Source organism: Oncorhynchus mykiss, chromosome 22 (assembly GCF_057628025.1).
Source record: "Oncorhynchus mykiss isolate SJ-2025 chromosome 22, ASM5762802v1, whole genome shotgun sequence".
NCBI lineage: Eukaryota > Metazoa > Chordata > Actinopteri > Salmoniformes > Salmonidae > Oncorhynchus > Oncorhynchus mykiss.
Genome location: NC_143043.1, coordinates 49047659 through 49119747, shown reverse-complemented (window position 1 = coordinate 49119747; position 72089 = coordinate 49047659). Strand labels below are relative to the sequence as shown.

At 44.7% G+C, this 72089-nt stretch overlaps 3 protein-coding genes across 3 annotated transcripts; 2 read left to right on the top strand and 1 right to left on the bottom strand.

Annotated features, from left to right (window-relative positions):
* Positions 1-10727: 10727 nt before the first annotated feature.
* LOC149972877 (trace amine-associated receptor 6-like) lies at positions 10728-11693 on the bottom strand. The gene has a single exon (XM_090216374.1). The coding sequence runs from the start codon at positions 11691-11693 to the stop codon at positions 10728-10730; it is 966 nt and encodes a 321-aa protein (XP_090072500.1).
* A 22486-nt stretch (positions 11694-34179) lies between these two features.
* Positions 34180-43592, top strand: LOC149972876 (trace amine-associated receptor 6-like). The gene is made up of 4 exons (XM_090215080.1): positions 34180-34845; positions 39054-39218; positions 42498-42683; positions 43560-43592. Exons 1-4 carry the CDS (start codon positions 34180-34182, stop codon positions 43590-43592), a joined length of 1050 nt encoding a protein of 349 aa, XP_090071206.1.
* A 22-nt stretch (positions 43593-43614) lies between these two features.
* Positions 43615-44665, top strand: LOC110502161 (trace amine-associated receptor 13c-like). The gene has a single exon (XM_021580018.3). It carries the CDS (start codon positions 43706-43708, stop codon positions 44663-44665), a length of 960 nt encoding a protein of 319 aa, XP_021435693.3. The 5' UTR covers positions 43615-43705.
* The last annotated feature ends 27424 nt before the right edge of the window (positions 44666-72089 follow it).

Sequence of the window (72089 nt, the reverse complement as noted above, 5' to 3'; positions counted from 1 at the left end):
GTTTCATCTCTCTCCGGTCCCCAGAGGGAACCAAACTTACAGCCTGACCTGGTCAAGAGGGCAGAGGAGAGAGTGGAAGTCATCCTAGATGACGCAGTGTGGAGGAAGACCCCAGCAATACTGCTATTGAAGGTTAATAGATGACGTTATTACGAAAAAATTGTACGTTGTATGGAAAATGAACGTTTTGGTAAAGATGAAATGTGAAGTTAGTTGTCTAAAATTGAATTTGAGTCTAATCTAGACCTTGCCCATAACTTGGTACGCCCAGAGAAGTGCCCTAAAGGCGGTTCTACCCACTTCTGAGTCGAGGGTATAAAACCTGTGCGTGAAGAATTTACAGATAAGACTACGTGACCCAAGCTGCAGCCGAGGTCTAAAAAAGTAAACAAACCCAAAACGCAACACAAGTTTGAAGACAAAGAAATATTTTTCTACCCAAGCTACGGATGAGTAGCTGTGTCTAAGCGGGTGAATTCAAGTCAAACCCCCTAGCCTCCACTCCACTCCTCATCGAATCGTGGTATCTGCATTGTTTCATTCCAACGCTGTGAGCTCTGAGCTACAGAGCTGTCTGTCCTCAGAAGACCCCTTCCAGAACAAGGGCGAGGGAACAGACTCCTAAGCCAAAAGGACACTGACATCGTGAGGACAACCAAAGAGTTGCGCCGGAGAAGTGCGTCATTGAGCAGCCTGAACCGTCCACGTGGAGAACACACGGAGACATTGCCCACGTAATTGCATCATTATATTCTGACCCATAAGAGCGGCAGTTTGGGTCAAGGCTAGGGTTAGAATAAGCATAGCTGACAAATTCACCCAAAGGTATATTTCTCTCGTGTACTTTCTCTCTTTTTCTCTCTCTTTTAAATCCCCATTTTGGGTAACATGCGTCATAGTGTGTTGGCCCGTTATACTAAGTTCTAATCAATAGACTAGAATGTGGTTTTGTGTATGTATATCTTTTATCATCATTTTAGCTTTCTAGTAAAAAATACCTGACTAAGATTGGTGTGGTACGAACTCATTGGTGAGACCCGGGTCCTTGCAGATTCCCGGATTATGCGACATTCAGAATGAGACTGCAGAGGTAACTGGTTAATGTTGTAAAATCGATATTCTGATATTCTTTGAGTTAATTTGGGAAATAGAAAATCAATAAAACTAATTTTCCCATGGTGCCCCAGGTTAATGAGTTAATAATTGCTTGATTAAGTTAATCACACAATTAGAAACCTTTAATTGTTCGATGAGCAACAGTCTAATTAACTAATTCAACGTCACAACATATTGGCGCCCCCTGGTGAGGAATCTAAGATATGACTAGGCCGCACTGTTGGGTTAATTCCATACCAATTGTGTAGCAAAATACATATATGCCATTAATAGCTGTAGGCAGGACTAGTGCGGGAGAGAAGCGTGTGTGTGTGACGTTCAATTTCCCCCAGATACTGGTCAAGAGAGTACCACCCCTGTGGTATTTCTGATGAAAGCCAGTGTGTAGGGGGGGGGGTCTACTGAATGCTACGAGCTAGGGCATAAGTACCAGCCGATGCAGGTAGTCGGGCCCAACTTAGTGTTATTTCTGTCGATCGCTTTCAGGGGCGACCTGAGCTTGCGCTATCAGTAACCTCTGGCAACGAATCGATAGTCATTAATTCAGGTGAAATAATTCAGGTTACGCTGTAGGATATCAAACAAGTCTCAACTGATTAGATAATATTGTCTTTCAATTTTATACATACATTAAATTGATACACTATCTTTCCAGGTTGGTTATTGGAATAATACACAAACTAATGTGTTCTAACCAATGAGACATCATTAAACTGTTCCCCATTAACTTAGATTCCTATAGCCTATAATGACTAATCATTCAAATTGATTAATACATTAAATCGTTTTTTGGCAAGTTCAGTAATAACCAACTCACATTACTGACCCAGTCTTGATGATTCATTGACATTTACAAACTGAGTTAAATTGTGTTTGCAGCCTCCAACTCAAAACCCCAAACATGACATAAATTGAAATAACTGATAATCATAACAATGAGCAATCCATCAAATGGGTTTCCACCCATTTCCCCTCTAATCAGTGGACCTTCACCCACGGAAAGATTGATCGCTGACCTCAGCAACAATGCAAATCCTAACTATACCGAGGGGCTGGAAATGTCCGAATTCGATGCCATAAACAAGAAAAATGCAGACATTGCGACAGATGCTCTTCAAAATAGACTATCAGGCCTGGTAAAGGTTCTCTCCAGTTTAGCCCTCAACTATGCAGAGGCATGAGCAGGAAGCTGGGGAGTTCAAGGCACAGGTGGAGAGAACCAGGGAGCTGGCATCAAAAGCCGAAAAGGATAAGCTACTGCTAGACGAGGAACTGTGTGAGAGGACAGATAAATTGGAAGATCTGTCTAACACTTATAACAAAGAACGCAAACAAACTCTTGACCAAGTCCGTATTCTAAAGGAACAACTTGTTTTAGCCAAAATTAAATACGATGAAGTCCACGCAAAACTAGATGAATCTAACGAGATAGCCAGAAACCGGGGTGAGCAACTTGATGCCCTGCAAACGGTTGTGAATGAAAACACTCAAAGCAATAATGCTCTATTCCAAAATATGCAGACCAAAGACGATCAGTTAATGAACACAATGACCAAGTTGGAGGACAAAACAGCCGAACTCATTGAAGTCACTGATTTAATGAAGGATGAGAAAGACCAGGTGAGAAAGTTGGAAAATGTGACCTCTAAACAAAAGGAGGACATCGCTTCACTGGATCTCTCACTCCACACTCGAAACCTCTCACTGCAAACCATGACAGATAGGTATGAGGCCGAGCGGAGCAAGGGTTTTTCCCTCTGTTCCTGTCTCTCGGTTGATCCTGTTTTCTAGTTTTCTCGTTGTTGACCATTCTGCCTGCCCTGACCCTGGGCCCTGCCTGCCATCCTGTATCTTCACCCCACCTATCTGGATTGCTGACCTCTGCCTACCCTGACCCTGGGCCTGCCTGCCATCCTGTACCTTCACCCCACCTATCTGGATTGCTGACCTCTGCCTACCCTGACCCTGGGCCTGCCTGCCATCCTGTACCTTCGCCCCACCTATCTGGATTGCTGACCTCTGCCTACCCTGACCCTGAGCCTGCCTGCCGTCCTGTATGCCCCATCTATCAAATCTCCACTTTAAACATTAAAAATGGTTTACATACCCTACATTACTCATCTCATTCGTATATACCGTACTCTATACCATCTACTTTATCTTGCCTATGCCGCACGGCCATCACTCATCCATATATTTATATGTACATATTCTTATTCATTCCTTTACACTTGTGTGTATAAGGTAATTGTTGTGAAATTGTTAGATTACTTGTTAAATATTACTGCACGGTCGGAACTAGAAGCACAAGCATTTCACTACACTCGCATTCATTTCTGCTAACCATGTGTATGTGACATATAAAATTTGATTTGATTTGATCTGGATTACTGACCCCTGCCTGCCCTTGACCTGTCTTTTGCCTGCCCCTGTTGGATGAATAAACGGTTGTTACTTCAACATTGTCGTCATCTGGGTCTTACCTGAAAGGTGATAAATCAATTGTGTTGTGACAAGGTAGGGGTGCTATACAGAAGATGGCACCAGTTGTTATTAAAAGACCAAGTCCACATTATGGCAAGAACAGCTCAAATTATTAAAGAGACACAACAGTCCATCATTACGTCCAGTCTTAAGGTTGCCTATAAAATAATACCTATAATAGTAATAAATTACTATTCGTCATATATTATCTCAAAATGTTTTCTGAAAACGGGGGAAACATGGTCGAAGGACCTGGATTAATTGTAATGTAAGAAAACCAACATCACCAGAAAATGCATACATATTGTTACGGTGCGTGAATGAGGACCCAAAAGCGAATTAACGTAAACAGAGCTTCTTTAATAACAAAACAAAACGTAGGCTCAGATGGACCGGCAGGTTCCGACAGGACAGGACAAGGTTGCAGCAAACATGACGATAGTCTGGTTCAGGCATGAACAACACAAACAAGAATCCGACAAGGACAGGAGCAGGAACAGAGAGAGATATAGAGACCTAATCAGAGGGAAAAAGGGAACAGGTGGGAAAAGGGGTGACGAGGTAGTTAGGAGGAGACAAGGCACAGCTGGGGAAAAGAGGGGGAGAAAAGGTAACCTAACAACGACCAGCAGAGGGAGACAGGGTGAAGGGAAAGGACAGAAACAAGACACAACATGACAGTACATGACAGTACCCCCCCACTCACCGAGCGCCTCCTGGCGCACTCGAGGAGGAAACCTGGCGGCAACGGAGGAAATCATCGATCAGCGCACGGTCCAGCACGTCCCGAGAGGGAACCCAACTCCTCTCCTCAGGACCGTACCCCTCCCAATCTACTAGGTACTGATGACCACGGCCCCGAGGACGCATGTCCAAAATCCTACGGACCCTGTAGATGGGTGCGCCCTCGACGAGGATGGGGGGGGGGGGGGGGGAAGACGAGCGGGGGCGCGAAGAACGGGCTTGATACAGGAGACATGGAAGACCGGGTGGACGCGACGAAGGTATCGCGGAAGAAGAAGTCGAACTGCGACAGGATTAATGACCTGAGAAATACGGAACGGACCAATGAACCGCGGGGTCAACTTGCGAGAAGTGGTCTTAAGGGGAAGGTTCTGAGTGGAGAGCCAAACTCTCTGACCGCGACAATATCTAGGACTCTTAGTTCTACGCTTATTAGCAGCCCTCACAGTCTGCGCCCTATAACGGCAAAGTGCAGACCTGACCCTCTTCCAGGTGCGCTCGCAACGTTGGACAAAAGCCTGAGCGGAGGGGACGCTGGACTCGGCGAACTGAGATGAGAACAGCGGAGGCTGGTACCCGAGGCTACTCTGAAAAGGAGATAGCCCGGTCGCAGACGAAGGAAGCGAGTTGTGGGCGTATTCTGCCCAGGGGAGCTGTTCTGACCAAGACGCAGGGTTGCGAAAAGAAAGACTGCGTAAGATGCGACCAATAGTCTGATTGGCCCGTTCTGCTTGACCGTTAGACTGGGGGTGAAAGCCGGAAGAGAGACTGACGGAAGCCCCAATCAAACGGCAAAACTCCCTCCAAAATTGAGACGTGAATTGCGGACCTCTGTCCGAAACGACGTCTGACGGAAGGCCATGAATTCTGAAAACATTCTCGATGATGATTTGTGCCGTCTCTTTAGCAGAAGGAAGCTTAGCAAGGGGAATAAAATGAGCCGCCTTAGAGAACCTGTCGACAACCGTAAGAATAACAGTCTTCCCCGCTGACGAAGGCAGTCCGGTGACAAAATCTAAGGCGATGTGAGACCACGGTCGAGAGGGAATGGGAAGCGGCCTGAGACGGCCGGCAGGAGGAGAGTTACCGGACTTAGTCTGCGCGCAGACCGAACAAGCAGCCACGAAGCGACGCGTGTCATGCTCCCGGGTGGGCCACCAAAAGCGCTGGCGAATGGAAGCAAGCGTACCCCGAACGCCAGGGTGGCCGGCTAACTTGGCAGAGTGAGCCCACTGAAGAACGGCCAGACGAGTAGGAACGGGAACGAAAAGAAGGTTCCTGGGACAAGCGCGCGGCGACGGAGTTTGAGTGAGTGCTTGCTTTACCTGCCTCTCAATTCCCCAGACAGTCAACCCGACAACACGCCCCTCAGGGAGAATCCCCTCGGGGTCAGTGGAGGCTACTGAAGAACTGAAGAGACGAGATAAAGCATCAGGCTTGGTGTTCTTAGAGCCCGGACGATAAGAAATCACGAACTCGAAACGAGCGAAAAACAGCGACCAGCGCGCCTGACGCGCATTAAGTCGTTTGGCAGAACGGATGTACTCAAGGTTCCTATGGTCAGTCCAAACGACAAAAGGAACGGTCGCCCCCTCCAACCACTGTCGCCATTCGCCTAGGGCTAAGCGGATGGCGAGCAGTTCGCGGTTTCCCACATCATAGTTACGTTCCGACGGCGACAGGCGATGAGAAAAATACGCGCAAGGGTGGACCTTGTCGTCAGAGAAGGAGCGCTGAGAAAGAATGGCTCCCACGCCCACCTCTGACGCGTCAACCTCGACAATGAACTGTCTAGAGACGTCAGGTGTAACAAGGATAGGTGCGGATGTAAAACGATTCTTGAGGAGATCAAAAGCTCCCTGGGCGGAAACGGACCACTTAAAGCACGTCTTGACAGAAGTAAGGGCTGTGAGAGGAGCTGCCACCTGACCGAAATTACGGATGAAACGACGATAGAAGTTCGCAAAGCCGAGAAAGCGCTGCAGCTCGACGCGTGACTTAGGGACGGGCCAATCAATGACAGCTTGGACCTTAGCGGGATCCATCTTAATGCCTTCAGCGGAAATAACAGAACCGAGAAATGTGACGGAGGAGGCATGAAAAGAGCACTTCTCAGCCTTCACAAAAAGACAATTCTCTAAAAGGCGCTGGAGGACACGTCGAACGTGCTGAACATGAATCTGGAGTGGCGGTGAAAAAAATCAGGATATCGTCAAGGTAAACGAAAACAAAGATGTTCAGCATGTCTCTCAGGACATCATTGACTAATGCCTGAAAGACAGCTGGAGCGTTAGCGAGGCCGAAAGGAAGAACCCGGTATTCAAAGTGCCCTAACGGAGTGTTAAACGCCGTCTTCCACTCGTCCCCCTCCCTGATGCGCACGAGATGGTAAGCGTTACGAAGGTCCAACTTAGTGAAAAACCTGGCTCCCTGCAGGATCTCGAAGGCTGAAGACATAAGAGGAAGCGGATAACGATTCTTCACTGTTATGTCATTCAGCCCTCGATAATCTATGCAGGGGCGCAGGGACCCGTCCTTCTTCTTAACAAAAAAAAACCCCGCTCCGGCGGGAGAGGAGGAGGGGACTATGGTACCGGCGGCAAGAGCTACAGACAAATAATCTTCGAGAGCCTTACGTTCGGGAGCCGACAGAGAGTATAGTCTACCCCGGGGGGGAGTGGTTCCCGGAAGGAGATCAATACTACAATCATACGACCGGTGTGGAGGAAGAGAGGTGGCCCTGGACCGACTGAACACCGTGCGCAGATCGTGATATTCCTCCGGCACCCCTGTCAAATCACCAGGCTCCTCCTGTGAAGAAGAGACAGAGGAAACAGGAGGGATAGCAGACATTAAACATTTCACATGACAAGAGACGTTCCAGGAGAGGATAGAATTACTAGACCAATTAATGGAAGGATTATGACAAACTAGCCAGGGATGGCCCAAAACAACAGGTGTAAAAGGTGAACGAAAAATTAAAAAATAAATGGTTTCGCTATGATTACCAGAAACAGTGAGGGTTAAAGGTAGCGTCTCACGCTGAATCCTGGGGAGAGGACTACCATCCAGGGCGAACAAGGCCGTGGACTCCCTTAACTGTCTGAGAGGAATGTCATGTTCCCGAGCCCAGGTCTCGTCCATAAAACAGCCCTCCGCCCCAGAGTCTATTAAGGCACTGCAGGAAGCTGACGAACCGGTCCAGCGTAGATGGACCGACAAGGTAGTGCAGGATCTTGAAGGAGAGACAGGAGTAGTAGCGCTCACCAGTAGCCCTCCGCTTACTGATGAGCTCTGGCTTTTACTGGACATAAAGTGACAAAATGACCAGCAGAACCGCAATAGAGACAGAGGCGGTTGGTGATTCTCCGTTCCCTCTCCTTAGTCGAGATGCGGATACCTCCCAGCTGCATAGGCTCAGCACCCGAGCCGGCAGAGGAAGATGGTAGTGATGCGGAGAGGGGGGCAACGGAGAACGCAAGCTCCTTTCCACGAGCTCGGTGACGAAGATCAACCCGTCGCTCAATGCGAATAGCGAGTTCAATCAAGGAATCCACGCTGGAAGGAACCTCCCGGGAGAGAATCTCATCCTTTACCTCTGCGCGGAGACCCTCCAGAAAACGAGCGAGCAAAGCCGGCTCGTTCCAGCCACTGGAGGCAGCAAGAGTGCGAAACTCAATAGAGTAGTCTGTTATGGATCGATTACCCTGACATAGGGAAGACAGGGCCCTGGAAGCCTCCTCCCCAAAAACAGATCGATCAAAAACCCGTATCATCTCCTCCTTAAAGTCCTGATACTGGTTAGTACACTCAGCCCTTGCCTCCCAGATTGCCGTGCCCCACTCACGAGCCCGTCCAGTAAGGAGAGATATGACGTAGGCGACACGAGCAGTGCTCCTGGAGTAAGTGTTGGGCTGGAGAGAAAACACAATATCACACTGGGTGAGGAACGAGCGGCATTCAGTGGGCTCCCCAGAGTAACACGGCGGGTTATTGATTCTGGGCTCCGGAGATTTGAAAGCCCTGGAAGTGGCCGGTGGATCGAGGCGGAGATGGTGAACCTGTTCTGTGAGGTTGGAGACTTGGGTGGCCAGGGTCTCAACGGCATGCCGAGCAGCAGACAATTCCTGCTTGTGTCTGCCTAGCATCGCTCCCTGGATCTCGACGGCTGAGTGGAGAGGATCCGAAGTCGCTGGGTCCATTCTTGGTCGGATTCTTCTGTTACGGTGCGTGAATGAGGACCCAAAAGCGAATTAACGTAAACAGAGCTTCTTTAATAACAAAACAAAACGTAGGCTCAGATGGACCGGCAGGTTCCGACAGGACAGGACAAGGTTGCAGCAAACATGACGATAGTCTGGTTCAGGCATGAACAACACAAACAAGAATCCGACAAGGACAGGAGCAGGAACAGAGAGAGATATAGAGACCTAATCAGAGGGAAAAAGGGAACAGGTGGGAAAAGGGGTGACGAGGTAGTTAGGAGGAGACAAGGCACAGCTGGGGAAAAGAGGGGGAGAAAAGGTAACCTAACAACAACCAGCAGAGGGAGACAGGGTGAAGGGAAAGGACAGAAACAAGACACAACATGACAGTACATGACACATATAGTACATATCCAATTGACATCATTTGTTAAAATGTGTAATTTGTCCTCATTTAGTAATGCTTACCTACCTACAGTATCAAAGCCATTGAAGCAGACCTAAAGTCATTTTTGAAATATTGTTGAGATGAGTAAAAATGCTATGCAAATTGCCATTCTAATATGGCATTGCTGGTATGACCCTCATGACTTCTCAACTGCCTGGTAGAGTTTGGATATTTCCAAAATAAACATTGAGTAAAAAATATATATATATTGGATATTCCTATTTGAGGTATTAGTAACAGGAATTGAAGATGAAATACATGATTTCAATATGTTTTTCAAGAAGAGACAGTTGAAGGTATAAAGAACCATGATTGAAAGGTTCTAATTGAAATTTGAAGAAGTGATAAGTATTTGGACAACTTGACTTGTAGTGTAGGTAGTAACCCTTTTACATGTAATGTTCAGTGAAATGACGTATTTAAATGTCGGTTTCCTTTACCCTGTAAGCAGTCTATGAACTGCTCTAGTGACTGCAATCCACACTTTGGTTTTGTAGAGAAGTCACTGCCAACAAAAGCAAATGTTAGCATTTTCAGAAGAAAAAAAAAACATGATTTCCTTCAACATTACTAAAACAGTCTGATTGTTTTGGAGTAAAAAGTTAAATATATTTATTTTAATAACATCCTCCGCGTTGTGTGCTTATTGTTTAACCATTGATATGTTCTAGGTCATTACCGTAAGGAACAACAGGTACTGCTGCAATGTCTACCAATTGCATGTCCATCTTTTTGTAAGAAATTACACTGCTTACTCAAAACATTTATAAAGTATTAAGGACATATGAATAGTCCTCACTTCAGATTAGGAACTGCAAAATGACTTTACTAATGATCAGTAAATGGTTTCATACGTAAATGTATTAAACATCTTATGAATGATCTTATGAATCATTATTAAATACTATAGAAGTTGTTTATTAATGTGCGAATAACTAGCTTACCAAAACAAGTATGGGAGTAATGATAAATGAATGAGTAAACTATTTTACTAATCCATTATAAATTCTTTAGTGTGATACCCAAACTCTATAATCATTCAGAGTAAACAGCATCTGAGAGAGCTGTTCTGCCTCTGTAGTGAGAGTAAGGGTAGTGGGAGCAGTGACAGTAGTGTTCATAACCAGTATGTTGAGGTTGAAGTGTCTGCTACAGTCTCCTGCGCTGTTGTGTTTAATCATTACTGCATATAGTAGTTATTTATAAATGTTAGAAAACCTAGCTGACTAACATTTAACAAATGCGGGCCTGAAGAAACCCTAAATAGCTTACAAATGGTTTATTACAAAATATTATGAAGTGGTACACATAAATGCATATTCTTACATTTTACTGTTAACTACTTACACAATACACAATTTCGATAGACCTGGACATTTTCTGATAACATGCAGTATTGTACATTTCAACTTTACTGGACCTATTGAAGGCGGTGTGTCCCAATTGCGCCACTAGAGGGTAATGTTAGACAATATACAGTATATATGACGTCCTCAAAATGTACTGTTGGTATTTAATAGGGTCCCCATTATCTAATGCAAATGCATCAGCTAATCTTGCTGGGGTCCACATTAAATAACATTGAACAACAGACTATTTGGACCGAAAAATGACTACAATGTCATTTATTAAACAATTGTATGCCTTTTTATGCTTTCTCTAAGTCATTCCAATCCAATCCAGCCAAATAATTCTGTATCAACGCATGTATCTATGATGACAACACTGAACTATGAAAATCTTAACTTCAGAGTTAAAATGTTAAAATGTTTAAATGTAATTTTGAACCATGGATAAAATAAGGCATAAATGATTGGATTAATTAAGGAGTTAACAAGTGGCAAAAAGCTGATGATAAACAAAAAAAAATCTTCAATTAAAAAAGAAAGAAAGAAAACAAAAAGAAATGGAATCCAACAAATTAAATAGTTGAAAACAACAATAGAGAGAGTCTTTGTTGCTTTTCTCTCAGACTTATTTGCCTGTACAGTTTTAACACCAGACACACTGACAGCCTCTTTTGAAAATACCTTTCTGGCCTGTGATCTGGCCACCACAAAGATTTTCATATAAAGTGTTATAATAACAGAGCACGGGACAACCATTGTAATTGCAATGTCAATTAACGTAACCCAATTTAACCGCTCTAAAATAACACATTCTTTCAAACACCTACTGGGTACCTGCACATTTACAAAGTTTTTTATAATAGCAGCACGGTATATGATACAACAACACCAGGTAATGGATATACAACACATCATTCTTGTTATTGTTATTTTAGAGTGGTACAATAAGGGATCACACACAGCAACATAGCGGTCAATAGATATCAAGACCAAATTGCCCAGAGATAAAAAAGTACATAAATAAGTGATGTAGAATTGAAACACACAGAAATGTTCCCCAAATCCCCAGCATGGTTCCATTATTGCTACAGTCGTTACTGGTATCACAATCAGTCCCACCAGGAGATCTGACGCAGCCAGAGAGAGGATGAGCAGGTTGGTTGTAGTGTGGAGCTGCTTGAAGTGAGAGATGGAGATGATCACCAGTAGGTTCAACAATACTGTAACTGCTGAAATCAATGAGAAGAAGATGTACAGTGTTATGTAGATAGATGTCGATAGCAAAGCCTTTCTGCAAGAAGAGTTTCTGTCATGAAAACAATATTTAACATCTTCATGTTCCTTCATTTGTACTAAAGGCTAAAATGCTGAGGTCCTGCTCCTTCTTGGTCCTGTGTGATCCTGTCGGGTCAGCCTTCTGACAAACTCTGAGCACTGCCTCTCTATTTATCCCTGAATAGCTGACAACCACTCCCCTCCCCGGAGTCTCTCTGCACACACAATAGAGCACAGAAATGAAAAAAAAAACTGTTGGATAAACAAATAATTTGTGAAAGCATGACGTAATGTTTGACAGGATTGGTTGTTGCTGTGGTCTCCTAGCCTGTCCTTCAACCTTACTGATAGTTAGAGATGAGAGAAAAGGTACATTTTCATTCAAATCAAATCAAAAAATGTTTTTCCCATGCGCCAAACAGGTGTGGAGCTTACAGTGAAATGGTCACTTTTGTTTATATGTTTATTATTTTACAATAAAAAATAAAAAATCTAATAAAAAAGACAGCAATACTAACAATGACATTCATTGTACTGTTGAATGGGATGGCCAATTTAGAGGACAAAACAAAACTTAACTCACACATACACAAAATAAAACTAAATCCTATTAGGTGGTACATGTATAGGAAGACAGCATATAGTCATTACAAGCAGTGTAGTTAAGCCAAAAATAAATATTGAGTGGAGTACAGCACAGAGTAGCAGCAGATCGTCAACCCAGTTATGAAGCGGGACTAGACCATTTATCCAGTATCGGCTGCCATATTTTGTAAAACATTGGACTTCTATTGGAGGTATTGTATCGAATCTTTTCCATATGAATTACATTCCCTAAATCCCGTAACCACATTTCAAAGGTAGGTACAGTCTCCAGTTTCCAAAATTGCAATATGAGCCTTTTGGCTAATAGAGTACAAAGAGAGACAGATTTCCCTTCCTGGTTATTCCTATCAACTGTACCAAACAGAGCGGTCAATGGGTCTGGGGCTAGAACTCTATCAAAGGCTCTAGATAAGTAATCAAAAATGAGAGCTCAGTAAACATGTAACTTGAGACATGTCCAAAATAAGTGGGTCAATGTCCCCTCATCCTGCTTGCACCTCTCACACAGTGGTGAGGTGTCCGTCCCCTCATCCTGCTTGCACCTCTCACACAGTGGTGAGGTGTCCGTCCCCTCATCCTGCTTGCACCTCTCACACAGTGGTGAGGTGTCCGTCCCCTCATCCTGCTTGCACCTCTCACACAGTGGCGAGGTGTCCGTCCCCTCGTCCTGCTTGCACCTCTCACTCAGTGGTGAGGTGTCCGGGGATATTTTATGCAGTTTTACTTTTGAGTAATGTAACCTGTGTTTCACCTTAAACTGTACAAGGTTGTGTCTGGCATTCACTGAACTGTGGTTTATATTCCCGAGAGCTTCTACCCAGTCCTCATCTGAGATTTCTGACCCAAGTTCTTGTTCCCAAACCCTTTTAATGGTGTCTGTGGATACCTCTATGTGGGCCTGTAGCACATCATACAGTCTAGAGACCTACCCTTTTGAATGGGGTTTGACAAGGATCAAGCTATCTAATGTAGGACTATTTGGCTTCATGCCATACTGTGGGATATGTGTCCTTACGAAATTCCTGATTTGGAGGTATCTGAAAAAATGTGTTGTTGGCATGTTGAACTTTCCCTGTAATTTTTGAAATGAAGCTAACTGACCATCTATGTATAGATTACCAATTGTTGTGAGCCCCTTCTCCCTCCACTGTGAAAACACCACATCATCCAATGCGGGGTGGAAAGCATGATTCAGGCAAATCGGGCTGTATGTATACAGTGGGTATGTTAAGAAAATACCTAATCTGTTTCCAGATCCTAAGCGTTTGACAAATGACTGGGTTGGAGTCATAAGTGGATTTTTTCACATATGATGGGCTATTAACAAGTGCAGGGAGTGAGGAACGTTGACAGGAGGCCTGCTCAATCAAAAGCCATGCAGGCATATCCTTCTGTCTCATCGCAGGTAAACTTTCCCTCCAGAAAGACACAATGTTCAGATTAGCAGCCCAATAATACAGTTTAAAGTGAGGAAGGCCAAAGCCCCCCTCTATCTTGTACTTGCATAAATGCTTCTTTGAAATTCTGGCTGCCTTGTTATCCCATAAAAATGGAGTTACTATTGAATCCAGTTTCTTAAAATAGCTTTGTGGTATGAAATTGGGTAGACATTGGAAGAGGTAGAGAAACCTGGGTAGGACAACCATTTTAATAGCGTTTATACGACCAACCAAGGAGATAGGCAGAGTTTTCCAAAAATCTATATTTTGTTTAAGCTGATATATTTTCATGTCCCAATTCGCTTTCAATAGCTGATCAAGGTCTCTTGTCACTACAATGCCAAGGCTTGTGAACTTGTCCATCACTGTTCTAAACGGGGTAGATTGCAGAAATTGCATATCCACAGGCCGTGATATTGGCATCAACTCACTTTTTTGCCAGTTTATCTTGTAGCCAGAGAAGGAGCCACATGTGTTTATCAAGTTAAGTAAGGGTGGAATAGAAGTTTTAGGCTTGGACAAAAACAAAAGAACATCGTCTGCATATAGGGAAATTTTGTGCTGTGTGTCCTTTATTTTAACAGAAGCTATATCGGCACATGCCCGAATGCGAGTAGCAAGGGGTTCCATGGCTATAGCGAAGAGAGCAGGCGAAATAGGGCACCCCTGTCGGCACCCCTTGAACAAGCGGAATGACTGCGACATTTCTTGATTGGTTACCACAGACGCCATTGGGTGTGCATAAATAATTCTTATCCAATTATAAATTCCTTTCCGAACCCGAAGTGCTCCAGAACCGACATCATATACTTCCACTCAATCTGATCAAACGCCTTCTCTGCATCAAGAGCTATTACCACTGCCTCAACCTTATGATCGTGATACATTACGTTGAAAAGGCGTCTCAAATTGTAGTATATATGTCGGCCCGGGATAAAACCTGTCTGGTCAGGGTGTATGATGTCGGAAATATATGTTTTCAATCGGTTTGCCAATATCTTTGTCAACACCTTGTTTTCTATGGGGAGTAACGACATCTCCATGGAATCTTTTTTCAAGATCGGTGCTATTGTAGCCTCATACAGTGTTTGCGGGAGTTTGGCATTTTCTTTGGAGTGTTTAAACATCTCCATAAGTGGAGATAGACTGGCGCAGTACTTCTTAAAGAATTCTATTACATATCCATCGGGCCCAGGGGCCTTGCTGTTTGGAAATTGTGCTATCGCTGTGTTAATTTCCTCTAAACGTTATCCCTGCATCGAGTGCAGCAGCTGCCCCCTGTCTAGTTTAGGAAGTTCACATTCAGCGAGAAAGCGTTCCATAGTTTGTGGATCAGTAGCATCGCATTTTGATTGGTATAGCTCTGAGTAAAACTGCGCAAAGCATTTATTAATATCCTGCGGATCTGTAACCATTTTACCCGTCTTGTCTTTTATTTTGTGAATAGCTCTAGATGCCTGTACATGCCTTAGCCATCTTGCTAATAATTTATGTGGTTTGTCACCCAGTTCAAAATAACTTTGTTGCGTTCTAGCAAGTAAAGAGCCCACCCGTTTTGAAAGGATGGTATTGTAATCATATTTTAACTTTGTGATCTTCTCAAGGATTGTAGACGAGGAATTTGTTGTAAAAACGTTCTCCTGTTCCCCTACCTCTCTTTCAATTTCTCTCAGCCTAGTATTGGCGCGTTTCTTCCTCTCTGATGTATAAGAAATAATGTAACCTCTAATCACAGCCTTTAGAGATTCCAAAGAGTGGAGTCATCAACATCCCCCGTGTCGTTAGTTCTGAGGAAAAAGGCAATCTGCTCCTTCAAATACTGACAAAAAGCCTCATCTTTCAGCAGGTATGCGTCTAAGCGCCACGGTCGCCGACCTGTCGACATATTGTCGAGTTTCAGCACCATGGACACAGGAGAGTGGTCCGTAATTAGAATAGGGTGATAGGTAACCGACTCAGCTGCTGAAATTAGTTTGGAGTCCAACAAAAAATAGTCAATTCTGGAATGTGATTCATGAACTGATGGAAAGAAAGAATAATCCCTGTCTGTTGGGTGCGTCAGTCTCCAAATATCGACAATGTTAAGGTTTGTCATCAATATATTTAGACAGACACTGACATTTGATTGTTGAAGTGACCTTGATAGCTGTTTATCTAAAGGAGGATCTAACGTACAGTTAAAGTCCTCTCCAACAATAACACTTGTATCCAAGATATTTGGTATGTCCTTAAATACCCTTTGAAAAAAGAATGGATCATTGAAGTTGGGTTCATATAAATTGACTAAGGTTACTGGTTTCGAATTCAGTGTACCAACCACAATAATATACCGACCATTAGGATCTGAAATCGAGGATGAGTAAACAAAAGGAATGTTTTTTCTTATCAGGATTGCTACCCCTCTCGCTTTTGCATCAAAGTTAGACTGGTATGAACTGGTCACTTACAAGCAGTTAACAAACAATGCAGTTTTATGAAAAAACAAGTTTTAAGTAAAATAAAGATAAGTCAAAAATTTAAAATAACAGTAGCAAATAATTAAAGAGCAGCAGTAAAATAACAGTAGCGAGGCTATATACACGGGGTACCGGTACAGAATCAATGTGCGGTTGCACCAGTTAGTGGAGGTAATTGAGGTAATACTGTATGTACAGTTGAAGTCTTAAGTTTACATACACTTATGTTGGAGTCATTAAAAATCATTTTTAAACCACTTCACAAATTTCTTGTTAACAAACTATAGTTTTGGCAAGTCGGTTAGGACATACACTTTGTGCATGACACAAGTCATTTTTCCAAAAACAGTTTACAGACTGATTATTTCACTTATAATTCAATGGATCACAATTCCAGTGGGTCAGAAGTTTACATACACTAAGTTGACTGTGCTTTTAAACAGCTTGGAAAATTCCAGGAAATTATGTCATGGATTTAGAAGCTTCTGATAGGCGAATTGACATCATTTGAGTCAATTGGAGGTGTACCTGTGGATTTATTTCAAGGCCTACCTTCAAAATCAGTGGCTGTTTGCTTGACATCATGGGAAAAATCAAAAGAAATCAGCCAAGACCTCACAAAATAAATTGTAGACCTCCACTGTCACGCCCTGGCCTTAGTATTCTGTGTTTTCGTTAGTATTTTGGTGTGGCCAGGGTGTGACATGGGGATTTATGTGATTTGTTTTGTCTGGGGTTGTTTGTAGTTATGGGATTGCGGTTAGAGTAGTACTCTAGGTAAGTCTATGGTTGCCTAGAGTGGTTCTCAATCAGAGGCAGGTGTTTATCGTTGTCTCTGATTGGGAACCATATTTAGGCAGCCATATTCTTTAGGTCTCTTGTGGGTGATTGTTCCTGTCTTTGTGTTTGTGGCACCAGATAGGACTGTTTTTTTCTCCCATGTTTCTTGTTTTGTGGATTGTTGTACTTTCATCTTTATTAACGATGTACAAAACTAACCACGCTGCATTTTGGTCCGCCTCTCTTTTCCCAGAAGAAAACCGTTACATCCACAAGTCTGGTTCATCCTTGGGAGCAATTTCCAAACACCTGAAGGTACCACGTTCATCTGTACAAACAATAATATGCAAGTATAAACACCATGGTACCATTTAGCCGTCATACCACTCAGGAAGGAGACGTGTTCTGTCTCCTAGAGATGAACGTACTTTGGTGCGAAAAGTACAAATCATTCCCAGAACAACAGCAAAGGACCTTGTGGAGAGGCTAGAGGAAACAGGTACAAAAGTATCTATATCCACAGTAAAACGAGTCCTATATCGACATAACCAGAAAGGCCGCTCAACAAGGAAGAAGCCACTGCTCCAAAACCACCATAAAAATGCCAGACTACAGTTTGCAAATGCACATGGGGACAAAGATTGTATTTTTTGGAGAAATGTCCCCTGGTCTGATGAAACAAAAATATAATTGTTTTGCCATAATGACCATTATGTTTGGAGGGAAAAGGGGGAGCTTGCAAGCTGAAGAACACCATCCCAACCGTGAAGCATGGGGGTGGCAGCATCATGTTGTGGGGGTGCATGGCTGCAGGAGGGACTAATGCACTTCCGAAAATAGATGGCATCATGAGAAGGAAAATTATGTGGATATATTGAACCAACATTTCAAGACATCAGTCAGGAATTTAACCTTTTGTAACTAGGGGGCAGTATTTTCATTTTTGGATAAAAACGTTCCCGTTTTAAACAAGATATTTTGTTACGAAAAGATGCTCGACTATGCATATAATTGACAGATCAAATCAAATCAGCTTTGGATAGAAAACACCCTGACGTTTCCAAAACTGCAAAGATATTGTCTGTGAGTGCAACTGAACTGATGTTACAGGCGAAAACCAGATAAATATCCAATCAGGAAGTGCCGCATTTTTTTAAACCACCTCATGCCAATGACTCCTTATATGGCTGTGAATGAGCTACGAATGAGCTTACGTTTTCTACGTATTCCCCAATGTGTCTACAGCCTTGTGACGTCTTTTTACGCATTTATGTTGAAGAATAGCCGTAAGGGACCACATTTAGCAAGAGGTCACATGTTGGCTCCCGCAGAAAATCTTGCGTAAAGTACACAAGTAGCCATTTTTCCAATAGCTTCTTATGAGAAACCAATTGCCCCGACGGATATATTATCGAATTGTTATGTGAAAAACACCTTGAGGATTGATTCTAAACAACGTTTGCCATGTTTCTGTCGATATTATGGAGCTAATTTGGGAAAAAGTTTGGTGTTGTAGTGACCGCATTTTCCGGTCGATTTCTCAGCCAAACGTGACGAACAAATGGGAGCAATTTCGCCTACAAAAATAATATTTTTGGAAAAAAGGAACATTTGCTATCGAACTGGGAGTCTCCTGAGTGAAAACATCCGAAGTTCTTCAAAGGTAAATTATTTAATTTGATGTCCCAATATATTTCATTTGTGATTTTCATGAATAGGAAGATTTTGTAGGAAGATTTATGTCCGTTGCGTTATCCTAATTCGTTTGAGGCTATGATTACGCTCCCGGATCCGGGATTGATAGTCGCAAGAAGTTAACGCTTTGTCGCAAATGGGTCTTCCAAATGGAAAATGACCCCAAGCATACTTACAAAGTTGTGGCAAAATGGCTTAAGGACAACAAAGTCAAGGTATTGGTGTGGTCAACACAAAGCCCTGACCTCAATCCTATAGAAAATGTATGTGCAGAACTGGAAAAGCGTGTGCGAGCAAGGAGGCCTACAATCCTGACTCCGTTACACCAGCTCTGTCAGGAGGAATGGGCCAAAATTCACCCAAATTATTGTGGGAAGCTTGTGGAAGGCTACCCAAAACGTTTGACCCAAGTTAACCTGGCTTTTGGCGAGGGGTTCCACTAGCGGAACGGGTTACCAGAAGCACATTTTTTTTTTAAATAATTGTTAACCTGTCTGGGAACCGGGTTCCCCGTTCCGCTAGCGGAACCCCTCGCCAATGAAATTGCAGGGCGCCAAATACAAATCAAAATAAATCTCATAAATCTAATTTCTCAAACATAGAAGTATTTTACACCATCTGGGACTGAGTAGGTGGCAGTTTACTCTGGGCACACTATTCATCCAAAAGTGAAAATGCGGCCCCCTATCCCAAAGAATTTAAACAATTTAAAGGCCATGCTACCAATGTATGTAAACTCCTGACCCACTGGGAATGTGATGAAAGAAATAAAAGCTGGAATAAATAATTATCTCCTATTATTCTGACATTTAACATTCTTAAAATAATTTGCTGATCCTAACTGACCTAAAGCAGGGAATTTTTATAGGATTAAATGTCAGGAATTGTGAAAAACTGAGTTTAAATGTATTTGGCTAATGGATATGGAAACTTCCCACTTCAACTGTATATGTAGGTATAGTTATTTACGTGAGTATGCATCAATAATAAACAGAGAGTAGCAGCAGTGTAAAAGAGGCAGGGAGGCAATGCAAATAGTCTGGGTAGCCATTTGATTAGCTTACAAAAATAATGGCGAGCGTTAGAAGCCAGCCCTGCCATTGAAATGCAAGATGTGAAACTGAAGTTTTTTAGACTTCCAATATTCAATACAACAAAATAAGATTCGGAAGGATGGCCTTGTGAAACTACAGGACACATCATGGCATATGTCATTTGGCCAGTGCATTATAAAATTGACAGTAAGGCAGTTGATAAGATGGTAGATCTTTATGGTGTATTTGCTAATGGCATTTCATAGGAACATTCCATAGACTTGTAAAAATGTCCATCTGAACTGAATTATGAAACAATGATTCAAGTTGAGGGGGACAGTTACATAATATTTGCCAGAGATCACCCTGCAGTAGTCTGACCCAATCATATTGTTTGTATAGTTTGTTATTGTCTCAAATTCAAGAGGGACCTGTTTGCACTGACCTGCAAGGCTCTGTAATAATGACACTTACATCACTCTACCAATTAAAGGTGTCAAATAAGAACACACACACGCGTGCGCACACACACACAGTCAGACACACACACAAACACAGTGAGACAGACACACACAAACACATACAAACATCTAGTACACTGTAATTTCATCTCTCTAGCACTCATGATTCTCAAAGAGCATATTGCATCAGCAAAACTGAACCTGTGCTCTGTGACTGATGTCACTGGCGCAATACTGTAAGTGAACACCTCTTTAAATGATGTTAGTTTGACTTTAAGTTCCTCACATCAGAGGGTCCTGTTATCACCTGTATGCAAGGCTCTGGAATAATGAGGTTCAAAACTCTAAGGAATTCTACCAATTAAAGGTGTTGGAGACACAAACGCTTTACTCAAGGGACCCAATAAGGGCCCAATAGAGCATAAACATTCTAAGTGAAACTGATCTGAAACTCCATATCCTGCATGGAAAATAAACATCTTAATCAATAGTCCAAGACGAACGTTACTCTTGAACCGAGGTCGAGGGTGACACTGACTTTGAAGTACCAGGCAGGGCTACATCATTGTGAGAGTCTGACTCACCTCTGCTACACATTTGACATTTCAGTCATTTAACAGATGGGGTGGGTGATTTCTGAGGAGTAATTTCCATTTAGCCACTCTACCATAAAGGCCTGATTGGTGGAGTGCTGCAGAGATGGTTGTCCTTTTGGAAGGTTCTCCCATCTCCACAGAGAAACTCTGGAGCTCTGTCAGACTTACCTTTGGCCAAGGCCCTTCTCACCTGATTGCTCAGTTTGGCAAGGCGGTCAGATCTAGGAAGAGGTCTTGGTGGTTACAAACTTCTTCCATTTAAGCATGATAGAGGCAACTCTGTTCTTGGGGACCTTATGTGCTACAGAAATATTTGGAACCCTTCCCAGATCGGTGCCATGATACAACCCTGTCTGTGAGCTCTACGGACAGTATTTGATACATCAGACAAGCAGAACTTAATATTTGTTACAGAAACCTTTGTTTGCAATTACAGAGATCATATGTTTCCTGTAGTTCTTGACCAGGTTTGCACACACTGCAGCAGGGATGTTGGCCCACTCCTCCATACTGACCTTCTCCAGATCCTTCAGGTTTCGGGGCTGTCGCTGGGCAATACGGACATTCAGCTCCCTCCAAATACTTTCTATTGGTTTCAGGTCTGGAGACTGGCAAGGCCACTCCAGGACCTTGAGATGCTTCTTACGGAGCCATTCCTTAATTGCCCTGGTTGTGTGTTTCAGGTCGTTGTCATGCTGGAAGACCCAGCCACGACCCATCTTCAATGCTCTTACTGAGGGAAGGAGGTTGTTGGCCAATATCTCGCAATACATGGCCCCATCCATCCTCCCCTCAATAAGGTGCAGTCGTCCTGTCCCCTTTTCAGAAAGAATGATGTTTCCACCTCCATGCTTCACGGTTGGGATGGTGTTCTTGGGGTTGTACTCATCCTTCTTCTTCCTCCAAACACGGCGAGTGGAGTTTAGACCAAAAAGCTCTATTTTTGTCTCATCAGACCACATGACCTTCTACCGTTTCTCCTCTGGATCATCCAGATGGTCATTGGCAAACTTCAGACGGGCCTGAACATGCGCTGGCTTGAGCACGGGGACCTTGCGTTCGCTGCAGGATATCAATCCATGGCGGCGTAGTGTGTTACTAATGGTTTTCTTTGAGACTGTGGTCCCAGCTCTCTTCAGGTCATTGACCAGGTCCTGTCGTGTAGTTCTGGGCTGATCCCTCACCTTCCTCATGATCATTGATGCCCCACGAGGTGAGATCTTGCATGGAGCCCCAGACCGAGGGTGATTGACCGTCATCTTGGACTTCTTCCATTTTCTAATAATTGCGCCAACCGTTGTTGCCTTCTCACCAAGCTGCTTGCCTATTGTCCTGTAGCCCATCAGGTCTACAATGTGCAGGTCTACAATTTGATCCCTGATGTCCTTACACAGCTCTCTGGTCTTGGCCATTTGTGGAGAGGTTGGAGTCTGTTTGATTGAGTGTGTTGACAGGTGTCTTTTATACAGGTAACGAGTTCAAACAGGTGCAGTTAATACAGGTAATGAGGGGAGAACAGGAGGGCTTCTTAAAGAAAAACAGGTCTGTGAGAGACAATTCTTACTGGTTGTTAGGTGATCAAATACTTATGTCATGCAATAAAATGCTAATTAATTACTTAAAAATCATACAATCATACACTGTTACCAAATGTTGCATCTGCACTGTTCTTCAAATAAATGTGTCTTAGTCAAACAATATTGACTACTTTAACTTCTTAGAACCACACTAATTAGCATAACGCAACGGACAAAAAATCTTACTAGAAAATATTCATATTCATGAAATCACAAGTGAAATATAGTGAAACACAGCTTAGCCTTTTGTTAATCACCCTGTCATCTCAGATTTTGAAATTATGCTTTACAGCCAAAGCAAGACAAGCATTTGTGTAAGTTTATCGATAGCCTAGCATAGCATTATGTCCAGCTAGCAGCAGGCAGCTTGGTCACGAAAATCAGAAAAGCAATCAAATTAAATAGTTTACCTTTGATGAGCTTCGGATGTTTTCACTCACGAGACTCCCAGTTAGATAGCAAAAGTTCCTTTTTTCCAAAAATATTATTTTTGTAGCCGAAATAACTCTGTTTGTTCTTCACGTTTTGTTGAGAAATCCACCGGAAATTGCGGTCACGACAACGTCGAAAAATATTCCAATTTAGATCCATAATATCGACAAACATGGCAAATGTCAATCCTCAAGGTGTTTTTCAAATATCTATTCGATAATATATCAACCGGGACAATTGGCTTCTTAGTAGGAGTGAGAGGAGCAATGGCCGCCTTTTGTCTATTACGCACAAATCACTCTGAGAGCCACCAGCTGACCACTAACGCAATGTTGTTGTTCACACTCATTTTTCGAAATAAAAGCCTGAAACTATGTCTTGTGACTGTAGACACATTAGGGAAGCCATAGAAAAAGGAATCTGGTTGATATCATTTTCAATGCTCAATGGGGAGGCATAGGAATGCAGAGGTTTCAAAATAAGAGTCACTTCCTGATTGGATTTTTCTCAAGCTTCGCCTGCAATATCAGTTCTGTTATACTCAGACAATATTTTTACAGTTTTGGAAACTCTAGGGTGTTTTCTATCCTAAGCTGTCAATTATATGCATATTCTAGCATCTTGTCCTGAGAAATAGCCTGTTTACTTTGGGAACGTTATGAAAATACTGCAAAAATGAAAATACTGCCCCCTAGTCTCAAGAGGTTAAACGTCTTCTACTCCAGTACCGCTCGGAACCAACTTTAGTATATAGCATCTACAGACCCAAGTCTTCAAAACGCAATGTTTTCAAAGACTCTAGTTCAAGAAACATAGCAGTTATAAGCTATTGAACTTTCATGATTTTTTCCCCCTGTCCAACAGTGCCACCATACAGCCAAACTAAACCATACTTTACAGATTAGCTACACTCATGTCGATGAGAATGTGTGCCAAATTTCATCACTCTGAGTGAAACTGATCAAAAGATATAAACATGTTATAGTGCCACCGTGTGTTTGATCTCAATGTGCTTAGATATGTTGAGTCTTGAAAGTGTTTGGAACACGTGTACCAAGTTATGTTACAATACAAATATCATCGTCTGCGTTACATGCATTTATGTGCTAGACCACGCCCACATGAAGTGTTGATTGGTCAGTAGCGGACATGGTAGACATGCTGTCAAGCCAAAGGAGGAGACATGGAATTTTTTATTTTGATGGTGGACTTTACAAAAAGGAAGGGGATTAAAACAACAAAGCATAAAATGTTGTCTTGTGACACAGAGAGGCTAGATTCCGGTGGACTCTGTCTAATCTTTCACACAAGTGTGACCCGATTCAGGAAACTAGGCATATGTCGTAAGTTACGACTTCACAGGAGAGCTGTTGATAAAACATTTTTTTATCAAAATGCTTGTTTTTTTACAGAAATGCCTTCTCAAACATGTAAAATGTCATTGTGTATGCTCTCCACTTTCTGGAGGACCGAGTTTTTAAGTCAGTGGAATAATAGCTAAGGAGATGGAGAAAACACCCGTCTGGATTACATACATGACGGGCCCTTTTCGGCATTTGCTGTATGATCGATGAGACTCCCTATTGCAAATGTACGGTCCTTTACTAGACGTCCGCGGATGTTTTTAAAACTGGTGCACGGCGTCGGGCTGTGCACCAGGGCCAGATCTTCCAGGAAGATATCGAATGAAGTCCCTCGGACATTCGGTTTCCGTTTTATACAGTTTTCAAATTTTGGTCATTTTTCTGTTGCTCCTGAAAATGACACCAGATGACAATCCATCAAGCCACTATGAGGTCTACCTGTGTTGATTCTAAGCTTCCTGGAGCAACCGGAAGCGGTTAAATTCACCCTAAAGGTGTTTTTATATACCCAACCTGCAGTTTGTAATAATCACTACATTCAACCCTTTGTAAATCAGTCAGTTCTAAACGTAAAGACTTTAAAGGATTCTGTAAAAGCCTACCCCAATGCTGGGAGTCTCACTGGGGCTTGTGATCCTGATCGCATTCCAGCCATTGTGTCTGTGAGGGTGAAAATGAAGAAAAGTAACAGAACAGTGAAACCGTATACCTTTCTAGATCCAGGCAGTGTAGCTACATTCTGTACAGAAGCACTGCTTCAAGATCTCAAGGTCCTCTGGAAGAAGAACAGACATTCCTCTCAAGACCATGAACAAAGCAGAAAGTTGTGAGTACCTTCGCTGTGTCTGGCTTGTTGATAAGCAGCCTTGATGACAGCAGCTGTATCAAATCTTATCTTCAGCAGCTTGTGCATTCTGTGTACTTTTCTGTGATTGTATTCTTCTTTTGACTGAAGCATTGTTGATATGTTGAAAATTCTGTGTTCTACCTAAGATTCCCTTGGAAAAAAATGATGAAAGCATTTATCATACATGGAAGTATTGTTTTTTTTCTACTCTACTGTTCTGTAGAAACTTGTGAACCCAACTGTGGTTTGTGACTACTATGATTTAACATTGTAGACAATTCAACCACTGGTGGAATCCCATCACAATAATCTCATACTGTGTTTTTAGTATATGATTAAATTGAACACTGACTACCATTCCACGCATCTATCATTATATTTGCTGGTCCTGGTAAAGTTGAATTTTATGAACGGATTTCATTCAATTTTAGTCATTTTAAAACAGATTTGTTAAAGGGGAATTTCACCCTGGCTCTGCCACGGAATATATTCATTACTATATTAACGACATTACGCTTTTATCATAAACATCACAAAATATCCAAACCAGAAGCTAGAACTAGCACATTTTAATTTCACTGGTAGAATCGGGAAGTGTATTTATCTGCTCGTGGTGAAACACAAAGTCTGGCATTCATAGTGAATGCAGATACTGCCCACGAAAATAGATGAGGCGTGCCCACAAACTTGGATGATGTCATTGTATACTTCGAACAAACAACACACAGCAATTTCAGAAGTTCTCTTTCACCATTCTATCGACCAGAGATTTACCCTGATGCTGCCAGTGGCTTGCGGCTATCAAGAAAGAAGCTCCTTACGATGACCAAAGATTATCAGAGGGATTTTCAGGCTGAACTGATATGTTATCCATTTCGACGACAGCTGAAAAATTATGTAATACCATCAAACAAAATTATGATTTTGTTGGGGGGGGGATTCACACCAAACAGAAGATTCTTGATTGAAGGTAAATAAGAGTAGCAATCTGGTAGCCATCTATTACACCCTTTTCTGGAAAACACTCCCTTACTAAAAATATAATTAATAGTAGTTAATAATAGTTCTCTTTGTAAAACTCAGGCTCTCTGGAGGTTATTCTGCAGTGCCCTGCTGAAAAATACCCCAAAGTGGCAGCATTTTGGGGGACACAAGCATGAGGAAGAGGACACATCTTGTGGTTATCAAGCACAACAATATTGTGGGACAGAAACCAGCAAGGGATACTGAAAGGTATAAAATCAAGACTACAACAGTAATGACACAACCACCTAATATTTCTCTCTGCAGATTCTCCAAACACAATACAAAGACATGTCTACAAAATTCCCTGCAAAGGTCTACTATTGACAATAACGATCTGTCAAAGTCAATGGGCTGGGGGAGGTTTATAGACTGTACTTTGAGATTTGGAAGTGGGGTTTGTCTGTCCAGGGGTATGCTTAGACAGTAAATGTATTGTTGTGTACGAGAGTGATTGAGGTGCCATTTCTCAATCTCCCATACACAACAATTCGTACTGTGCAAGAACTGCCCTCCTTAAGACTTTTCACACCATCTTTAGCCTCACAAAAGCAGCTCCCAAAGACCCTCATTGTCACGCCATGACCTTAGAGACCCTTGTTATTCTCTATGTTTTCTATTTCTTTGTTTTTTGCGGTGTGTGTGTGTGTGGTTCCCAATCAGAGGCAGCTGTTTATCATTGTCTCTGATTGGGGATCATATATAAGCTGTAATTTTCCTTTTGGGTTTTGTGAGGTCTTGTTTTCTGTTTAGTGTCTGTACCTGACAGAACTGTTCGCTTTCGTTTTCGCTGTTATTTTGTTTGAGTGTTTTTTGATAATAAATATCATGAACACTTTCCACTCCTTTCGACGAGAGCCGTTACAGAATATCCCATCAAAAACGAAGCAAGCAGCGTGGCCAGGAGGAGCAGGGATCCTGGGTCCGGGAGAAAAGGGAGTGGAGGACATCCTGGACCTGGGAGGAGGTAATGGCAGGGGAGAAGACCCTGCCATGGAAGCGGGCGGAGGTAGTGAGAGAGGAACGGCGACGCTACAAGGAGTTGAGACAACAATGGAAGCCTGAGAGGCAGCTCCAAAACATTTTTGGGAGGGGTCACACGGGGAGATTGGCGGAGTCAGGGTTTAGACCTGAGCCAACTCACCGTGCTTACCGTGGGGAGCGTGTGACCGGTCAGGCACCTTGTTATGCGGTGATGCGCACTGTATCTCCAGTGCGCATTCACAGCCTGGTGCGCTCTGTACCAGCTCCCCGCAGCCAGGACGGATTGTGCAGGCTCAGCGTTCCTGGTCTCAGGTGCGTCTCTTCAGCCCAGGTTATTCTGCCAGCTTTACACACGGTATCCGCAGTTCGCCAGCACAACCCAGTACGGCCTGTGCCAGCTCCCCGCACTTGCCGGGCTACAGGGAGTAATCAGCGGGTTTGGCTGTGCAGGGGTATGCTAAGACAGTAAATGTATTGTTGTGTATGAGAGATCGTTGGTAGGATAGTTCGGCGATGTCATTTACAAAATAGTCTCCAAAACTCTACTCAGACTACATCCAATTTGCTATCACAGTGCCATCCATTTTGTCACCAACGCCCCATATACTACCCACCACTGCGACCTGTATGCTCTCGTTGGCTGTCCCTCGCTTCATATTCCTCGCTAAACCAACTTGGGTACGAGGACCCGTCGCGCACCAATACAACAAATAAAACAACACTGACAATAAAACAATCTCTGACAAAGACATGAGGGGAAACAGAGGGTTAAATACACAACAGTTAATGAATGGGATTGAAAACAGGTGTGTGCATGTTTTTTCATGTCTGTACTATTTAGTGTTATGGAGCATGTTCTGTGGACAGTTATTAAAAGACTCCATTTACACTCTATTTCGACTCTCCTGCGCCTGACTTCCTTGCCACCTATACACATGGTGCTGACAGAATCTCTGACCAAAAAATATGAAGTCAGCAGGAGAGGACACTACACCCATGGAGGTGGAGGAATGTGTCCGGAAACAAGCGGAGGCGATTGACTGTTTGAGCACTGTTGTGGATCGCATTGTCCAGAATATGGATGCTGGGAGAGACAGGCAGTTTCTCCAGCGCCACCACCACCACAACCGGAATCTCCCTTGAACGCTTTTTGCCCTCCGGAACCGAAGATCCATTTATCCCTACCCACGGGATACAACGGAGATACTGCCGGCTGCCAGGGTTTCCTCCTTAAGCTGAACTTGTATCTGGCCACAGTCTCTCCAGTACCATCTGACCGTGAGAAGAGTTACGCCCTCGTCTCATGCCTCACCGGGAAAGCCCTGGAATGGGCCAGCGCTGTGTGTAGAAGGGAGGATGCGGCGTTGGACTATTTTGAGGAGTTCACCCGCCAACGACCATCTACCCGAAGGCAGAGCAGCGGGTGAGCTCCTCTCTCATCTGAGGCAGGAGACGAGGAGTGCACAGGAGTTTGCTTTGGAGTTTAGGACCTTGGCTGCCGGCGCTGGATGGAGCGACAGGGCCCTGATCGACCATTACCGTTGTAGTCTACGTGAGGACGTCCGTCGGGAGCTGGCCTGTAGAGACACCACCCTCACCTTTGACCAGCTGGTGGACATGTCCATCAGGCTGGACAACATGCTGGCTACTCGTGGACGTCTAGATCGGGTCTGGTTGTTCCATCCTCCCGCACCCTCTCTCCCGAACCTATGGAATTGGGAGGGATGGTGCGCAGGGAGACCGGAGGGGGTTCCCGCTCGAGCACCATTCATGGTCGCAGAGGGCACACTGCTGGTCGGTGCCGGGTTGGTTCCTCTGGGAATAGAGAAGGCAGGCAGGGAATTCTGGCATCACCCCAGGCACCATTCTCATCCAGAGCCCTCTGTTGCACTAATGTTTGTTTCGGTCTCTTTTCCTGAATTTTCCCTGCATTCCCAGTACAAGGCGCTAGTAGATTCAGGTGCGGCTGGGAATTTCATTAATAAAAGTTTAGCTCATAGTTTAGGGATCCCTATTGTTTCTGTGGATATGCCTTTCCCTATTCATGCCTTAGATAGTCGACCATTAGGGTCAGGGTTTATCAGGGAGGTAACCGCACCTTTGTGTATGATAACGCAGGATGGTCACAAGGAGAAGATTAGGCTTTTACTTATTGATTCTCCTGCGTATTCTGTGTTGCTAGGCCTACCCTGGTTAGCTTGTCATAACCCCACTGTTTCTTGGCCACAGAGGGCTCTCACGGGGTGGTCGCGAGAGTGCTCAGGTAGGTGTTTAGGGGTTTCCGTTGGTGCTACTATGGTGGAAAGTCCAGACCAGGTCTCCACCGTGAGCATTCCCCCCGAATATGCCGATTTGGCTCTTGCCTTCTGTAAAAAGAAGGCGACTCAATTACCACCCCATCGACGGGGGGATTGTGCGATAGATCTCCTGGTAGACGCTGCATATCCCAGGAGTCACGTGTATCCCCTGTCGCAAGCGGAGACGGAGGCTATGGAGACATATGTCTCTGAATCCCTGCATCAGGGGTTCATTCAGCCATCCATTTCACCCATCTCTTCGAGTTTCTTTTTTGTGAAAAAAAAGGTTGGCAGTTTACGCCCGTGCATTGATTATCGAGGTCTAAATAAAATCACAGTGAAATATAGTTACCCGCTACCTCTGATAAATACGATTATTGAGTCAATGCACGGGGCACACTTCTTCACAAAATTGGATCTCAGGAGTGCGTACAATCTGGTGCGTATTCGGAAGGGTGATGAGTGGAAGACTGCATTTAGCACCACTTCAGGTCATTATGAGTACTGTGTCATGCCATATGGGTTGATGAATGCTTCATCAGTCTTCCAATCATTTGTAGATGAGATCTTCAGGGACCTGCATGGACAGGGTGTAGTGGTGTATATCGATGATATTCTGATATACTCCGCAACACGCGCCAAGCATGTGTCCCTGGTGCGCAGGGTGCTTGGTCGCCTGTTGGAGCATGATCTATATGTCAAACCTCTATTGCCTTTCTTTTGGGTCTTTTTGAGAGCAACATTTTCTCTTGCAAGCAAGCTGATTGTTTTGAACTAATAAAAGTAAGGTAGGCTATCTGTTTTAAACCAATCAACACACAATAGACAAATATGGTTGTCTTTGTTCAATAGAGCCATTGGACGTCTTTCAGCGATGTTCCTATTGGCGGATTCATTGTTAAATATACAAGCAGATAATTTTTTTCCAGTCTCTAAAAGACTACAACTTATGTTAGGTGGTGGTTCATGCTCTGGCCCCGGTCCCTCCCCCAAGGCGTGCTTTTTTTAAAAGGAGGTGGTTTCTAACACAATCCTTTGGGCAAAAAAAAAATTGCTTCAAGTGACTCCTCTCATCGACACAAATTCAATGGAGCATTTTTTCTTACGTTCTATTAGCTACATGGTGACATTCAACATGTTTCATCCAGAATATAGCGAAGAGGATTCGAAACAAATAGTTGGATTTAGATTATGTTAGAAACTCAGCTACAGCCAAATCCAGCACCAAGAGGGTAGATAACAAATGCGGTGCCTGGTAAGTAATTTTTTCTGCAAGCCACCTAGCTAGCTAGCTAGCTAGCTTTAGTTTATCTACTGAAAACCATAGTGTAATACTGGCTAACATACTCCATTTGTTTTGTACACTGCTGCTGCTCGCTGTTTATTACTATGCATAGTCCCTTCACCCCTACCTACATGTACAAATTACCTCTAAACCTGTACCCCCACACACTGACTAGGTACCGGTATGCCCTGTACATGGATTACAGGGAACATCCGCACTGAGCAAAAGGCTAGAGCTACCTCATTCAAAATACCTCTAACACTAATCCGGACGATTGTAAGAAATCCCGTAACATCCTCAGACGAACCATCAAATAGGCAAAGCGTCAATACAGTACTAAGATTGAATCCTACTACACCGGTTCTGACACTGACTGAATGTTTAAAAAATATATATATTTCACCTTCTGTGAAATGTGTCAGAGCTTGAAAACTATTACAGAGGAAGAAGGGAAACTCAGCCACAAGCTGCCCAGTGAAGTGATCCTACCAGACGAGCTAAATGCATTTTAGGCTCGCTTTGAGGCAAGCAACAATGAAGCATGCTTGAGATCACCAGCCGTTCCGCACGACTGTGTGATCACGCTTTCGGTAGCCGATGTGAGTAAGACCTTTAAACAGGTCAACATTCACAAAGCTGTGGTGCCTGACGGACATCCAGGACGTGTACTCAAAGCATGCTCGATCCAACTGGCAAGTGTCTTCACTGACATTTTCAACCTCTCCCTGATCGAGTCTGTAATACCTACATGTTTCACGGAGAGCAGCATAGTCCCTGTGCCCAAGGAACTAACGTAACATGCCTAAATGATTACCGACCCGTAGCACTCACGTCGGTAGCCATGAAGTGTTTTGAAAGGCTTGTAATGGCTCACATCAACATCATCATCTCGGAAAGCCTAGACCCACTCCATTTCGCATCCATTTTGCCCCAACAGATAAACAAATAATGCAATCACAATCACACTCCACACTGTACTTTCCCACATTGACAAAAGGTTGAACCCCACTACGACTACTCTCACTGCATCACTATCAGTGCTGCCAGGTCAGGGGTCATGCCAGAGCAGCTCTCTCACATGCTGTTGAGTCAGAATGAATATGTGACCGACCGGCTTGATTCTTTCCTGTGTAGCAACATTGTAAATGTTTTTTTATTTTACATTGAATACAAGTAGAGACTAGTTCACACTGCTAGTTCACACCCTCTTAGTCCTTCACATGCGAGGACATGTGCTAAACAGAGTGAGTAAGGTAGTGTAGTAAACAACCAAAGATTTCAAGACTAAAAGTGGTGAAAGTAGTTGCAAAACTACACTTTATCTAGTCCTGGGCCTATGAAAGCACTGAAGCAGGAAGCATCAGTGACTCAGTCAATTAAAAAGTTGTCAGATGAAGTAGATGCTAAACTACTGGACTGTTTTGCTATCACAGACTGGAACATGTTCCGGGATTCTTCCGATGGCATTGAGGAATACACCACATCAGTCACTGGTTTATCAATAAATGCATCAAGGACCTTGTCCCGACAGTGACTGTACGTACATACCCCAACCAGAAGCCATGGATTACAGGCAACCTCCGCACTGAGCTAAAGGCTAGAGCTTCCGCTTTCAAGGTGCGGGACTCTAACCCGGAAGCTTATAAGAAATCCTGCTATGCCCTCCGACCAACCATTAAACAGGCAAAGCGTCAATACAGGGCTAAGATTGAATCATACTACACCGGCTTCGAAGCTCGTTGAATGAAGGGACACACAGCCGTGAGCTGCCCAGTGACACGAGCCTACCAGACAAGCTAAATCACATCTATACTCGCTTCGAGGCAGGCAACACTGAGGCATGTATTAGAGCGTCAGCTATTCCGGATGACTGTGTCATCAAGCTCTCCATAGCCAATGTGAGTAAGACATTGAAACAGGTCAACATTCACAACACTGCGGGGTCAGACAGATTACCAGGACATGTGCTCTGGGCATGTGCTCACCAACTGGCAGGTGTCTTCACGGACATTTTCAACATGTAACTGATTGAGTCTTTAATACCAAAATATTTCAAGCAGATCACCATAGTCCCTGTCCCCAAGAACATGAAGGCAATCTGTCTAAATGACTACAGACCCGTAGCACTCACGTCCGTAGCCATGAAATGCTTTGAATGATTGTTAATGGCACATCAACACCCTTTTCCCAGAAACACTAAACCCACTCCAATTTGCACACCGCCCAAACACATCCAGAGATAATGTAATCTCTATTGCACTCCACACTGCCCTTTCCCACCTAGACAAAAGGAACACCTATGTGAGAATGCTGTTCATTGCCTTCAGCTCAGCATTCAACACCATGGTATCCTCAAAGCTCATCACTAAGCTAAGGAACCTGCAAATAAACACCTTCCTCTGCAACTGGATCCTGGACTTCCTGACAGGCCGCCCCCAGGTGGTGAGGGTAGGTAGCAACACATCTGCCCCCTTGATCCTCAACACTGGAGCCCCCCAGGGGTGCGTGCTCAGTCCCTTGCTGTACTCCCTGTTCACCCACGACTGCATAGCCAGGCACGAGTCCAACACCATCATTAAGTTTGCAGACGACACAACAGTGACACCGATGACACAGATTTTAGGGAGGAGGCCATGTGGTGCCAGGGCAACAACCTCTCCCTCAACGTGGTCAAGATAAAGGAGATGATTGTGGACTACAGGAAAAGGAGGACCTAGCACACCCCCATACTCATCAACGGTGCTGTGGTATCCACATCACCAACAAACTAACATGGTCCAAGAACACGAAGACAGTTGTGAAGAGGGCACGACAAGCCTATTCCTCCTCAGGAGACTGAAAATATATAGAATGGGTCCTCAGATCCTCAAAATGTTTAACAACTGCACCATCGAGAGCATCCTGACTGGTTTCATCAGTGCCTGGTATTGTAGCTGCTCGGCCTCCGACCGCAAGGCACTACAGAAGGTAGTGAGTACGGCCCAGTATTGCATTGCGCCCCTCCTCTTTTACCCTGCTGCTACTCTTTGTTTATTATCTATGCATAGTCACTTTAACTCGACCTACATGTACTGTACATGTTATCTCAATTACCTCGACTAACCGGTGACCCCGCACATTGACTCTGTAGCAGTACACCCTGAAAATAGCCTCTGTATTGTTATTTTACTGCTGCTCTTTAATTATTTATTTATTTTTTGATGATTTATCTTAAACTTAACTTAAAACTGCATTGTTGGTTAACGGCTTGTAAGTAAACATTTCACTGTAAGGTCAACACCTGTTCCACGCTTGTGACAAATCAAATTTTATTTGATCTGAATTGGAGAAAATATCCCTTTTCTCTCATCTATAATGATCAGTAAGGCTAAAGAACAGGCTAGCTGGGCACAGCAATATGCAATCTGGTAATACATTGAATCCTAATTTCATTAATTATTTATTTATCCAAACATTTGTTCATTTGTGTGCACACGTTTGTGTGTGTGTGCGTGCGTGTGTGTGTGTGTGTGTGTGTGTGCGTGCGCGTGTGTGTGTGTGTGCAGAGAGTTCCTGGGGAGGGGAGTGGCTGTCAGTAACTCAGGGATAAATAGAGAGGCAGAGCTCAGAGTTAGTCAGAAAGCAGACCTGACAAGGTCACACACAGAACCAAGCAGGAGCAGGACCTCAGCATTTTTACCAAATGGCGAAAATGGAAGATGTTCAATACTGTTTTCAAGACAGAAACTCTTCTTGCAGAAAGGCTTTGCTATCGACATCTATCTACATAACACTGTACATCGTCTTCTCATTGATTTCAGCAGTTACAATATTTTTGAACCTACTGGTGATCATCTCCATCTCTCACTTCAAGCAGCTCCACACTCCAACCAACCTGCTCATCCTCTCTCTGGCTGTGTCAGATCTCCTGGTGGGACTGATTGTGATACCAGTACTGACTGTAGCAATAATAGAATCATGCTGGGGTTTTGGGGAATATTTCTGTGCGTTTCATACCTACATCTCCTTTTTATGTACTACTTTATCGCTTGGCAATTTGGTCTTGATATCTATTGACCGCTATGTTGCTGTTTATGATCCCTTATTGTACCACTCTAAAATAACAACAACAAGAATGATGTGTTGTATATCCGTTACCTGGTGTTGTTGTATCATATACGATGCTGTTATTATACAAAACTTTGTAAATTTGCAGGTACCCAGTAGGTGTTTGACAGAATGTGTTATTGTTGAAGGAATAATCTCGGTTAATATAATTTACATTGTAATTACAATGGTTGTCCCGTGCTCTATTATTATAACACTTTACATGAAAATCTTTGTGGTGGCCAGATCACAGGCCAGAAAGGTATTTTCAAAAGAGGCTGCCAGTGTGTCTTGTGTTAAAACTGCACAGGCAAATAAGTCTGAGAAAAAAGCAGCAAAAACTCTATCTATTGTTGTTTTCAACTATTTCATTTGTTGGATTCCATTTTTATTTTCTTTCTTTTTGTATTTTTTAATTGACATGTTCTTATCATATTTCCTCATTTTTCTGCCAATTGTTAATTCCTTAATTAATCCAATAATTTATGCTTTCTTTTATCCTTGGTTCAAAGTGACAGCTAAACTTTTATTAAATTTGAAGATAAGACGTTCATAGTTCCTATAATTGTATTCCCTAGGTTGGTAAACATAGGTTTGATATGGTTTTGATCTACAATTGTTGCATTTATTTATTTCATATTTATTTCATATAGCAATACACTGACATTCCTTATCTCAGTGTTGTACAAGTGGTGTTGATACTGAATGATTTGTCTGGATTGGAATGGAATGACTTGGAGAAGGCATAAGCTTGGTTTATAAAAGACATTGTAGTCATTGTGGATTGTGTACTCCAAATACCTAAGGCTGTGGTTGTTCCATGTTACTTAATGATAAATAGTAAATATTCTAAAACTACATTCTGAGGACGTCATGCCTCATGCTATATGTTGTTTAACATCTCCCTCTAGTGGCTCAATTGTGACCCAAAGTCTTCATCAAGTGTAGTAAAGTTGAAATGTACAATACTGCATGATATCAGATAACGTCCAGGTCTAAATAACTTCTGCATTGTGTAAGTAGTTGATGGTAAAATGTAAGAATATGCAATTATGGGTTACACTTTATAATAACATTCAGTATTAAACCAGGTGTAAGGCATTTCCAGTTTGCTCACCATTTAATATTAAGGCCACATTTGTGAAATGTTACTCAGCTAGGTTTTCACACATTTATAAATAACTACTACAGTATATACATTAATTATTCAACATAACAGTGCAGAAGTCCACAGCAGACACTTGAACCTCAGCACGCTGGGTATGAACTGTACCACTACTCTCACTACATCACTACTGTCAGGTCAGGTCAGTGGTCACACCAGAACAGCTCTCTCAGAAGCTGTTTACTCTGAATGAATATAGAGATTGGGAAACACACTAAATAGTTTCTAATGGATTAGTAAATAGTTTATTCATCATTCATGTATCATTACTCCCACATTTGTTTTAGTTAGCTGGTTATTCACACATTTATTAACAACTTTTAAAGTATGTAATAATGATTCAAAAGATCATTCATAAGATGTTTAATGAGATAACATCCTCTGTGTTGTGTGCTTATCGTTTAATGAACCTATAAACTATTTACTAATCATTAGTATATGCATTAATGATTAAGCACAACAGTACAGGAGAACACAGCAGACACTTCAACATCAACGTACTGGGTATGAACAGTACCACTACTCTCACTACCACGACTCTCACTATATCTCTGCTGCCAGGTCAGGGGTCACACCAGAACAGCTCTCTCAGATGCTGTGGCGTCAGAATGAATATAGAGATTGGTAACACTTTGTAATAATGAATGTATAATGTTTATTTTGACTCCACATCATTAATGTCTCATTACTCCCACATTAGTTTTAGAAAGGTAGTTATTCATACATTGATAAACTTTTATAGTATGTAATAATGATTTATAAGATCTCTCATCAGATGTTTAATAAATGAACGCATAAACCATGTACTAATCATTAGTAAAGTAGTTTTGCAGTCCTTAATCTAAAGTGAAGACTATTCATACTTTCTTAATACTTTATGAATGTTTTGAACAGTGACCATTGTAATTTATCACATAAAGATGGACATGCTATTGATATATTCCAGCAGTACCTGATGCTCCTTAAGGTTTCAAAATGACCTAGAACATGTCAATGGTTAAACAATAAGCACACAACACAGAGGATGTTAAAGGAAAAATATTGAACATTTTATTCCTTATTTATTAAGGGAACCAATATCTAAATACATAATTTAACTGAACATTACATTTAAAGGGTTACAACCTTTAATACACTACAAGTCAAGGTGTTATATACAATTCATATCCAAAATGCTGGAGTGAAGAGGCCAGTTGAAAAACAGTTTTACTGCAGAGTTTTACACCCACTGGGCCAAGGAAAGGATGAAACAGCGTCTGTACCACCAGTAAGTACAGATAGTAGTATAAATCCCCTCACACAGTCCCTGCAGCCAGACAACTTTCTCATGTCTTCTGGAGGGAAATGCTGTAGGAATGCTCAAACGGTGTCGCTCATTAAGCCGACAGAAACTTTCAACCAGTTCTCCATATTAAGCAGTGAGTCGGAGTCAGAGGCCGAGCCTTCTCTGGTCTCTGCTCCTCCCGTTACAGGGTCTGAGACGCCGAAGCCTCCGACCATTAGCTCTGACAAATTGAAAACCCTAATCATTGGCAACTCCATTACCCATAGTATTACACTTAAAACGAATCATCCAGCAATCATACACTGTTAACGTCGGTAGCCCTGACCCCTGGTTAAGGCTAATCTGAAGATAGTGCGGACTACAGCTAAAACTGGCGAGTGTAGAGAGTATAGGGATATTGTTATCGGCACCAACGATGTTTGGATGAAACAGTCAGAGGTCACCAAGGTCACATAGCTTCAGCGTGTAAATCAGCTAGAAAGATGTGTCGGCATCGTGTAATTGTCTCTGGCCTCCTCCCAGTTAGGGGGAGTGATGAGCTCTACTGTCACGTCCTGAAGTTCCTTTTTTAGTTCTCTATTTTGATTTGGTCATGGCGTGAGTTAGGGTGGGCATTCTATGTTTTGTTCAATGTTTTGTATTTCTGTGTTTGGCCTGGTATGGTTCTCAATCAGAGGCAGCTGTCTATCGTTGTCTCTGATTGAGAACCATACTTAGGTAGCCTGTTCCCACCTGTGTTTGTGGGTAGTTGTTTCCTGTTTTGCGTTGTGTCAACTGAAAGGACTGTTTCAATTTTCATTGTTTCACTTTTGTTATTTTGGATTCAGTGATCAGTTGTAATAAATTTAACATGGACACGTACCACACTGCACTTTGGTTCGATCTTTCATATTCCTGTTCCTCAGATGAAGAAGATCGTAACATCTACAGCAGTCTCACAACTCAATCGCTGGTTGAAAACAGTTTTCTGCCCCTCCCAAAAGATCGAATTTGTAGAAATTGGCCCTCTTTCTGGGACTCATCCACAAACAGGAACAAGCCTGGCCTGTTGAGGAGTGATGGACTCCATCCTAGCTGGAGGGGTGCTCTCTTCTTATCTACGAACATAGACTGGGCTCTAACTCCCTTAGCTCCACAATGAGACAGGGTGCGGGCCAGGCAGCAGGTTGTTACCCAGCCTGCCAGCTTAGTGGAGTCTGCCACTAGCACAGTCAGTGTAGTCAGCTCAGCTATCCCCATTTAGACCTTGTCTGTGCCTCGACCTAGGTTGGGAAAAACTAAACATGGCGGTGTTCGCCTTAGCAATCTCACTGGAATAAAGACCTCCTCCATTCCTGCCATTATTGAAAGAGATTGTGATACCTCACATCTCAAAATAGGGCGACTTAATGTTAGATCCCTCACTTCCAAGGTAGTTATAGTCAAATAACTTATCACTGATCATAATATTGATGTGATTGGCCTGACTGAAACATGGCTTAAGCCTGACAAATTTACTGTGTTAAATGAGGCCTCACCTCCTGGTTACACTAGTGACCATATCCCCCGCGTGTCCCGCAAGAGCGGAGGTGTTGCTTACATTTATGATGGTAAATTTCAATTTACAAAAAAAATATATAATTTGATCCTCTAGTCATGAACTCTATGCAGCCTACTCAATCACTTTTTAAAGCTACTGTTTAAATATATAGCGTTCCTCGCTGAGTTCCCTGAATTCCTATCGGACCTTGTAGTCAAGGTAGATAATATTCTAAATTTTGGTGACTTTAATGTTCACATGGAAAAATCCACAGACCAACTCCAAAAGTCTTTCGGAGTCATCATCGACTCAGTGGGATTTGTCCAACATGTCTCCGGAACTACTCACTGCCATAGTCACACTCTGCACCTAGTATTGTCCCGTGGAATAAATGTTGTGGATCTTAATTTAGACTGAAAAGCAGTGCCGAGCACCTATGAATGGCAGGTCTTACTCTTCGTAACAATGTGTAGGCCCTGCTGTGCCATATATGCACTCCAGAAACATTCTCAGGACCACCATGATGGCAACACAGATGTTCAGGAGTCAGTCGAGCACACCTTCTATGTTGACAATGGTCTCCAAAGTCTACCCATGGGGACCGAAGCAAAGTCCCTGGTGGACAGGCTGCAAAGCTGCCTCTTGGCCGGGGGGTTCAATGGGCCAGTAACATTACCTCTGTAAGGAAGGAACACCTTCCTCCAGAAGGGAGGTCAAAGAGCAGTGAGCTATGGCTCTCCCAGACCACCATCCACAAGAACCAATTCTGGGCCTGAGCTGTTATCCAGACACCCTCGACTGCAAAAATCGACCTGTCCAGAGAGAAGAGGAACCAACCTTCAGGGTCATTTACAGAGTTTACAAGCCAACTCCACCTTATCCTTCAGCGAATGGGGGTCAGATCCTCATAGTGTTACGATAGATGGCAAAACCTTCCTCCTTCCTTCAACTGCCCTTGGTACTCCATGGGGCAGCAGTACCAGTCCCCTTCATCATCCTCCTGCCTGACCAGACTCAGTCACTCCCAACGTGCTTCTCATGGGGGGATAAGCGACAGATCTCTGCCCCAAACTATCTATGCTGACAGTGATGTCAGTGGTCGACGGTGCTGTTGCCATAGCTAAATCCTGGCTGATCACTTCTGGGCCAACATCAAACCCTGCCTCAGACTGGTGGCCAATCAGATTCCCTTGTCTGATGTCAAGGATGACCCAGAATAAACCAGGCGAGAGCATTTGTGGAGCAAGAGCATAGTCTTTAAATTTTTCACGATTGTCATGATATTGAAATACCTGAAGTCGGTATGGTTTGTAAATTGGTTGTGGGGTGCATTGACAGAGACACCTGTTGGTGGAAAACGTGTTGCATAGATGTTATGAAATTGGCATCAAAATGTTGGAAATATGATATCCTCTTAGCTGATCATTGTCTGTAGCCAACTCTGAACGTATTGTAGGCCTCATGATACAGACAGGGAGAGTGAGCTGGTTCTTTGTGGTCGGCGAACCCTCAACCTTCTGGCCCGTAGCCCTACATGATGTTGTATGCACCACAAAAGCATCCTGAAGTGGCAAAGTCTATACCCACATTTTTAGGGTCGCTACAGTTATTATTGTTTTTGGTCGTACACATTATTTTGTTTACATTTTTTAAAGTACAAAGGGAGGTTCGTGAAAAATTCAGAGTAAATTGTGAACTGACCCTAATTTCTTGAGGTGCTTTTGAGATCATTGATTGATACAACTGAACTAGAAATCACATTTCTCAGTCACATTTTCTTCTGAGAAAACAACACCACAGAAATGGAAAACAACATCAAGGGAGGATTGGGTCAGAGTACAGTGTGGTTGTTCTGATATCTGACAAATAGTATTTGTCCCCATGATGTAACTGAGACAAAGTCTGCTCTAATGAGTGACTGCAATCCACACTTTGGTTTTGGTAGTCACTGCCAACAAACAAGAATGTTATAATTTTCAGACAAAACACATTACTTCCTTCAGCACACTACTACAAGTGTGACTGTATTAGAATAACATTTTCAATATATTTCCTTTAACATCCTCTGTGTTGTGTGCTTATCGTTTACCATTGGTTTGTTCTAGATCATTTTGAGACCTTAAGTAGAATCAGGTAGTATTGGAATGTCTACCAATAAAATGTCCATATTTTTGTGATAAATTAAACTGGTCACTGTTCAAAACATTTATAAACTATTAAGAAAGTGTGAATAGTCCTCCCTTTACATTAGGGACTGCAACATGACTTTACTAATGATTAGTACATGGCTTAAAAGTTGATTCATTAAACATCTTATGAATGATCTTATGTATCATTATTACAGACTTTAAAAGTTGTTAATAAATGTGTGAATAACTAGCTTTCTAAAACAAATGTGGGAGTAATGATACATGAATGATCAAAAAACTATTTACTTATCCATTATAAATGCTTTATTACAATGTGTTATTATAAAGTGTGATCAACCTCTATATTAATTCAGACTACAGCCTCTGAGAGAGCTGCCCTTGAGTGACCCCTGACCTGGCAGCAGTGATGTAGTGAGAGTTGTGGTAGTGTCTGCTGTGGTCTCCTGCGCTGTTGTGCTTAATCATTAACACATAATGCAGTTATTTAAACATTTGAGAATACCTAGTTTATTAACATTTAATTAAAGGTGGAGTAATGATTAATACATGGTGAGCAAACTGGAAATTACTCACAAATGGTTCATTACTGAATTTATAAAGTGTTACTCATAATTGCAAATTAAGCATAAATTATGGGATTTATTGAGGAATAGAAATGGAAGAAAACGGATGAAACGTGAGAATTTGTCAATTGCTGTTGTTCTGGGATTGATTTGTATTTTTGCCACCAAAGTACGGTCATCTCTAGGAGACAGAACGCATCTCCTTCCTGAGCAATATGAATGCTGCATGGTCCCATGGTGTTTATACTTGCATACTATTGTTTGTACAGATAAACGTGGTCTACAATTTTTTTCTGAGGTCTTAGATGATTTATTTTGATTTTCCCATGATGTCAAGCAAAGAGGAACTGAGTATGAAGGTAGGCCTTAAAAAACATCCACAGGTACACCTCAGATGATGTCAATTAGCCTATCAGAAGCTTTGAAATCCATGATATCATTTTCTGTAATTTTCCAAGCTGTTTAAAGGCTCAGTCAACTTAGTGTATGTAAACGTATGACCCACCGGAATTGTGATAATGTGAATTATAAGTGAAATAATCTGTCAACAATTGTTTGCTCAATTACTTGTGTCATGCACAAAGTAGATGTCCTAAACGACTTGTCAAAACTATAGTTTGTTAAGAACACATTTCTGGGGTGGTTGAAAACCGAGTTTTAATGACTCCAACCTAAATGTATGTAAACTTCCAACTTTGACTGTATATTAAACACAGTCTTGTAACCTAAACAAAGAGCGAGGTGTAAACATCTAACAAATACACGGGTCGAGACCAGTAATAGCAATACACGAGACTAGACCCGTAATAACAAATGCACACTAACACGGTAACATGCAAGTTGATACAACAGAACACAGGTCTTCACAATGTGCAGGTGTTGTTTCCAGCTACGGCCATCTGGGAGAGAGGAGAGGAGGAGCTGGGTTCCTATGAGAAGTTGTGGTGAGAGACTTTTCCAACTCCAGCAGGGTGCCCAGATCACTGTGGATTAAGCCCTGACCTTTCGGAGTGTGGCAGCCTCCAGCGGATGGAATGAGCCGGCGCTCTGCACTCTGTTCCGCAGTGGACTGCATGAAGAGGTCCAGACGGAGTTGGCATGTCGGAGTTGGCATGTCGGGATGACAACATATCCTTGGATGCTCTCATTCCGATAGCCATCCGTCTGGATAACCTTCTTTGGGAGCGCTGGTGTCCAACACATCACTCGCCTACCTCCTTTGGCTGTCTGAGGCAGAGCCTGAACCCATGAAGGAAGGGGGCACACACCTCTCTGTGGCAGTGCGGCGTCGCCGGAGGCAGCTGGTGCCCTGTCCCTATTGCGGCCAAGAGGTGCGCCAGCTTCAGTGGTGTCCGGTGCGTCCCACCCCGGGGTCAACTAGAGAAGAGGGGCGGCCCTGTGAGTTTCCATCTCCCAGGGTAGGCGTGAGTATTCCATTATCATCGTTTTCCACCAAACCCTTTCTGGTTCCCATTTCACATATATAATTTTGCACGCCCAATTTTTCAGTTTTTGATTTGTTAAAAAAGTTTGAAATATCCAATAAATGTCGTTCCACTTCATGATTGTGTCCCACTTGTTGTTGATTCTTCACAAAAAAATACAGTTTTATATCTTTATGTTTGAAGCCTGAAATGTGGCAAAAGGTCGCAAAGTTCAAGGGGGCCGAATACTTTCGCAAGGCACTGTACATAGTCCATCGGTCTTTTTTTCCCACTGTGTTATTGACTTGTTTATTGTTTACTCCATGTGTAACTCTGTGTTGTTGTCTGTTCACACTGCTATGCTTTATCTTGGCCAGGTCACAGTTGTAAATGAGAACTTGTTCTCAACTAGCCTACCTGGTTAAATAAAGGTGTTCTCAACTAGCCTACCTGGTTAAATAAAGGTTAAATAAAAAAATAATTTAAAAAATATTTTTTGACAAGCAAAATATATATTTTTTTACTACACCCTGGCCAGCTAACATGTGGAGTGCTGACATGTTTCCTGATGTTGTGGGTTCTGGTCCAAACTGAGCAATGACAAAACCCAAAACAGTCAGTCTTACACAGTTATGCTATTTCCCATGTAAAACATTGAGAAAATCATCACCAGTACTGTATTTTTTCCATTCAAATGTCAGTCAGGCCGAAGGACAGGCTAGGTGGCAACATCCAATCTTGTCATACATTACATCATGCTTTCAAAAATTATTTTTTTATCCAACCCCTTTTTTTCTGTGCTCACTTGCCTATGTTTTTTGAGTGTGTGCGCGTGTGCATGTGCGTGTGCTTGTGTGTGTACGTGTGCAGAGAGACTCCAGGGAGGGGAGTGGCTGTCAGTAACTCAGAGATAAATAGAGAGGCAGAGCTCAGAGTTTGTCAGAAGGCGGACCTGACAGGGTCACACACAGGACCAAGCAGGAGCAGGACCTCAGCATTTTGATCATTTTCTAAAAATGGAGGAACATGAAGATGTTCAATACTGTTTTCAAGACAGAAACTCTTCTTGCAGAAAGGCTTTGCTATCGTCATCTATCTACATAGCACTGTACATCTTCTTCTCATTGATTTCAGCAGTTACAGTATTCTTGAACATACTGGTGATCATCTCCATCTCTCACTTCAAGCAGCTCCAGACTCCAACCAACCTGCTCATCCTCTCTCTGGCTGTGGCAGATGTCCTGGTGGGACTGATTGTGATACCAGTAACGACTGTAGCAATAATGGAATCATGCTGGGGTTTTGGGGAATATTTCTGTGTGTTTTATTTCTACATCACTTGTTTATGTGCTTCTTTATCTCTGGGCAGTTTGGTCTTGATATCTATTGACCGCTATGTTGCTGTGTGTGATCCCTTATTGTACCACTCTAAAATAACAATAACAAGAATGATGTGTTGTATATCTATTACTTGGTGTTTTTATATCATATATGATGCTGCTATTATAAAAATATTTGTAAATTTGCAGGTACCCAGTCAGTGTTTGAATGAATGTTTTATTGTTGAAGGGTATATGTGGGGTAATATAATTGACCTTGTAATTACAATGGTTGTCCCGTGCTCTATTATTATAACACTTTATGTGAAAATCTTTGTGGTGGCCAGATCACAGGCCAGAAAGATATTTTCAAAAGAGGCTGCCAGAGTGTTTGGTGTTAAAACTGGACAGGCAAATAAGTCTGAGAGAAAAGCAACAAAAACTCTGTCTATTGTTGTTATCAACTATCTCATTTGTTGGATTCCAATTCAATTTTATTTATTTTTTCTTGTCATTGACAATGCATCATTATTCATCATCAGCTTTCTGCCACTTGTTAATTCCTTAATTAATCCAATAATTTATGCTTTCTTTTATCCTTGGTTCAAAGTGACAGCTAAAATTATTTTAACTGGGGTGAAGTTAAGGCGTTCATAGTTCCTATGTTTTTATTCCCTAGTTTGACATAATTTTGTTATATTGTTTTGTTGTTTTTGCTTCTTTCATGAAACAATATATTGACATTACCTTGCTCTGTGTTCTCATATCATAGATACATGTGGTGTTGTTTCAGAATGATTTGGCTGGATTGGATTGGAATGACTTGGAGAAGGCATACGCTTGTTTTATAAAATACATTGTAGTCATTTTGGGTTGTATATTCCAAATACTAAAGTCTGTGATTGTTCCATATTATTTAATGATAAATTCTATGCAATTATTCAAAAAGTACATTTTGAGGATGTCTGTAGGTTGTTTAACATTACCCTCTAGTGGCTTAATTGGGACACAGCGCCTTTAACAAGTGTAGTACTGTTGAAATGTACAATACTGCATGATATCAGATAACGTCCAGGTCTAAATAACTTCTGTATTGTATAAGTAGTTGATGGTAAAATGTAAGAAGATGCAATTATGGGTAACACTTTATAAACACATTCAGTAATAAACTATTTGTGATCATTTACAGTTTGTTCACCATTTATTAATCATTACTCTCATATTTTAGTTAGTTAAGTGTTACTCACCTAGGTATTCTCACATGTGTAAATAACTACTATATACATTAGTGATTAAACAAAACAGCGCAGGAGACTGCAGTAGACACTTCAACGTCAACATACTGGTTATGAACACTACCACCACTCTCACTACATCACTGCTGCCAGGTCAGGGGTCACACCAGATCAGCTCTGTCAGATGCTGTTGAGTCTGAATGAATATAGAGATTAGTAAGACTTTATAATAACACTTTGTAATAAACATTTTATGATGGATTAGTAAATAGTTTATTCAACATTCATTTATCATTACTCCCAGATGTGTTTTAGAAAGCTAGTCATTCACACATTAATAAACAACTTTTATACTATGTAATAATGATTCATAAGATCATTCATAAGATGTTTAATATATGTCCTTATAAACCATCTACTAATCATTAGTAAAGTTGTATTGCAGTCCCTAATCTAAAGTGACGACTATTCATACTTTCTTACTACTTTATAAATGTTTTGAACAGTGACCAGTTTAATTTATCACAAAAAGATGGACATGCTATTGGTAGACATTCCAGCAGTACCTGATGCTCCTTAAGTTCTCAAAATGACCTAGAACATATCAATGGTTAAACAATAAGCACACAACACAGAGGATGATAAAGGAAATATATTTAAAATGTTATTCCAAAACAGTCAAACTGTTGTAGTAGTGTGCTGAAGGAAGAAAATTATAACATTCGTGTTTGTTGGCAGTGACTACCAAAACCAAAGTGTGGATTGCATTCACTCATTAGAGCAGTTCATAAACTGCTTACAGGGTAAAGGAACCAATATCTAAATACATAATTGAACTGAACATTATATTTAACCACCTCTAATACACTACAAGTGAAGTTGTCCAAATACACATTACTTTTTCAAGTGGGGGGACTAGATACATAAGGTGTTTTTGAAAATTCTCTCAAATAAAAGGTGACATTCTACAATGTCTCCTCATATGAAACATGTGATCTCAAATCCAAAATGCTGGAGTAGAGACTAATTTCTAAATTGTTTTACTGCAGTGTTTTACACCCACTGGGCTCACACTGGTGGAATCAACGTCGTCAGGATGAAGTTGTTGGTGCCGTTCAGTTGGGAACGGGCAATCTCTGTGGCAGCGGAGCGATGATCCAGTCATGGCAGAAACATCCTTGAAGTTGATATGGAGGGCCTCACCGTGAAGTAGACAGCACTCCTCTTCTGTAGGGGGCGTCACTGGGAGGTAGACAGCGCTCCTCTTCTGTAGGGGGCCTCACCATGAAGTAGACAGCACTCCTCTTCTGTAGGGGGCGTCACTGGGAGGTAGACAGCGCTCCTCTTCTGTAGAGGGGGTCACCATGAAGTAGACAGCGCTCCTCTTCTGTAGGGGGCCTCACCGTGAAGTAGACAGCACTCCTCTTCTGTAGGGGGCCTCACCGTGAAGTAGACAGCACTCCTCTTCTGTAGGAGGCCTCACCGTGAAGTAGACAGCACTCCTCTTCTGTAGGGGGCGTCACTGGGAGGTAGACAGCGCTCCTCTTCTGTAGGGGGCGTCACCATGAAGTAGACAGCGCTCCTCTTCTGTAGGAGGCCTCACCGTGAAGTAGACAGCACTCCTCTTCTGTAGGGGGCGTCACTGGGAGGTAGACAGCGCTCCTCTTCTGTAGGGGGCCTCACCGTGAAGTAGACAGCACTCCTCTTCTGTAGGGGGCGTCACTGGGAGGTAGACAGCGCTCCTCTTCTGTAGGGGGCGTCACCATGAAGTAGACAGCACTCCTCTTCTGTAGAGGGCCTCACCATGAAGTAGACAGCACTCCTCTTCTGTAGAGGGCCTCACCATGAAGTAGACAGCGCTCCTCTTCTGTAGGGGGCCTCACCATGAAGTAGACAGCACTCCTCTTCTGTAGGGGGCGTCACTGGGAGGTAGACAGCGCTCCTCTTCTGTAGAGGGGGTCACCATGAACTAGACAGCGCTCGTCTTCTGTAGTGGGCGTCACCGGGAGGTAGACAGCGCTCCTCTTCTGTAGGGGGCGTCACTGGGAGGTAGACAGCGCTCCTCTTCTGTAGAGGGGGTCACCATGAAGTAGACAGCGCTCCTCTTCTGTAGGGGGCGTCACCATGAACTAGACAGCGCTGGTCTTCTGTAGTGGGCGTCACTGGGAGGTAGACAGCTCTCTTCTGTAGGGGGCGTCACCGGGAGGTAGACAGCGCTCCTCTTCTGTAGGGGGCGTCACCGGGAGGTAGACAGCTCTCCTCTTCTGTAGGGGGCGTCACCATGAAGTACACAGCGCTCCTCTTCTGTAGAGGGCGTCACCGGGAGGTAGACAACGCTCTTCTTCTGTAGGGGGCGTCACCGGGAGGTAGACAGCGCTCTCCTTCTGTAGGGGGCGTCACCGGGAGGTCAACAGCGCTCTCCTTCTGTAGGGAGCCTCACCGGGAGGTCGACAGCTCTCCTCTTCTGTAGGGGGCCTCACCGGGAGGTAGACAGCACTCCTCTTCTTTCAGAGAGCGGCATGAGCGGGTTCAGAGATACAGCCACCAGTGAGGCAAGGAACTGTGGGATGGCTAAGGTTTACCTGAACGGGACAGCGTTCCCCGGGGGGTGTGACATGAAACTGTCTGTTGTCATGGTGTAGCGGCAGCTCCAGCACCAGTCTGTAGTAACGACCCGGTTTACGCCAGTTCTCTGCTAGTACTTTGAAGTCCAGGGTGAGGCATCCGTGCTCTGCACTGTTAACCGATTTTGTAATTTCATCAGTAACTTACTGTATTAATTATGGTGCATTGTTGGGAAACATTTGTTGGTGTGAAAAGAGTCTCTGGCTCATGAACATATTTTAAGGCGTGTCTTGTATGTTCCTAAATTTGTGGCAAGTGAGAGTTGCGTAGTAATTATTACTATTATTATTATTATTATTTATCGATATAATTATTATAATCTTTTTTTAAATCAAATGGCTACCCAGACGATTTGCATTGTCCCCCCCCCCCCCCCTCTGTTTATTATCTATGCATATTTGCTTTAACTCTACCTACATGTACATATTACCTCAAATAACCAGTTCCCCAGCACATTGACTCTGTACCGGTACCCCCTGTATATAGCCTCCACATTGACTCTGTACCGGTACCCCCTGTATATAGCCTCCACATTGACTCTGTACCGTAATACCCTGTATATAGCCTCCACATTGACTCTGTACCGGTACCCCCTGTATATAGCCTCCACATTGACTCTGTACCGTAATACCCTGTATATAGCATCCACATTGACTCTGTACCGGTACCCCCTGTATATAGTCTCCACATTGACTCTGTATCGTAATACCCTGTATATAGCCTCCACATTGACTCTGTACCGGTACCCCCTGTATATAGCCTCCACATTGACTCTGTACCGTAATACCCTGTATATAGCCTCCACATTGACTCTGTACCGGTACCCCCTGTATATAGCCTCCACATTAACTCTGTACCGTAATACCCTGTATATAGCCTCCACATTGACTCTGTACCGGTACCCCCTGTATACAGCCTCCACATTGACTCTGTACCGTAATACCCTGTATATAGCCTCCACATTGACTCTGTACCGGTACCCCCTGTATATAGCCTCCACATTGACTCTGTACCGGTACCCCCTGTATATAGCCTCCACATTGACTCTGTACCGTAACACCTTGTATATAGCCTCCACATTGACTCTGTACCGTAACACCCTGTATATAGCCTCCACATTGACTCTGTAACGGTACCCCCTGTATATAGCCTCCACATTGACTCTGTACTGGTACCCCCTGTATATAGCCTCTACATTGACTCTGTATCGTAACACCCTGTATATAGTCTCCACATTGACTCTCTACCGGTACCCCCTGTATATAGCCTCCACATTGACTCTGTACCGGTACCCCCTGTATATAGCCTCCACATTGACTCTGTACCGTAATACCCTGTATATAGCCTCCACATTGACTCTGTACCGGTACCCCCTGTGTATAGCCTCCACATTGACTCTGTACCGTAATACCCTGTATATTGCCTCCACGTTGACTCTGTACCGTAATACCCTGCATATAGCCTCCACATTGACTCTGTACCGGTACCCCCTGTATATAGCCTCCACATTGACTCTGTACCGGTACCCCCTGTATATAGCCTCCACATTGACTCTGTACCAGTACCCCCTGTATATAGCCTCCACATTGACTCTGTACCGGTACCCCCTGTGTATAGCCTCCACATTGACTCTGTACCGGTACCCCCTGTATATAGCCTCCACATTGACTCTGTACCGGTACCCCCTGTATATAACCTCCACATTGACTCTGTACCGGTACCCCCTGTATATAGCCTCCACATTGACTCTGTACCGGTACCCCATGTGTATAGCCTCCACATTGACTCTGTACCGGTACCCCCTGTATATAGCCTCCACATTGACTCTGTACCGGTACCCCCTGTATATAGCCTCCACATTGACTCTGTACCGTAATACCCTGTATATAGCCTCCACATTGACTCTGTACCGGTACCCCCTGTATATAGCCTCCACATTGACTCTGTACCGGTACCCCCTGTATATAGCCTCCACATTGACTCTGTTCCGGTACCCCCTGTATATAGCCACCACATTGACTCTGTACCGTAATACCCTGTATATAGCCTCCACATTGACTCTGTACCGGTACCCCCTGTATATATCCTCCACATAGACTCTGTACCGGTACCCCCTGTATATAGCCTCCACATTGACTCTGTACCGGTACCCCCTGTATATAGCCTCCACATTGACTCTGTACCGGTACCCCATGTGTATAGCCTCCACATTGACTCTGTACCGGTACCCCCTGTATATAGCCTCCACATTGACTCTGTACCGTAATACCCTGTATATAGCCTCCACATTGACTCTGTACCGGTACCCCCTGTATATAGCCTCCACATTGACTCTGTACTGATACCCCCTGTATATAGCATCCACATTGACTCTGTACCGGTACCCCCTGTATATAGCCACCACATTGACTCTGTACCGGTACCCCCTGTATATAGCCTCCACATTGACTCTGTACCGTAATACCCTGTATATAGCCTCCACATTGACTCTGTACCGGTACCCCCTGTATATAGACTCCACATTGACTCTGTACCGTAACACCCTGTATATAGCCTCCACATTGACTCTGTACCGGTACCTCCTGTATTTAGCCTCCACATTGACTCTGTACCGTAATACCAAGTATATAGCCTCCACATTGACTCTGTACCGGTACCCCCTGTATATAGCCTCCACATTGACTCTGTACCGGTACCCCCTGTATATAGCCTCCACATTGAATCTGTACAGGTACCCCCTGTATATAGCCTCCACATTGACTCTGTACCGGTACCCCCTGTATATAGCCTCCACATTGACTCTGTACCGGTACCCCCTGTATATAGCCTCCACATTGACTCTGTACCGGTACCCCCTGTATATAGCCTCCACATTGACTCTGTACCGGTACCCCCTGTATATAGCCTCCACATTGACTCTGTACCGTAACAGCCTGTATATAGCCTCCACATTGACTCTGTACCGTAACACCCTGTATATAGCCACATTGACTCTGTACCGGTACCCCATGTATATAGCCTCCACATTGACTCTGTACTGGTACCCCCTGTATATAGCCTTCACATTGACTCTGTACCGTAACACCCTGTATATAGTCTCCACATTGACTCTGTACCATAATACCCTGTATATAGTCTCCACATTGACTCTGTACCGGTACCCCCTGTATATAGCCTCCACATTGACTCTGTACCGGTACCCCCTGTATATAGCCTCCACATTGACTCTGTACCGTAATACCCTGTATATAGCCTCCACATTGACTCTGTACCGGTACCCCTGTATATAGCCTCCACATAGACTCTGTACTGATACCCCCTGTATATAGCCTCCACATTGACTCTGTACCGGTACCCCCTGTATATAGCCTCCACATTGACTCTGTACCGGTACCCCCTGTATATAGCCTCCACATTGACTCTGTACCGTAATACCCTGTATATAGCCTCCACATTGTCTCTGTACCGGTACCCCCTGTATATATCCTCCACATAGACTCTGTACCGGTACCCCCTGTATATATCCTCCACATTGACTCTGTACCGTAACACCCTGTATATAGCCTCCACATTGACTCTGTACCGGTACCCCCTGTATATAGCCTCCACATTGACTCTGTACCGTAATACCCTGTATATATCCTCCACATAGACTCTGTACCGGTACCCCCTGTATATAGCCTCCACATTGACTCTGTACCGGTACCCCCTGTATATAGCCTCCACATTGACTCTGTACCGGTACCCCATGTGTATAGCCTCCACATTGACTCTGTACCGGTATCCCCTGTATATAGCCTCCACATTGACTCTGTACCGTAATACCCTGTATATAGCCTCCACATTGACTCTGTACCGGTACCCCCTGTATATAGCCTCCACATTGACTCTGTACTGATACCCCCTGTATATAGCATCCACATTGACTCTGTACCGGTACCCCCTGTATATAGCCACCACATTGACTCTGTACCGGTACCCCCTGTATATAGCCTCCACATTGACTCTGTACCGTAATACCCTGTATATAGCCTCCACATTGACTCTGTACCGGTACCCCCTGTATATATCCTCCACATAGACTCTGTACCGGTACCCCCTGTATATAGCCTCCACATTGACTCTGTACCGTAACACCCTGTATATAGCCTCCACATTGACTCTGTACCGGTACCCCCTGTATTTAGCCTCCACATTGACTCTGTACCGTAATACCCTGTATATAGCCTCCACATTGACTCTGTACCGGTACCCCCTGTATATAGCCTCCACATTGACTCTGTACCGGTACCCCCTGTATATAGCCTCCACATTGAATCTGTACCGGTACCCCCTGTATATAGCCTCCACATTGACTCTGTACCGGTACCCCCTGTATATAGCCTCCACATTGACTCTGTACCGGTACCCCCTGTATATAGCCTCCACATTGACTCTGTACCGGTACCCCCTGTATATAGCCTCCACATTGACTCTGTACCGGTACCCCCTGTATATAGCCTCCACATTGACTCTGTACCGTAACACCCTGTATATAGCCTCCACATTGACTCTGTACCGTAACACCCTGTATATAGCCACATTGACTCTGTACCGGTACCCCATGTATATAGCCTCCACATTGACTCTGTACTGGTACCCCCTGTATATAGCCTGCACATTGACTCTGTACCGTAACACCCTGTATATAGTCTCCACATTGACTCTGTACCATAATACCCTGTATATAGTCTCCACATTGACTCTGTACCGGTACCCCCTGTATATAGCCTCCACATTGACTCTGTACCGGTACCCCCTGTATATAGCCTCCACATTGACTCTGTACCGTAATACCCTGTATATAGCCTCCACATTGACTCTGTACCGGTACCCCCTGTATATAGCCTCCACATAGACTCTGTACTGATACCCCCTGTATATAGCCTCCACATTGACTCTGTACCGGTACCCCCTGTATATAGCCTCCACATTGACTCTGTACCGGTACCCCCTGTATATAGCCTCCACATTGACTCTGTACCGTAATACCCTGTATATAGCCTCCACATTGACTCTGTACCGTAATACCCTGTATATAGCCTCCACATTGACTCTGTACCGGTACCCCCTGTGTATAGCCTCCACATTGACTCTGTACCGTAATACCCTGTATATTGCCTCCACGTTGACTCTGTACCGTAATACCCTGCATATAGCCTCCACATTGACTCTGTACCGGTACCCCCTGTATATAGCCTCCACATTGACTCTGTACCGGTACCCCCTGTATATAGCCTCCACATTGACTCTGTACCAGTACCCCCTGTATATAGCCTCCACATTGACTCTGTACCGGTACCCCCTGTGTATAGCCTCCACATTGACTCTGTACCGGTACCCCCTGTATATAGCCTCCACATTGACTCTGTACCGGTACCCCCTGTATATAGCCTCCACATTGACTCTGTACCGGTACCCCCTGTATATAGCCTCCACATTGACTCTGTACCGGTACCCCATGTGTATAGCCTCCACATTGACTCTGTACCGGTACCCCCTGTATATAGCCTCCACATTGACTCTGTACCGGTACCCCCTGTATATAGCCTCCACATTGACTCTGTACCGTAATACCCTGTATATAGCCTCCACATTGACTCTGTACCGGTACCCCCTGTATATAGCCTCCACATTGACTCTGTACCGGTACCCCCTGTATATAGCCTCCACATTGACTCTGTACCGGTACCCCCTGTATATAGCCACCACATTGACTCTGTACCGTAATACCCTGTATATAGCCTCCACATTGACTCTGTACCGGTACCCCCTGTATATATCCTCCACATAGACTCTGTACCGGTACCCCCTGTATATAGCCTCCACATTGACTCTGTACCGGTACCCCCTGTATATAGCCTCCACATTGACTCGGTACCGGTACCCCATGTGTATAGCCTCCACATTGACTCTGTACCGGTACCCCCTGTATATAGCCTCCACATTGACTCTGTACCGTAATACCCTGTATATAGCCTCCACATTGACTCTGTACCGGTACCCCCTGTATATAGCCTCCACATTGACTCTGTACTGATACCCCCTGTATATAGCATCCACATTGACTCTGTACCGGTACCCCCTGTATATAGCCACCACATTGACTCTGTACCGGTACCCCCTGTATATAGCCTCCACATTGACTCTGTACCGTAATACCCTGTATATAGCCTCCACATTGACTCTGTACCGGTACCCCCTGTATATAGACTCCACATTGACTCTGTACCGTAACACCCTGTATATAGCCTCCACATTGACTCTGTACCGGTACCTCCTGTATTTAGCCTCCACATTGACTCTGTACCGTAATACCAAGTATATAGCCTCCACATTGACTCTGTACCGGTACCCCCTGTATATAGCCTCCACATTGACTCTGTACCGGTACCCCCTGTATATAGCCTCCACATTGAATCTGTACAGGTACCCCCTGTATATAGCCTCCACATTGACTCTGTACCGGTACCCCCTGTATATAGCCTCCACATTGACTCTGTACCGGTACCCCCTGTATATAGCCTCCACATTGACTCTGTACCGGTACCCCCTGTATATAGCCTCCACATTGACTCTGTACCGGTACCCCCTGTATATAGCCTCCACATTGACTCTGTACCGTAACACCCTGTATATAGCCTCCACATTGACTCTGTACCGTAACACCCTGTATATAGCCACATTGACTCTGTACCGGTACCCCATGTATATAGCCTCCACATTGACTCTGTACTGGTACCCCCTGTATATAGCCTGCACATTGACTCTGTACCGTAACACCCTGTATATAGTCTCCACATTGACTCTGTACCATAATACCCTGTATATAGTCTCCACATTGACTCTGTACCGGTACCCCCTGTATATAGCCTCCACATTGACTCTGTACCGGTACCCCCTGTATATAGCCTCCACATTGACTCTGTACCGTAATACCCTGTATATAGCCTCCACATTGACTCTGTACCGGTACCCCTGTATATAGCCTCCACATAGACTCTGTACTGATACCCCCTGTATATAGCCTCCACATTGACTCTGTACCGGTACAACCCTGTATATAGCCTCCACATTGACTCTGTACCGGTACCCCCTGTATATAGCCTCCACATTGACTCTGTACCGTAATACCCTGTATATAGCCTCCACATTGACTCTGTACCGGTACCCCCTGTATATATCCTCCACATAGACTCTGTACCGGTACCCCCTGTATATATCCTCCACATTGACTCTGTACCGTAACACCCTGTATATAGCCTCCACATTGACTCTGTACCGGTACCCCCTGTATATAGCCTCCACATTGACTCTGTACCGTAATACCCTGTATATATCCTCCACATAGACTCTGTACCGGTACCCCCTGTATATAGCCTCCACATTGACTCTGTACCGGTACCCCCTGTATATAGCCTCCACATTGACTCTGTACCGGTACCCCATGTGTATAGCCTCCACATTGACTCTGTACCGGTACCCCCTGTATATAGCCTCCACATTGACTCTGTACCGTAATACCCTGTATATAGCCTCCACATTGACTCTGTACCGGTACCCCCTGTATATAGCCTCCACATTGACTCTGTACTGATACCCCCTGAATATAGCATCCACATTGACTCTGTACCGGTACCCCCTGTATATAGCCACCACATTGACTCTGTACCGGTACCCCCTGTATATAGCCTCCACATTGACTCTGTACCGTAATACCCTGTATATAGCCTCCACATTGACTCTGTACCGGTACCCCCTGTATATATCCTCCACATAGACTCTGTACCGGTACCCCCTGTATATAGCCTCCACATTGACTCTGTACCGTAACACCCTGTATATAGCCTCCACATTGACTCTGTACCGGTACCCCCTGTATTTAGCCTCCACATTGACTCTGTACCGTAATACCCTGTATATAGCCTCCACATTGACTCTGTACCGGTACCCCCTGTATATAGCCTCCACATTGACTCTGTACCGGTACCCCCTGTATATAGCCTCCACATTGAATCTGTACCGGTACCCCCTGTATATAGCCTCCACATTGACTCTGTACCGGTACCCCCTGTATATAGCCTCCACATTGACTCTGTACCGGTACCCCCTGTATATAGCCTCCACATTGACTCTGTACCGGTACCCCCTGTATATAGCCTCCACATTGACTCTGTACCGGTACCCCCTGTATATAGCCTCCACATTGACTCTGTACCGTAACACCCTGTATATAGCCTCCACATTGACTCTGTACCGTAACACCCTGTATATAGCCACATTGACTCTGTACCGGTACCCCATGTATATAGCCTCCACATTGACTCTGTACTGGTACCCCCTGTATATAGCCTGCACATTGACTCTGTACCGTAACACCCTGTATATAGTCTCCACATTGACTCTGTACAATAATACCCTGTATATAGTCTCCACATTGACTCTGTACCGGTACCCCCTGTATATAGCCTCCACATTGACTCTGTACCGGTACCCCCTGTATATAGCCTCCACATTGACTCTGTACCGTAATACCCTGTATATAGCCTCCACATTGACTCTGTACCGGTACCCCCTGTATATAGCCTCCACATAGACTCTGTACTGATACCCCTGTATATAGCCTCCACATTGACTCTGTACCGGTACCCCCTGTATATAGCCTCCACATTGACTCTGTACCGGTACCCCCTGTATATAGCCTCCACATTGACTCTGTACCGTAATACCCTGTATATAGCCTCCACATTGACTCTGTACCGGTACCCCCTGTATATATCCTCCACATAGACTCTGTACCGGTACCCCCTGTATATATCCTCCACATTGACTCTGTACCGTAACACCCTGTATATAGCCTCCACATTGACTCTGTACCGGTACCCCATGTATATAGCCTCCACATTGACTCTGTACCGTAATACCCTGTATATAGCCTCCACATTGACTCTGTACCGGTACCCCCTGTATATAGCCTCCACATTGACTCTGTACCGTAATACCCTGTATATAGCCTCCACATTGACTCTGTACCGTAATACCCTGTATATAGCCTCCACATTGACTCTGTACCGGTACCCCCTGTATATAGCCTCCACATTGACTCTGTACCGGTACCCCCTGTATATAGCCTCCACATTGACTCTGTACCGGTACCCCCTGTATATAGCCTCCACATTGACTCTGTACCGTAATACCCTGTATATAGCCTCCACATTGACTCTGTACCGGTACCCCCTGTATATAGCCTCCACATTGACTCTGTACCGGTACCCCCTGTATATAGCCTCCACATTGAATCTGTACCGGTACCCCCTGTATATAGCCTCCACATTGACTCTGTACCGGTACCCCCTGTATATAGCCTCCACATTGACTCTGTACCGGTACCCCCTGTATATAGCCTCCACATTGACTCTGTACCGGTACCCACTGTATATAGCCTCCACATTGAATCTGTACCGGTACCCCCTGTATATAGCCTCCACATTGACTCTGTACCGGTACCCCCTGTATATAGCCTCCACATTGACTCTGTACCGGTACCCCCTGTATATAGCCTCCGCATTGACTCTGTACCGGTACCCCCTGTATATAGCCTCCACATTGACTCTGTACTGGTACCCCCTGTATATAGCCTCCACATTGACTCTGTACCGTAACACCCTGTATATAGCCTTCACATTGACTCTGTACCGTAACACCCTGTATATAGCCTCCACATTGACTCTGTACCGGTACCCCCTGTATATAGCCTCCACATTGACTCTGTACTGGTACCCCCTGTATATAGCCTCCACATTGACTCTGTACCGTAACACCCTGTATATAGTCTCCACATTGACTCTGTACCGTAATACCCTGTATATAGTCTCCACATTGACTCTGTACCGGTACCCCCTGTATATAGCCTCCACATTGACTCTGTACCGTAATACCCTGTATATAGCCTCCACATTGACTCTGTACCGGTACCCCCTGTATATAGCCTCCACATTGACTCTGTACCGTAATACCCTGTATATAGCCTCCACATTGACTCTGTACCGTAATACCCTGTATATAGCCTCCACATTGACTCTGTACCGGTACCACCTGTATATAGCCTCCACATTGACTCTGTACCGGTACCCCCTGTATATAGCCTCCACATTGACTCTGTACCGGTACCCCCTGTACATAGCCTCCACATTGACTCTGTACCGGTACCCCCTGTGTATAGCCTCCACATTGACTCTGTACCGGTACCCCCTGTATATAGCCTCCACATTGACTCTGTACCGTAATACCCTGTATATAGCCTCCACATTGACTCTGTACCGGTACCCCCTGTATATAGCCTCCACATAGACTCTGTACTGATACCCCCTGTATATAGCCTCCACATTGACTCTGTACCGGTACCCCCTGTATATAGCCTCCACATTGACTCTGTACCGGTACCCCCTGTATATAGCCTCCACATTGACTCTGTACCGTAATACCCTGTATATAGCCTCCACATTGACTCTGTACCGGTACCCCCTGTATATATCCTCCACATAGACTCTGTACCGGTACCCCCTGTATATATCCTCCACATTGACTCTGTACCGTAACACCCTGTATATAGCCTCCACATTGACTCTGTACCGGTACCCCCTGTATATAGCCTCCACATTGACTCTGTACCGTAATACCCTGTATATATCCTCCACATAGACTCTGTACCGGTACCCCCTGTATATAGCCTCCACATTGACTCTGTACCGGTACCCCCTGTATATAGCCTCCACATTGACTCTGTACCGGTACCCCATGTGTATAGCCTCCACATTGACTCTGTACCGGTACCCCCTGTATATAGCCTCCACATTGACTCTGTACCGTAATACCCTGTATATAGCCTCCACATTGACTCTGTACCGGTACCCCCTGTATATAGCCTCCACATTGACTCTGTACTGATACCCCCTGTATATAGCATCCACATTGACTCTGTACCGGTACCCCCTGTATATAGCCACCACATTGACTCTGTACCGGTACCCCCTGTATATAGCCTCCACATTGACTCTGTACCGTAATACCCTGTATATAGCCTCCACATTGACTCTGTACCGGTACCCCCCTGTATATAGCCTCCACATTGACTCTGTACCGTAATACCCTGTATATAGCCTCCACATTGACTCTGTACCGTAATACCCTGTATATAGCCTCCACATTGACTCTGTACCGGTACCCCCTGTATATAGCCTCCACATTGACTCTGTACCGGTACCCCCTGTATATAGCCTCCACATTGACTCTGTACCGATACCCCCTGTATATAGCCTCCACATTGACTCTGTACCGGTACCCCCTGTATTTAGCCTCCACATTGACTCTGTACCGTAATACCCTGTATATAGCCTCCACATTGACTCTGTACCGGTACCCCCTGTATATAGCCTCCACATTGACTCTGTACCGGTACCCCCTGTATATAGCCTCCACATTGAATCTGTACCGGTACCCCCTGTATATAGCCTCCACATTGACTCTGTACCGGTACCCCCTGTATATAGCCTCCACATTGACTCTGTACCGGTACCCCCTGTATATAGCCTCCACATTGACTCTGTACCGGTACCCCCTGTATATAGCCTCCACATTGACTCTGTACCGGTACCCCCTGTATATAGCCTCCGCATTGACTCTGTACCGGTACCCCCTGTATATAGCCTCCACATTGACTCTGTACTGGTACCCCCTGTATATAGCCTCCACATTGACTCTGTACCGTAACACCCTGTATATAGCCTTCACATTGACTCTGTACCGTAACACCCTGTATATAGCCTCCACATTGACTCTGTACCGGTACCCCCTGTATATAGCCTCCACATTGACTCTGTACTGGTACCCCCTGTATATAGCCTCCACATTGACTCTGTACCGTAACACCCTGTATATAGTCTCCACATTGACTCTGTACCGTAATACCCTGTATATAGTCTCCACATTGACTCTGTACCGGTACCCCCTGTATATAGCCTCCACATTGACTCTGTACCGTAATACCCTGTATATAGCCTCCACATTGACTCTGTACCGGTACCCCCTGTATATAGCCTCCACATTGACTCTGTACCGTAATACCCTGTATATAGCCTCCACATTGACTCTGTACCGTAATACCCTGTATATAGCCTCCACATTGACTCTGTACCGGTACCACCTGTATATAGCCTCCACATTGACTCTGTACCGGTACCCCCTGTATATAGCCTCCACATTGACTCTGTACCGGTACCCCCTGTACATAGCCTCCACATTGACTCTGTACCGGTACCCCCTGTGTATAGCCTCCACATTGACTCTGTACCGGTACCCCCTGTATATAGCCTCCACATTGACTCTGTACCGTAATACCCTGTATATAGCCTCCACATTGACTCTGTACCGGTACCCCCTGTATATAGCCTCCACATAGACTCTGTACTGATACCCCCTGTATATAGCCTCCACATTGACTCTGTACCGGTACCCCCTGTATATAGCCTCCACATTGACTCTGTACCGGTACCCCCTGTATATAGCCTCCACATTGACTCTGTACCGTAATACCCTGTATATAGCCTCCACATTGACTCTGTACCGGTACCCCCTGTATATATCCTCCACATAGACTCTGTACCGGTACCCCCTGTATATATCCTCCACATTGACTCTGTACCGTAACACCCTGTATATAGCCTCCACATTGACTCTGTACCGGTACCCCCTGTATATAGCCTCCACATTGACTCTGTACCGTAATACCCTGTATATATCCTCCACATAGACTCTGTACCGGTACCCCCTGTATATAGCCTCCACATTGACTCTGTACCGGTACCCCCTGTATATAGCCTCCACATTGACTCTGTACCGGTACCCCATGTGTATAGCCTCCACATTGACTCTGTACCGGTACCCCCTGTATATAGCCTCCACATTGACTCTGTACCGTAATACCCTGTATATAGCCTCCACATTGACTCTGTACCGGTACCCCCTGTATATAGCCTCCACATTGACTCTGTACTGATACCCCCTGTATATAGCATCCACATTGACTCTGTACCGGTACCCCCTGTATATAGCCACCACATTGACTCTGTACCGGTACCCCCTGTATATAGCCTCCACATTGACTCTGTACCGTAATACCCTGTATATAGCCTCCACATTGACTCTGTACCGGTACCCCCCTGTATATAGCCTCCACATTGACTCTGTACCGTAATACCCTGTATATAGCCTCCACATTGACTCTGTACCGTAATACCCTGTATATAGCCTCCACATTGACTCTGTACCGGTACCCCCTGTATATAGCCTCCACATTGACTCTGTACCGGTACCCCCTGTATATAGCCTCCACATTGACTCTGTACCGATACCCCCTGTATATAGCCTCCACATTGACTCTGTACCGGTACCCCCTGTATTTAGCCTCCACATTGACTCTGTACCGTAATACCCTGTATATAGCCTCCACATTGACTCTGTACCGGTACCCCCTGTATATAGCCTCCACATTGACTCTGTACCGGTACCCCCTGTATATAGCCTCCACATTGAATCTGTACCGGTACCCCCTGTATATAGCCTCCACATTGACTCTGTACCGGTACCCCCTGTATATAGCCTCCACATTGACTCTGTACCGGTACCCCCTGTATATAGCCTCCACATTGACTCTGTACCGGTACCCCCTGTATATAGCCTCCACATTGACTCTGTACCGGTACCCCCTGTATATAGCCTCCACATTGACTCTGTACCGGTACCCCCTGTATATAGCCTCCACATTGACTCTGTACCGGTACCCACTGTATATAGCCTCCACATTGAATCTGTACCGGTACCCCCTGTATATAGCCTCCACATTGACTCTGTACCGGTACCCCCTGTATATAGCCTCCACATTGACTCTGTACCGGTACCCCCTGTATATAGCCTCCACATTGACTCTGTACCGGTACCCCCTGTATATAGCCTCAACATTGACTCTGTACTGGTACCCCCTGTATATAGCCTCCACATTGACTCTGTACCGTAACACCCTGTATATAGCCTTCACATTGACTCTGTACCGTAACACCCTGTATATAGCCTCCACATTGACTCTGTACCGGTACCCCCTGTTTATAGCCTCCACATTGACTCTGTACTGGTACCCCCTGTATATAGCCTCCACATTGACTCTGTACCGTAACACCCTGTATATAGTCTCCACATTGACTCTGTACCGTAATACCCTGTATATAGTCTCCACATTGACTCTGTACCGGAACCCCCTGTATATAGCCTCCACATTGACTCTGTACCGGCGCACCCTGTATATAGCCTCCACATTGACTCTGTACCGTAATACCCTGTATATAGCCTCCACATTGACTCTGTACCGGTACCCCCTGTATATAGCCTCCACATTGACTCTGTACCGTAATACCCTGTATATAGCCTCCACATTGACTCTGTACCGGTACCACCTGTATATAGCCTCCACATTGACTCTGTACCGGTACCCCCTGTATATAGCCTCCACATTGACTCTGTACCGGTACCCCCTGTACATAGCCTCCACATTGACTCTGTACCGGTACCCCCTGTGTATAGCCTCCACATTGACTCTGTACCGGTACCCCCTGTATATAGCCTCCACATTGACTCTGTACCGGTACCCCCTGTATATAGCCTCCACATTGACTCTGTACCGTAATACCCTGTATATAGCCTCCACATTGACTCTGTACCGGTACCCCCTGTATATAGCCTCCACATTGACTCTGTACTGATACCCCCTGTATATAGCCTCCACATTGACTCTGTACCGGTACCCCCTGTATATAGCCTCCACATTGACTCTGTACCGGTACCCCCTGTATATAGCCTCCACATTGACTCTGTACCGTAATACCCTGTATATAGCCTCCACATTGACTCTGTACCGGTACCCCCTGTATATAGCCTCCACATTGACTCTGTACCGTAATACCCTGTATATAGCCTCCACATTGACTCTGTACCGGTACCCCCTGTATATAGCCTCCACATTGACTCTGTACCGTAATACCCTGTATATAGCCTCCACATTGACTCTGTACCGGTACCCCCTGTATATAGCCTCCACATTAACTCTGTACCGTAATACCCTGTATATAGCCTCCACATTGACTCTGTACCGGTACCCCCTGTATACAGCCTCCACATTGACTCTGTACCGGTACCCCCTGTATATAGCCTCCACATTGACTCTGTACCGGTACCCCCTGTATATAGCCTCCACATTGACTCTGTACCGGTACCCCCTGTATATAGCCTCCACATTGACTCTGTACCGTACCCCCTGTATATAGCCTCCACATTGACTCTGTACCGGTACCCCCTGTATATAGCCTCCACATTGACTCTGTACCGGTACCCCCTGTATATAGCCTCCACATTGACTCTGTACCGTAACACCTTGTATATAGCCTCCACATTGACTCTGTACCGTAACACCCTGTATATAGCCTCCACATTGACTCTGTAACGGTACCCCCTGTATATAGCCTCCATATTGACTCTGTACTGGTACCCCCTGTATATAGCCTCTACATTGACTCTGTATCGTAACACCCTGTATATAGTCTCCACATTGACTCTGTACCGTAATACCCTGTATATAGTCTCCACATTGACTCTCTACCGGTACCCCCTGTATATAGCCTCCACATTGACTCTGTACCGGTACCCCCTGTATATAGCCTCCACATTGACTCTGTACCGTAATACCCTGTATATAGCCTCCACATTGACTCTGTACCGGTACCCCCTGTGTATAGCCTCCACATTGACTCTGTACCGGTACCCCCTGTATATAGCCTCCACATTGACTCTGTACCGGTACCCCCTGTATATAGCCTCCACATTGACTCTGTACCGTAACACCTTGTATATAGCCTCCACATTGACTCTGTACCGTAACACCCTGTATATAGCCTCCACATTGACTCTGTAACGGTACCCCCTGTATATAGCCTCCACATTGACTCTGTACTGGTACCCCCTGTATATAGTCTCCACATTGACTCTGTACCGTAATACCCTGTATATAGCCTCCACATTGACTCTGTACCGGTACCCCCTGTATATAGCCTCCACATTGACTCTGTACCGTAATACCCTGTATATAGCCTCCACATTGACTCTGTACCGGTACCCCCTGTATATAGCCTCCACATTAACTCTGTACCGTAATACCCTGTATATAGCCTCCACATTGACTCTGTACCGGTACCCCCTGTATACAGCCTCCACATTGACTCTGTACCGGTACCCCCTGTATATAGCCTCCACATTGACTCTGTACCGGTACCCCCTGTATATAGCCTCCACATTGACTCTGTACCGGTACCCCCTGTATATAGCCTCCACATTGACTCTGTACCGGTACCCCCTGTATATAGCCTCCACATTGACTCTGTACCGGTACCCCCTGTATATAGCCTCCACATTGACTCTGTACCGGTACCCCCTGTATATAGCCTCCACATTGACTCTGTACCGTAACACCTTGTATATAGCCTCCACATTAACTCTGTACCGTAACACCCTGTATATAGCCTCCACATTGACTCTGTACCGTAATACCCTGTATATAGCCTCCACATTGACTCTGTACCGGTACCCCCTGTATATAGCCTCCACATTAACTCTGTACCGTAATACCCTGTATATAGCCTCCACATTGACTCTGTACCGGTACCCCCTGTATACAGCCTCCACATTGACTCTGTACCGGTACCCCCTGTATATAGCCTCCACATTGACTCTGTACCGGTACCCCCTGTATATAGCCTCCACATTGACTCTGTACCGGTACCCCCTGTATATAGCCTCCACATTGACTCTGTACCGTACCCCCTGTATATAGCCTCCACATTGACTCTGTACCGGTACCCCCTGTATATAGCCTCCACATTGACTCTGTACCGGTACCCCCTGTATATAGCCTCCACATTGACTCTGTACCGTAACACCTTGTATATAGCCTCCACATTGACTCTGTACCGTAACACCCTGTATATAGCCTCCACATTGACTCTGTAACGGTACCCCCTGTATATAGCCTCCATATTGACTCTGTACTGGTACCCCCTGTATATAGCCTCTACATTGACTCTGTATCGTAACACCCTGTATATAGTCTCCACATTGACTCTGTACCGTAATACCCTGTATATAGTCTCCACATTGACTCTCTACCGGTACCCCCTGTATATAGCCTCCACATTGACTCTGTACCGGTACCCCCTGTATATAGCCTCCACATTGACTCTGTACCGTAATACCCTGTATATAGCCTCCACATTGACTCTGTACCGGTACCCCCTGTGTATAGCCTCCACATTGACTCTGTACCGGTACCCCCTGTATATAGCCTCCACATTGACTCTGTACCGGTACCCCCTGTATATAGCCTCCACATTGACTCTGTACCGTAACACCTTGTATATAGCCTCCACATTGACTCTGTACCGTAACACCCTGTATATAGCCTCCACATTGACTCTGTAACGGTACCCCCTGTATATAGCCTCCACATTGACTCTGTACTGGTACCCCCTGTATATAGTCTCCACATTGACTCTGTACCGTAATACCCTGTATATAGCCTCCACATTGACTCTGTACTGATACCCCCTGTATATAGCCTCCACATTGACTCTGTACCGGTACCCCCTGTATATAGCCTCCACATTGACTCTGTACCGGTACCCCCTGTATATAGCCTCCACATTGACTCTGTACCGTAATACCCTGTATATAGCCTCCACATTGACTCTGTACCGGTACCCCCTGTATATAGCCTCCACATTGACTCTGTACCGTAATACCCTGTATATAGCATCCACATTGACTCTGTACCGGTACCCCCTGTATATAGTCTCCACATTGACTCTGTACCGTAATACCCTGTATATAGCCTCCACATTGACTCTGTACCGGTACCCCCTGTATATAGCCTCCACATTGACTCTGTACCGTAATACCCTGTATATAGCCTCCACATTGACTCTGTACCGGTACCCCCTGTATATAGCCTCCACATTAACTCTGTACCGTAATACCCTGTATATAGCCTCCACATTGACTCTGTACCGGTACCCCCTGTATACAGCCTCCACATTGACTCTGTACCGGTACCCCCTGTATATAGCCTCCACATTGACTCTGTACCGGTACCCCCTGTATATAGCCTCCACATTGACTCTGTACCGGTACCCCCTGTATATAGCCTCCACATTGACTCTGTACCGTACCCCCTGTATATAGCCTCCACATTGACTCTGTACCGGTACCCCCTGTATATAGCCTCCACATTGACTCTGTACCGGTACCCCCTGTATATAGCCTCCACATTGACTCTGTACCGTAACACCTTGTATATAGCCTCCACATTGACTCTGTACCGTAACACCCTGTATATAGCCTCCACATTGACTCTGTAACGGTACCCCCTGTATATAGCCTCCATATTGACTCTGTACTGGTACCCCCTGTATATAGCCTCTACATTGACTCTGTATCGTAACACCCTGTATATAGTCTCCACATTGACTCTGTACCGTAATACCCTGTATATAGTCTCCACATTGACTCTCTACCGGTACCCCCTGTATATAGCCTCCACATTGACTCTGTACCGGTACCCCCTGTATATAGCCTCCACATTGACTCTGTACCGTAATACCCTGTATATAGCCTCCACATTGACTCTGTACCGGTACCCCCTGTGTATAGCCTCCACATTGACTCTGTACCGGTACCCCCTGTATATAGCCTCCACATTGACTCTGTACCGGTACCCCCTGTATATAGCCTCCACATTGACTCTGTACCGTAACACCTTGTATATAGCCTCCACATTGACTCTGTACCGTAACACCCTGTATATAGCCTCCACATTGACTCTGTAACGGTACCCCCTGTATATAGCCTCCACATTGACTCTGTACTGGTACCCCCTGTATATAGTCTCCACATTGACTCTGTACCGTAATACCCTGTATATAGCCTCCACATTGACTCTGTACCGGTACCCCCTGTATATAGCCTCCACATTGACTCTGTACCGTAATACCCTGTATATAGCCTCCACATTGACTCTGTACCGGTACCCCCTGTATATAGCCTCCACATTAACTCTGTACCGTAATACCCTGTATATAGCCTCCACATTGACTCTGTACCGGTACCCCCTGTATACAGCCTCCACATTGACTCTGTACCGGTACCCCCTGTATATAGCCTCCACATTGACTCTGTACCGGTACCCCCTGTATATAGCCTCCACATTGACTCTGTACCGGTACCCCCTGTATATAGCCTCCACATTGACTCTGTACCGGTACCCCCTGTATATAGCCTCCACATTGACTCTGTACCGGTACCCCCTGTATATAGCCTCCACATTGACTCTGTACCGGTACCCCCTGTATATAGCCTCCACATTGACTCTGTACCGTAACACCTTGTATATAGCCTCCACATTAACTCTGTACCGTAACACCCTGTATATAGCCTCCACATTGACTCTGTACCGTAATACCCTGTATATAGCCTCCACATTGACTCTGTACCGGTACCCCCTGTATATAGCCTCCACATTAACTCTGTACCGTAATACCCTGTATATAGCCTCCACATTGACTCTGTACCGGTACCCCCTGTATACAGCCTCCACATTGACTCTGTACCGGTACCCCCTGTATATAGCCTCCACATTGACTCTGTACCGGTACCCCCTGTATATAGCCTCCACATTGACTCTGTACCGGTACCCCCTGTATATAGCCTCCACATTGACTCTGTACCGTACCCCCTGTATATAGCCTCCACATTGACTCTGTACCGGTACCCCCTGTATATAGCCTCCACATTGACTCTGTACCGGTACCCCCTGTATATAGTCTCCACATTGACTCTGTACCGTAATACCCTGTATATAGTCTCCACATTGACTCTCTACCGGTACCCCCTGTATATAGCCTCCACATTGACTCTGTACCGGTACCCCCTGTATATAGCCTCCACATTGACTCTGTACCGTAATACCCTGTATATAGCCTCCACATTGACTCTGTACCGGTACCCCCTGTGTATAGCCTCCACATTGACTCTGTACCGGTACCCCCTGTATATAGCCTCCACATTGACTCTGTACCGGTACCCCCTGTATATAGCCTCCACATTGACTCTGTACCGTAACACCTTGTATATAGCCTCCACATTGACTCTGTACCGTAACACCCTGTATATAGCCTCCACATTGACTCTGTAACGGTACCCCCTGTATATAGCCTCCACATTGACTCTGTACTGGTACCCCCTGTATATAGTCTCCACATTGACTCTGTACCGTAATACCCTGTATATAGCCTCCACATTGACTCTGTACCGGTACCCCCTGTATATAGCCTCCACATTGACTCTGTACCGTAATACCCTGTATATAGCCTCCACATTGACTCTGTACCGGTACCCCCTGTATATAGCCTCCACATTAACTCTGTACCGTAATACCCTGTATATAGCCTCCACATTGACTCTGTACCGGTACCCCCTGTATACAGCCTCCACATTGACTCTGTACCGGTACCCCCTGTATATAGCCTCCACATTGACTCTGTACCGGTACCCCCTGTATATAGCCTCCACATTGACTCTGTACCGGTACCCCCTGTATATAGCCTCCACATTGACTCTGTACCGGTACCCCCTGTATATAGCCTCCACATTGACTCTGTACCGGTACCCCCTGTATATAGCCTCCACATTGACTCTGTACCGGTACCCCCTGTATATAGCCTCCACATTGACTCTGTACCGTAACACCTTGTATATAGCCTCCACATTAACTCTGTACCGTAACACCCTGTATATAGCCTCCACATTGACTCTGTAACGGTACCCCCTGTATATAGCCTCCACATTGACTCTGTACCGGTACCCCCTGTATATAGCCTCCACATTAACTCTGTACCGTAATACCCTGTATATAGCCTCCACATTGACTCTGTACCGGTACCCCCTGTATACAGCCTCCACATTGACTCTGTACCGTAACACCTTGTATATAGCCTCCACATTAACTCTGTACCGTAACACCCTGTATATAGCCTCCACATGGACTCTGTACCGGTACCCCCTGTATATAGCCTCCACATTGACTCTGTACCGATACCCCCTGTATATAGCCTCCACATTGACTCTGTACCGGTACCCCCTGTATTTAGCCTCCACATTGACTCTGTACCGTAATACCCTGTATATAGCCTCCACATTGACTCTGTACCGGTACCCCCTGTATATAGCCTCCACATTGACTCTGTACCGGTACCCCCTGTATATAGCCTCCACATTGAATCTGTACCGGTACCCCCTGTATATAGCCTCCACATTGACTCTGTACCGGTACCCCCTGTATATAGCCTCCACATTGACTCTGTACCGGTACCCCCTGTATATAGCCTCCACATTGACTCTGTACCTGTACCCCCTGTATATAGCCTCCACATTGACTCTGTACCGGTACCCCCTGTATATAGCCTCAACATTGACTCTGTACCGGTACCCCCTGTATATAGCCTCCACATTGACTCTGTACCGGTACCCACTGTATATAGCCTCCACATTGAATCTGTACCGGTACCCCCTGTATATAGCCTCCACATTGACTCTGTACCGGTACCCCCTGTATATAGCCTCCACATTGACTCTGTACCGGTACCCCCTGTATATAGCCTCCACATTGACTCTGTACCGGTACCCCCTGTATATAGCCTCAACATTGACTCTGTACTGGTACCCCCTGAATATAGCCTCCACATTGACTCTGTACCGTAACACCCTGTATATAGCCTTCACATTGACTCTGTACCGTAACACCCTGTATATAGCCTCCACATTGACTCTGTACCGGTACCCCCTGTTTATAGCCTCCACATTGACTCTGTACTGGTACCCCCTGTATATAGCCTCCACATTGACTCTGTACCGTAACACCCTGTATATAGTCTCCACATTGACTCTGTACCGTAATACCCTGTATATAGTCTCCACATTGACTCTGTACCGGTACCCCCTGTATATAGCCTACACATTGACTCTGTACCGGCGCACCCTGTATATAGCCTCCACATTGACTCTGTACCGTAATACCCTGTATATAGCCTCCACATTGACTCTGTACCGGTACCCCCTGTATATAGCCTCCACATTGACTCTGTACCGTAATACCCTGTATATAGCCTCCACATTGACTCTGTACCGTAATACCCTGTATATAGCCTCCACATTGACTCTGTACCGGTACCACCTGTATATAGCCTCCACATTGACTCTGTACCGGTACCCCCTGTATATAGCCTCCACATTGACTCTGTACCGGTACCCCCTGTACATAGCCTCCACATTGACTCTGTACCGGTACCCCCTGTGTATAGCCTCCACATTGACTCTGTACCGGTACCCCCTGTATATAGCCTCCACATTGACTCTGTACCGGTACCCCCTGTATATAGCCTCCACATTGACTCTGTACCGTAATACCCTGTATATAGCCTCCACATTGACTCTGTACCGGTACCCCCTGTATATAGCCTCCACATTGACTCTGTACTGATACCCCCTGTATATAGCCTCCACATTGACTCTGTACTGGTACCCCTGTATATAGCCTCCACATTGACTCTGTACCGTAATACCCTGTATATAGTCTCCACATTGACTCTGTACCGGAACCCCCTGTATATAGCCTCCACATTGACTCTGTACCGTAATACCCTGTATATAGCATCCACATTGACTCTGTACCGGTACCCCCTGTATATAGTCTCCACATTGACTCTGTACCGGTACCCCCTGTATATAGCCTCCACATTGACTCTGTACCGTAATACCCTGTATATAGCCTCCACATTGACTCTGTACCGGTACCCCCTGTATACAGCCTCCACATTGACTCTGTACCGGTACCCCCTGTATATAGCCTCCACATTGACTCTGTACCGGTACCCCCTGTATATAGCCTCCACATTGACTCTGTACCGGTACCCCCTGTATATAGCCTCCACATTGACTCTGTACCGGTACCCCCTGTATATAGCCTCCACATTGACTCTGTACCGGTACCCCCTGTATATAGCCTCCACATTGACTCTGTACCGGTACCCCCTGTATATAGCCTCCACATTGACTCTGTACCGGTACCCCCTGTATATAGCCTCCACATTGACTCTGTACCATTACCCCCTGTATATAGCCTCCACATTGACTCTGTACCGGTACCCCCTGTATATAGCCTCCACATTGACTCTGTACCGGTACCCCCTGTATATAGCCTCCACATTGAATCTGTACCGGTACCCCCTGTATATAGCCTCCACATTGACTCTGTACCGGTACCCCCTGTATATAGCCTCCACATTGACTCTGTACCGGTACCCCCTGTATATAGCCTCCACATTGACTCTGTACCTGTACCCCCTGTATATAGCCTCCACATTGACTCTGTACCGGTACCCCCTGTATATAGCCTCAACATTGACTCTGTACCGGTACCCCCTGTATATAGCCTCCACATTGACTCTGTACCGGTACCCACTGTATATAGCCTCCACATTGAATCTGTACCGGTACCCCCTGTATATAGCCTCCACATTGACTCTGTACCGGTACCCCCTGTATATAGCCTCCACATTGACTCTGTACCGGTACCCCCTGTATATAGCCTCCACATTGACTCTGTACCGGTACCCCCTGTATATAGCCTCAACATTGACTCTGTACTGGTACCCCCTGAATATAGCCTCCACATTGACTCTGTACCGTAACACCCTGTATATAGCCTTCACATTGACTCTGTACCGTAACACCCTGTATATAGCCTCCACATTGACTCTGTACCGATACCCCCTGTTTATAGCCTCCACATTGACTCTGTACTGGTACCCCCTGTATATAGCCTCCACATTGACTCTGTACCGTAACACCCTGTATATAGTCTCCACATTGACTCTGTACCGTAATACCCTGTATATAGTCTCCACATTGACTCTGTACCGGTACCCCCTGTATATAGCCTCCACATTGACTCTGTACCGGCGCACCCTGTATATAGC

What these genes read in the sequence shown, in the direction of transcription:
- LOC149972877 (XM_090216374.1), bottom strand. Translation starts at nt 11,693, where the DNA reads ATGAAGGAACATGAAGATGTTAAATATTGTTTTCATGACAGAAACTCT.
- LOC149972876 (XM_090215080.1), top strand. Translation starts at nt 34,180, where the DNA reads ATGGCGAAAATGGAAGATGTTCAATACTGTTTTCAAGACAGAAACTCT. An exon ending in CCAGATCACAGGCCAGAAAG is followed by an intron (nt 34,846 to 39,053) that starts GTATTTTCAAAA and finishes TATGCACTCCAG; the next exon opens with AAACATTCTCAGGACCACCA. An exon ending in CCGGGGGGTTCAATGGGCCA is followed by an intron (nt 39,219 to 42,497) that starts GTAACATTACCT and finishes TGGCTGTCTGAG; the next exon opens with GCAGAGCCTGAACCCATGAA.
- LOC110502161 (XM_021580018.3), top strand. Translation starts at nt 43,706, where the DNA reads ATGGAGGAACATGAAGATGTTCAATACTGTTTTCAAGACAGAAACTCT.